Raw genomic sequence first — 72,089 nt, forward strand, 5'->3', positions numbered from 1 at the left:
AAGGTTTTGCGAAGGAGCTGAAACTTCAAGGTCGAGGTATCACTGTTAAATGTGATAGTCAAAGTGCAATACACCTGTCGAAGAATTCAGCCTATCATGAGCGAACTAAGCACATTGATGTGAGGCTGCATTTCGTCAGAGGAGTAATCGAGCGTGGAGAAGTCCAAGTGCTGAAGGTTTCGACTGAAGACAATGCTGCTGATATGATCACCAAGACATTGTCGAGTTGCAAGTTTTTCCACTGTATGCAGTTAATAAAGCTGCATGAAGAAAGCTAGTTTGTTCCCTTGATGTTGTAGAGTTAGATCCAAGGTGGAGATTTGTGAGATTTTGGATCGAACTCTAGTATGGCCGAAGGGTAGCTTCTTGGTTCGACAGGGTTAAGCATGAAGTCGAAGGTTGTTCACATGCTTGTGTCGAAGATGCTAGGGTTGTTAGCATGTTAAATTAGGTTTTAGTGTTTAAACCCTAATTTGTTAAGTTAGCTTGTTTATTAAGTTGACTTGTGTAATGGGCCTTGTGGAAAAAGCCCATTAGTTAGTATGTTAGGTTTTATTATAAATAGCATACTAGTCTCTCATCATTGCTAAGCTGCAAATCCTAATTTAGGGTGAGAGAGGTTATTTGTTATTCTTGTAAACTTGTAATCTTGTTTTAAGAGAAAGTAAAAGAATAACGGTTATAACCAATTATTGTGTTCTTCTTCTCCCCTATAATTCCCTATTATACTTTGTGATTGGTATCGTTTTTCACAACATTTATCAATGTCACCCGAGGCGGCAAGGTATACTATTTAGCATTATATAAATGTGGTGGTTCTGTTGTTCTAATATATACATTGAGTATTGACTGATTATGACTATGTTGCAACTTATGCAAAAGTTTTGCTGAGTACAGCATGTAGTGGTTGTGTTTTCGATTCAGATTTATTGTTCATGATATCTGCATGTGTCATGATAAGTAAGTACTGTCTTTTTCTTGATCATGATATATAAAGAAAGCTGTAAGATTTTAGTTAATGGAAGAGGTAGAGATAAACACAATTGTTATTAACTGGAATATGCATGGTGTATAAACAATGTTTGTTACATGTGTTATTTTATGCAGATCTCGAAATCTGAAGAAGCTACACTTTGACGAAGATGTCAGGGAAAGGTTGTACAACAGTTATCTGCATTATGAGGCCGACCGATTTATGCGAACAAAAGAGACCAGGAAAACATTGTCATATGAAGAATATTGTTTGGAGATGCTGGGAATGTGTTATGTGGAAAGTACATATGAAGTTGAAGACAAGGAACCGGGTAAGGAGGAAGTGCTGGGATCGGGTGGAGAAGGAAGTAAAGATGAAGTTGAAGACAAGGAACCGGGTAAGGAGGAAGTGCTGGGATCGGGTGGTGAAGGAAGTAAAGATGAAGTTGAAGACAAGGAACCGGGTAAGGAGGAAGTGCTGGGATCGGGTGGTGAAGGAAGTAAAGATGATGTTGAAACAAGCAAAACTGCTAAGGATGATACTCAACGTGCTGTTGTAGATACGACATGGTAAGCTGTTTTATTAGTCACTATTATTACGGTGTACTGATAGTATTTTGAGGTCACGACTCACGATTATTATCACATCATGTTAACCAAAGTGGCTGTTTTATTATAAAGTGTGTTAACTTTAAGTTGACTATGTTGCATGTAATGTGAATATAGTGATGAAGAAAAGGAGGAAAACACTGAGTTTGAAAGTAAAGAGATCACCTGGGAGCTAGTGGTGAAGCCGGGGAAGACTAAGACTATCAGGAATAATGTGCTTGTAAGTTGCATATTGACAAATTATAATGATATTGATTAGTTCTGTTATTTGACGGTAAATGATTTCATTAAATTGAATATGTGCAGCAAATTCCAAGACATGTGATAAGGACCTGTTTGTCCGCCCCCCAGGATACAATTGAACTTTTTGACACCGACACGGGAGAAACCTACCAGTGTGAAATGGGGGGACGGGACGATGAGGTGGAAAAGTATCTTTGCCGTGATTGGTACCGCTTTGCAAAAGACCGTGATCTGAGAGTAGGTGATGTTTTGTCTTTCTGCATCAGATACCCTCCAGCCACAAGGATATTGGTCTGTGTGGAGAGATGATAATTTTGGGTCGATAATGTATCTGTGCAGTAGGTGGTTGTTTTGGTTCATACTTGGTGGGTCGTAAGTGACGTTGGTTCAGTTTGGTTAATAGTCTAATCAGTTTCAGTTAGATTTTGTTGGAGTATTATAAATGTTGTTGAAGACTTCATGTGTGAACTATATGTGTAATGGTCTAATGGTGTATTTTGAACTTTAGAGCTGCTGCTCTTTTATGATTGTATGAATATTACTGCATGTCTACTATTATGTAGTGGTTAAACTTTGCAGTGTTGATTTTGCATGGGATGGAGCTCTAACCATTTTCATTTTAGTGGACGTATGTGGCAAGGGTTAACACATGCAAACTGGAATTTTGGGCTTAGTAAAATAAGTATTCTACAAAAGTAACATAAAGGTTGGAAATATAAAGCATAATATAGTTAAAATTCTTTATATAAAATTGATTTAATTTGTAAAAATAATATAATTCATACAAACTTTTATTCTAACTTTTATCAATTTTAATTACAAATTATTATAGGAGTTATACATAGTAATTATATGTAATAATTATTATTTTAATTTTGTCATTATTATAATTGTATAAAGTTTAATATTTATTTGTTTTTTTAGTATAAATTTTAGTTCTTAATATTTTTTTAATTTTGAAAATTTACTCTTGGAGTTTATTAGAAACCCTAATTTTGACTTTTACTAATTTAACCCTACATTAAAAATAAATATAATAATCATAATAATAATAATATAATATTCATCCACAACTATTAATAATAATTATATAAATAATATATAAAGATGTAATATTTAGGTAATCATAATAATAAAAGAAAATGTTAATGATAATATAATGTCCGAATATATAAAAATAAATATAAATAAATTTATACAAATAATTTATAAAGAATAAAAAAATTAAAAATATAACTTAAATGTAAAAATTTATAAATATTAAAATATAAGTTAAATATCTCTATCTTTTACGATTCAGATTTAAAGTTAAATAATAATAATAATAAAAATTTTAAATCCAACTTATAACTTAAATATTAAACTTAAAATAGCTAAAGTATTTATATTTTTATAGTTATAAATTTATGTGTTAAAATTCTTTTTATAAAAAATAGTTTAAACAAAACAAAGTAAAAACAATTCAATATGCTATTCAACAAAGTAAAAATCAATGCTCCAATACACAAAACAAAATATTGCTCATTCATCACTAATATTTAAGAACATAAAACACATTTGGGATCACGACAACAAAACCAACACCCAGCACTGGCAGCCGCCGCGACACAACGCGGATTTGCGTTACATATAACACGACTATTGTGACTGCTACATAACACTACAGTTCACATTATTACATACTTAGATACGGCGACCCATAAACATTAAGTTTTCCAGCTTTTTGATTTTACACCGCGAAACATGTCACCTTCAACGATTCAACAATTTCACGTACAACCTATTAGGAACCAGCGAAACGGTAAAACCCAACCGATCACCTCTCCTAAATATTTTCATCCTTGCAAATTGGTACCACCCCTCCCCTATATACAGATACTCTACACCGTTAAGAGTTTCACTCTGGATGATGCAATCATGTGTAAATCCTGTATCATAATCACACAATTCTATCTGTGAAGAGTAAAGGCTACAGGACCTACAGACTCTCCTTGGAATATGCTGCAGAATATATGATTACAACACCTGAGTTAGTGTTAATGAAACATGGAAGCAGCATATTGAATAACATGTATATACTTACAAGAACATTTCGGCTTGCAATGTAGCCTGATGTAATGGTTTCCTCCCAGTAGTATCCATCAGCTCCACCATCATCTGATGATTCATTTGAACTGCAATATGTAACATATTACAACAGATGCATTTCAAAAACATTTGTATAACAAACAACCAAACTATTTTTATAACTTACTACCTGCTTCCGTGATTCATTTCTCCTTCCTCAGCAAACCTTCGCAGATATAAAATGAAACACTCAGCTGGCTTGACATTTATACACGCACGGTTAGGGAACAGTTTCAAACAGGTGCAGTTGAGTGCACCATTCAAAAGAATAATATAACACTCAATATAGTGAAACACTCAATGCAGTGAGGTCGACATGTAGTATTGGAATAAAATTGTTCATTCACGGGTGTCTTTTTCAGTTTTATACAGGGATGGAGCTAGGTGCATTGGAATGGGGTCACTAATTTGCACCCACTATGTTTTCTAAAAAATATATGAGTGCTATATATATATATATATATATATATATATATATATATATATATATATATATATATATATATATATATATATATATATATATATATATATATATATATATATATATATATATATATATATATATATATATATATATATATATATATATATACATACACTAATTATTTAACCATTGATAAAGAAATATTTAATTAAAATTGAATAACGCATTAATCAAAAAAGTATTTTTGTTATAAATATGAATTCACATGGTATATGAATAATTATTTAAGGTTTCATTATAAATGATAGTAAGTTTTTTATTATAAAAATCATATATGTCCTACTAAAATAGAGACGAGTTGGTTTTATGCTTAAATTTAAAATAATTCTTAATTAAATTTTCAAAAATAAGATTATGTTGTATATTTTTATTTTAACATTACAACATTATCATCAAAGATGGCAAACAAACAACTATTCATATCATTATTATTTATATTTATATATAAAAAGAGATTGATAGATAAATAATTTTGTTTATAATAACATTGAGAAAATTATACAAATAAAAATTACAAAATTATTAAATATTTTTCAAAATTAAATCTCATAATAAAATATATGTATGATATATATTTAATATACGTATGATGTATATTTAAGCTTAGAAAATAAACACTCTTTTATTACACTACATGAATATATTGCTCTCACAAAATATCGGACTCCGTCACTGATTTTATATATATCAAAATTAATCTCAATTGGGTCTTCCAATTTAGGACCGTTTTAGGGGGGTCAACTCTCTAAAATGGCTTTTATTTTTAGATCCTCTTCATTTTATTTTATGCTTATATTATGATTAATTAGTATTACTTAATTACTAACATATATTTTTCAATCTAACTATACTTATTTTGTGACATATTCATTAATACAAAAGAGTACAAAACTTTATTTATTTAATTTTATTCATATTATTATTCATAGTTTCATGTTATTCAAATAATGCTATAATAACTATTAAATAAAATAAAAAAGCAAACCGTATCAAAATAGTGTGTAATTGTCAAATTTGGGTGTAATAATGTCATTCCTCAATATTAAACTATCATATCAATTACTACCATACTCAACCGCTCAAGTAATTAACCCATGGCCAACTACTACCACCCTACCTCAGTTATTGCTCTCATTTACTCAACTTCGTCTACTTAAACTTGAAAGCTGGTAAACTTCGTCCACTCAAAACAGACAAGGGATCTACTGTGACCTGGATGATAATGGAGAAAGTATACGTAGTTTTTGAAGGTCGTAACCCAGGTATATATTTGTCGTGGCCTGAATGTTTTGTTCAAGTTAACAAATGGAGTAACAAAGCACATGGCAAATATTACAGCCTTGAGCAAGCTGAAAGGGCATACACGGAATATTGAAAACAAGTAGGTCGTGTCTATGAACAACATCACAACATCAACTCGTGCGAATCTGAAGAGTGTTTGTATGCAGACGATAAAGTTCAGCCTTCTCAAGATTTGTCGTGTAAGTTGATACAATACAACCTTATGTTATGTAGTATATATACGTTGCTTATAATATTAAACGATAACCATGATATGTAACTATGTATGACCTTTATTAACCTTTATGAACCTTTTTTATTTGTATTATAAGCTACGGTTTTGTCGAACTTGGCCGAGGAGACAGACGCGGAGGATATCGTTCTACAAAATAGCATACAAAAACAGGTAGAGGTAGTTTGCAACCGTATGAGAATCCTTGTACCGGTATACAATCTACACGAAGTCAAGGTTGAACATGGTTTTCCAATTTTTAAGGTATCATGCTTGTTTGTGTAGTCCTTTGTTTTCCAAATCTATGGTTTCAGTTGGCCGTTTTGCGAAGACCGACTATGACGCGAAGGAAGATGTTGCGGTGCTGTTAATGCGTCGTTTGCTTTGCGCAACAGGTAGAAGGATTCGTGATTACAACTACTATAACGTCCAAATACTATCGGAAGAACTTCAAAATGCGAGGGATGCAAACTTTGAACTGAACATGGAGATTGCTACTTTGAAAGCAGAAAACAGGCTCCTCAGTAACCAAGTTTTAGCTAATGAACATGTTAAGTGAATGTATATAATAACAATGTGGACGGTGTTCCATTTTTTAGATTGATTCAGGTCTCAATGTAGTGACTACGGTCTTAATCATTGTTGTGTTTTTAGCTTAGTTGCATGGCGTTGAATGTGTATAAGTTCCATTTTATGAAACTCGTTTGTCGTTTGTAGTACCTTTCATTTGATCCCTATATGTGTATGGGATATTTGATTATGGATGAAGTGGTGTGCACCTCATTATATATATATATATAATATATCATTAGTTTCAACCTTATGGTATGTATGTGATTACAATATTAATATCTCATGTGCAAGTAGCATATCAAACAGGTCTTAATATTATTTTAAGATATCAACTGATTTACTTTATGCAATTGTGATAGCTTGGGTCAATTCCACATTAAATGGTAATTAAGTGATTTGATGGAATAGGTATCGAGATTAGTCTCTACATCATTACTCTACGTTTCTCCTTATTTTCTTTATATTAGCAACATCAACAACAAGCAAGTTCTATAAAAAAAACAACAAGCAAGAGAGCACTCATTATCAATGGAACCAACAAGATGCAACGACTTTGTGTTGATCCCTGGCCATTCAAAAGACAACGAAGTGCAAGTTTTCCTTCTTAATAATATTTATTAGTATGTCTTTATGTGTTACATTTTTATATGTTCATGTACATAAGTAATAAAGGTTATGGTGTTTATGTAGGGATGGTGACAAAAACTCCTCAAAGATGGGCGAGAGGATTTGTTCATCAACCATTCCAAGGGTTGGACAAGATGTAGATCACGACTCATTTAAACCTGATGTAAGCTCCAAAGAAGTCACGTTAGCTGATGTGTTGGATGTCGTGGAGGTAAACATTTTTGAAACCAACATGCTTTTAAAATATAAGTATATAACTATATAAGAGTTGTAATATTCATACAACTCTGTAATGTGGAAATGCACTACTGGTGCTGAGTAATAAAATCCATTGCTTATAAAAAAAGAGATATAAGAGTTGTGTTGAAACGTTTTATGTTGAACTTTTGTGTTATATAACTACTGATATGGTTTAACCATTGTGTATGATGCAGAAACTAAGTTTCAGGATAGATATTCTGGAGATTTCTCACAAAGACTTGATGACCAAACTTGTGTTCAATCAAAAAGAGATACTAAAAAAAGTAGGTGGGGAAATGCGTAGCCCAAGGTTCAAAGACAAAGTTGTCCATGCTAGCTCTGGATATTCCCCTGATGCAGAAGATGATGGAAATGATCGGGGCAAAGAAAAGATGATGGACAAAGGGATGGAGAAGCTGAAGAACTTTGGTACAATAAACATATCTGACTACGACTCCGAGGAAAGAATGAATGCTAAAAAAAGAACAGTCTCCCATAACAACTACGTACGTACCGATACTGTTTGCAAACGGCAAAACACAAGCTATGGGAAACTTCCATACATTGATGCCGATTCAAACAGGGGTGGGAAAGAAGTTGCCGACAACACCAACAAGCCATTCAGTAGTGATTATAGCCGAAGGTTTAATGCAAAGGTGACATGCCTTCCACTTATATATTTGCATGGTTTTACGTTAATGTTGTTTAAACTTTAAACACTTGATTTACCATGTTATTCAAATTAATTGTTCTAATATTTATTTCAATAAACAAGGAGCTGATGACGAGATCAACAACTCCCAAGGGTCGAAAGCTCTCATTCACACCATCACCAGGAGAGGGGTCGAGGCCTACAGGTAATGCTATTGGCAACTTGCAGAGAAAAGCTGCAACCACTCCCAGATCACTCGGTGTCGAACGAAAATCTCCGGGCGGTAGAGCTAAAAAAGCTGTTGCTATTGGGAGGACTAATGCATTCAGAAACAGTACTGGTTTAATGGTCCCGAAGGTAATCAAAATTCATTAAGCAGTACTTATGAAAGAACAATGTTTATATCGATTGTGTATGATATTCTAAACAAGTCCTATATTAAGCAGCATTTCAGATGCGCGGTTAAGACCTCCCCTGATATGAAACTGGATCAATCGGAAATCAGGGTGTGTGCGTATGTCTTCCAAGAAGATTTTGACTCATCGTACGTGGACATGAATTTTATTACCTTATTATGAAATCTCTTTAACAATGACTAACAACCGTTGTTGTATTTCAGTGATACAATATTCAGGGTTGGTAGGACAGAGTACACCAGAGCTGATTTTGAGTGCATGTGTCCAGGAATGTTGGTTTCGAGTGAGGTACATTTCTAACCTATACACATACCTATCATTTTACGTATTATGTTTGGTGGCTAACTGGTTACTGGTGTAAATGAATTCCAACCTTGGAACAGATAATACTGATGATGGCGTTGAAGGTGATGTGGTCACAACACCAAAACTTATGCAAAAATTTGTGGTGCCTGCCTCCGTCGTTCGCGGTAATTACCATAAACTCCAAATTATTCATGATGCTTATGTTACATGAGTCTTTACTAATAAGTGATAATCACATGCTAATGTATTAAACTATCTGTTGGTTGTAGGAAGATGTTGTTAAAAATAATGGTCATGAGGAATTACACATGTTTTACAAAGATGTCTGGGCTGTTCGTTTTGATCACCTGAGATTGGTAGAATGTTTCATTTAATTGTCTCTAATCGTTAGATGTTGTATGCACTGCCTCCTTTTTTACATAAGCCAATTAACGGATTTGTTCAAAAATTTGATATACGTTATAGATTTATGTCCCAGTAGAAGACCAGCATGGACACTGGTACCTCGTGGTCATTTCATTAGATGATCGCAAGATCTATCATTTGGACTCGCATCTGACCGAGGACGTGGTCGCAGAAAGAAGGTCCACCATCAGAAACATCGTGAGTATAAGTGAATTTTATAATCACATGTTTGAGATAAGAAGCTATAATAAGCTATATCTTCTTAATTTATCAGGGAGCTGCGCTAAATAAGCTGGTGGAAACGGTGTATGACGAACTCTGAATACTGGGATATTGTGGAGGCAAGGGGGATCCCAAACTGTGGAACCAGGTATCAAATTTCTTCCAATCGACAATCACTTTCCATATACAATTGGTCAAACTGAACCCGTTGTGTTGTATTGGCAACGACAGCTTTGCACTATGGGTGGTAGAGTGGATGAATATGCAGAACAACTTCACAAGCAACACTCTTAGTGTGGTATGATTATATGGCAATTCTGATGTGTTGTGTTTACAATAAATTATCACCATTTAACCCCAAAAATAATCTTTGTTAACTATTTCATATTTCACTTCCAGATGAATGAGATTGTCACAAGGATGGCCGTAACTATGCGTTTGCTTATGGGAAACCATAACGACTGCAACAACGAGCTCATTCGGAAGTCGAAGGAATACTGGAAAGTTATGACAACCACGACTTAGACAATGAGAATGTGCGGTGGCCATTTGTTTGGATATTTGGATGGCTGTGTGGACCATGTTTTGTTGATTGAAACTACTACTATGATTGTCTGTAATATATTTTTTGGATAATTTGCTTGCTGCTTTATGCAGTTTTGTGTAATTTGGATCGCCCTTTGCTGCTTTCTGTTGCTTACATTGTTATGTGCTAGTTGTTGTGTCCTTGGGTGTGGATATATTGATGATGGCAAATAACAACAACGCATTATGTGAAGTAATTGGCAGTGGATTGAACTGTAGGCTGCAGCGAATGCTGTTGAAGGAGCGGTTTGAATGGTTGCACCCTAAGGCTTCTGTGCTTGCACCAAAGCGTTTGATTCGAGGAAAGTGATGATGTAATAGTAGCTGCCACTGAAACTATGTTGATGCACCTGATATTGGAAAATAGAAATGTAACATGAAGAATATTTAAATTATGTTGATGCACCTTTAATTGTTATGTTCCATTGAATTGAAAAATTATGCTATTTATTTTTGCATTTTCATATTGCACCAAAGGTACCAAAGTTTTGAAATAGTACAGGTAAGCAATCCTATTTATTTGTACTGCTTTAGAAATTTTGGTGCTGTTCTATTTTAATTTAATTTGGCTGGTTTCATAATCAAAATTGTGCATTGTATTTTTATCACAAATAATACAATATGAATTTACTCTATCTAAGTAATATTTAGAACATTGTTGATTAATTTATGAAATATATTATGTTGAATTAGGGAAATTACAATACAACAATAGATGAATTTCAATGTGCTTTAGGATAAAATTACAGCAATTCACTTCTTCAGTTACATCAACTTCCAGCCTTGGATATATTAAAACTAACAAGACACAATGTCTGTTACAATAAGCATACCAAATGCCTATTACAAAACAAATCCCACATTTGCAACACAGCACCCAAAATTACAAAATCAGTATAAATGCCAATTATATCATCCAATACAATAAACTACAAATACCACCTCTTACTTCACCACATTCCCATTCTTAACCCATTCTTAACAGAAACAGACACCTTCCTTGCCAAACAAGCAGCATAACATCATTTTGGCATTGCTTCATCACTTCACTGAATTTCAAACTGAAAATCCATAGTCATTACTTAACCTTACAGATGCTGATTGTAAAGAACTATCTGCAGGAGGCTCTCCATCTGCTCCAAGAGTAGGGCAGCATCTTCTGTTGTGACCAGCTGCACCGTATATCCCACACGTCTGTGTCCGCCTGCGTCTCTCTGATGTACCAACAGTACCTGGTCCACAACCCTTGCTTCTTGAACATGAAGGGTTAAGTATATTCACCAACTCCTCTTCAACATGTATGTTATCTGGAACATCTTCATTGTTGTACTTTGATTTAAGCCTACAAAGTTCATTAGTCAGATATTCTAAATATTTTTTGTAATCATCAACATCCATATATGACAAGTCAGCGACCTCCTTACTAAGATTCACCAAAGTAGCGTGTCTAGCAACCAAATGTGAATCCCAGTAGTGGGAACCATCTTCATAACTTCCACTAATAGACTCCTTCGCATATAATGACCAACGATTCAACACAAGATTCTCAGGAAATTCTACAATATTAAGATAAACCATCACAGCAACAATGTGCTCACAAGGAATCCCAATGGATTCCATTCTAAGACACGAGCATCTGAAATCGTTATTCGATGGACAGTGGGAAACACGCCATCCATGCCCTTCGTCTCTGTATTTTGTCACCGCATAAATGGTAACTGATGCCATATCTTGAATATCTAATACAGATGTTAAGGTTACCTTTTTCATAACAGATCGTACCATTTCAAATATCTCTTTTGTCCAGTGCTTTGATGCTGACCTCTCAAGCGCCCTAAGATTGGTATGCAACACTGCCTGTCCATATTGGGATTCAAAATCAGCTTGAACCTCTCTAAATCGAAAATATGCCACACACCTATGGAACTGCTTAACAAAATCAGTCATATTCATCTTCGAGTGTACAAACTGTCCCATATGACTATGAAATGCTTTGCACCGCGATGTCGTTCTTATTCCTGCAAAGAAATTTCCCCTAATATGAGTTGTTGCCCACATCTTCCTTTTCTGGTACAATTCATTGATCCAATTATTATCTTCTAACCCAAACCTATCTAACATTTCATTCCACAGACTCTCAAATTTCCAAACATCGTGATCACCAAGCATTAATTTTTTGAAAACAGGGATGAAATTGGGATTGCTAATGTTGGAAATTGCATTTCGTAGGAGATGCCATGCACATAACCTGTGGTAACTGTTGGGAAAGACTTTCCTGATTGCATTTCTCATAGCAACATCACCGTCCGTTATTACAGATAAAGGTGTCTTACCTTTCATTGCAACCAAAAACTGCTCCAGCAACCATACATATGTCCCTTCAACCTCATTTGAAACTATGGCAGTAGCAAATATAATCGTTTGGTTATGGTGATTAACACCAGAAAAAACAACAAATGCGCACATGTATTTATTTTTCTTGTATGTAGCATCAAAAGCAAGCACATCACCAAACAGTTCATAATTCTTTTGACTCTCACCGTCGCTCCAAAATAGGTTTTGCAACGTTCCATCCGCACCCACCGTGTGTGCAACAAGCATCAATGGATCTATTACACGAAGATCAATAAGATACCTGACAACACCTTTAGCATCATAAGACATCTCTTTCCTTTGTCTTGCAATTTGATTATGTACATCCTTCTTCAAAAATCCTACCTTATCATACCCCCCGGCAGCATTAGCGAATGAACCAATCATTTGAGTTACTTTGATTCCGGCATTCCCAAAATTCTTAATTTGCATCTTATCTGACTTACTAAGCTTCCTATTACCTGCCAACAGCCTGCAGTGCTTCTCCTTTAACATTGCATGATTGTGCTCAAAGGTAAAAACTGTGACATACCAACGGTGTGAAATTATATCAATATGAACCCGAAATTTTGCTTCACATCCACACCGGGTTTCGTGCCTCGGACCACGTTTGCGATTATCTACTTTGTTTTGCCTAAATCCTGCAAGGTTACAAAGAAATGTTTGTTGAGTAACATCTCCACTCTTTTTTTAATAACTTGACCTTTACGGACTGCAAAACCGTTCATCTTTGCAAACCAACAGTACCATGTGTAAGCTATTTCCAGACTTCCAAATTGCAGCTTCAAAACATCATCACATTGCAAGTTAAACATGTCCATATTTGCAATGTCGTCAAACTCGTCAACAACAAATGATTCGTCTGGAATTTGATCTGAAGATATCGATTCATTCAATCTGTCCGAACCCCATTCCGATCCTTCCCCAGAAATTCCACCGTCGTTTGAATCTGTATTCCAATATTCGTGTCCACTAACATAACTGGAACCTATCTCGTCATCATAATCATCACCATCTAATTCGCCATCATCATCTCCATCTTCATCATCGTATTCACATCCGTAAAATTCATTATCTTCTTCCACATCTTCATCATAGTATTCAACTTCTTCAAACTCAGAATCTTCATCAACAACTCTGTTGTCATATTCAACATTATCCAAGCATCCATCACTAACAAAATCCAGTTCACCGTCATCGTTAACACGACCATTCTCATGAAAAATCCTATCGTGTGCTTCCTAAAAAAATATAAATAACTAAATAGTAAATCAACCATCAATTAAGGTTACAACCACAAGATAAGATTGTTTGAAAATTGACTTACAGAGTTAACTTGCATTACTCCATGGCCAATAACGTCACCACCATCAATCTTTAACTCAATATCTGTTACTTTTACTAAGCACAAAAACTTGCTTCAGACACAAATCGTTAATGGAAGAGGATCGAAAATGGAAGAAATGAAGAAGAAATCAGAAGGGAGCGCAAAGGAAGAAATCAGAAGGGAGCGCAAAAAGAAGAAATCAGAAGGGAGCACAAAAGAAAATGAAGAAGAAAATGGTTTCAGAAAAATAAAACGAAGAAGAGTAATGGCTGCAGAAAAAGAAATGAAGAAGGACAATGGAAGAAGGACACAGTGGAAGAAGGACGGTGAAGAAAGGTGTGTTGTACGTTTGCAAAAGGTGTAAGGGATGGTGGTGATATGGTGTGTGTTAGTGAAGTGAGTGACCATTAGGGACAGCTAATCTAACGGCTCTTGTTCATTTGGAAAAAAAAGAAAAGGAAAAAATGGTCTCTCACGGTGAGAGACCTATGGGCCTTGCGCACCTTAGACGGCGCCCAATATATATATTGAAAGAGTCTCTTTTTAGTTTCTATAATATTAAAAGTTTAAATCTCACATTTGTAATATTATATTTTTATTTTTAGTCCTACATTAAACATTTTTTAATTTAAATTCTTTGATATGGCATGATAATATGGTATTGTTTATTATTTTAATCACAAGTGATAAATTATATTTAGTTATTATATTTAGTTATTATCATTTATTTAGGGTTAACTATAACTTAATTCTATGGCTTTTTGTAAATTTTTTCAAATCTCCATGTGGATCTCGGATCTCTATCAAAAATCAAAATAGAAGGAATTCAATGCAATCTCAATATCTCACTTATATAAATCTCAGCTAGCTTCTTCAATGGGTGATATTTGTCGAAATAAAATGAGTTGATTTAGTCAATCTATCCACTATAATCCAAATTGAATCACCTCCCGTAGAGGTTCTAGGAAGAGTCACTACAAAATCCATTGAGATATTATCCCACTTCCACCCATGAATACTCAAAGGTTGCATCAATTCATATGGCTTATGATATACTATATTCGACTTCTAACAAATTAAGCATGGATACACAAACTTCACAATATCCTTATTCATACTTGCCTACCAAAATATTCTCTTAAGGTCTTGATACATCTTTGTAGCTCCTAGAATAATATTCAAACCACTCTTATGACCTTCCATAATCCTCTTTTTAAGTTCCGATATATTAGACACATAAACTCTATCCTGAAACTTCAATATCTCATCATTACCTACTTTGAAGTTCATTTCTTTTCCTTGATTGATTAGTACCAATTGGTCTAACAAGTGCAAATCCAATTTTTGACCTTACTTGATATCTTCTAGTATACCGTTAGTTATTTTCAACATACTCAACTTAACACTTTTTGGTGTTAGTTCATATACGAAGCTTAGGTCCCTAAACTACTCAATCAAATTCATCTCTTTGACCATTAACATCGATATGTGTAATGACTTCCTACTCAATGCATCAGCTACTACAATAGCTTTACTCAGATGATAATTCAACTTGAAATCTTAATCCTTCGAAATTTCCAACCAATTTCTCTACCTCATGTTCAATTCCTTTTGATCAAACAAATACTTTAAACTATTAGGGTCATTGAAAACCTCAAATATCGACTAATAAAGATAATGTCTCCAAACTTTAAGTACAAAAACTATTGCTGCTAATTCCAAATAATGGTTAGAGTAATTTCTTTCATGAGTCTTGAGTTGTCTGGAAGCATAAGCTATAACTTGACCTTTCTGCATAATCACACCATCTAATCCAAATTTAGATGCAGCACAATATACCACAAAATATTCACTTGGACTTCGTAGAATCAAGACGGGTGTTGATGTCAATCTCTTCTTAGCTCTAGGAAATTCTCTTTGCACTGAATATCTGATACATAAGTTTTTCCCTTTTTGGTCAACTGAGTCAAAAGCAAAGTCAATTTTGAGAAACGAACCTCCTATAATAACCAGCCAATCCCAAAAAAATTCTGATCTCGGTTACTCACTTAGGCGTCTCTGTAACACCCTAAAAACCCCGCACTTATTATTATAAACTCAAGCATATAAAAAACACACATTTGCACTTAGGATGTTACTCGACATCAAACTCATATGTTCTGTAACACATAATCATCTAACAAGAAATCTGAATTGAAATTGGTGTGGATGGATTCTCCCTTCAACCTTATACTCTTAACCTTTGCCTCTTTGCTCTTTAAACCAAGTTTTTTGCGTATTGACCACAATTTTTTCAATTCTAGGTTTATCTCCTAATTGTATATTTAAGATAAATCTTCTCAAAACTACACACTTAGCCCAACTTCCATACTTCTTACTCCTCCCTCCTCATAATTTTCCCTAATTCTCACATTTGGCCCAATTCATCTATTTTTCATTTTAATTAAATAAATCACAACAAACTATTATTATTTTAATTATTAATAATTTTAAATAAAATCTACCAACTTCTAATTACTCTCTACACTTTCCTCTCAAGGTCACACACACTTACCACCCAAATTAGTTTAATTATCACCACATAATAATTAAATAAACACAGAAAATTCATAAATAATTTAAAAAAAAAATAGATAATCTAAATTAGGGCGTAAAAACTCTCCCTCACTTAAAGAACTTCCGTCCTCGAAAATTACATCAAGTGAATAGAATCAAATATGAATCCCTCATCTGGCTCTCAAGATCCCAAGTTACGTCTTCACCAGTTGTTCCTTCCCAAGGTAATCTCTTTACCAAGTAATTGCTTCACTTACCGATCCTCTATCTGCATGGGTGATGCCTTAATAGTTAGGTTATCTATCACCTACACATCATCCACTTAGATTATGTGAGACAGATCTGAAATGTATCTCCTCAATTGAGACACATGAAACACATCATGAAGATTAGCAAGTGACAATGGTAAAGCAATATGATAGGTCATTTCTCCTATCTTATACAAAATCTAGTACAAACCGATTAAACGCTGAGTGAGCTTTCGAGACTTCAAAGCCCTACCAACACCAATTACCAGAGTAACTCTCAAAAACACATGATCTCCCTCTTAGAACTCAAGTGCCTTCCTTCATTTATCATGGTAGCTTTTCTAGAGAATCTGTGAAGCTCTCGTCTTCTCTTGGATCACTTTGATTTTCTCTGTGGTATGTTGGACTATATTAAGTACAATCACAACACCTTCCCCTGAATCATACCAACATAAAGGCGTCTTACACCTTATAACATAAAATGCTTCAAATGATGTCATTCTAATACTCAAATGGAAACTGTTGTTGTAGGTGAACTCAATCAACGAAAAAACCCACTTCGACAACTTAGCATACCATTTCTTTTCTTGCAATAGTTTTAACACAACTCTCAGATGTTCAACACGCTCTTCATCAGTCTTTGAATAAATTGGGATATAGTCAATAAACACCACCACAAACTTATCCAAATACGAATGAAAAATCATGTTCATATACTCCATGAACAGAGCATGAGCATTAGACATACCAAATGACATCACTGAATACTTGTAATGACCGTACCTCATCCTGAACGCAGTCTTTGGAATATCTCTAGCCTTCACACGAATTTGGTGATATCCTAACCTCATAAATTTTTTACTGAAGACACAAGCACCCGCTAACTGATCCATTAAATCGTCAATCCTCGAAAGTAGATACTTATTCTTGATAGTGACTTCATTCAACTATTGATAGTCAACACATAAACACATACATCCAATATATTTCTTCTTTACTAACAACATTGACGCACCCTACGACAAAACATTAGGTCAAATGAACTTCTTCTCAAGCAAATCCTTTAATTGCTTCTTTAACTCATTCAGCTCTGAAGCAGACATCCAATATGGATCCATTAACACTAGAGTCATAACAGGTACTAGGTTGATGGATAATTCCATCTCACGCTCTGGCGGCAAATCGCATATACCTTCAGGAAAACACGCACCACTAGCATAACTCTAGCCGTCACATCACTATCGACTTTCTTAAAAGCAAATATCCCGGACACATGATCGTTCTCCCTTAGGATGTTAGTCAACATCAAACTCATATGTTTTGAACAAATAATCATATAACAAGACATTCAATATCTGTAGGGATGGCAAGCAGACCCGGTCCCTTGGGACCCACCCGTATCCGAACCTGAGTCAACGGGTGAAAATCCGAGTTGACTGGATTTGGGTGCCACCCGATATTTCAAGTGCGGGTTTGGATAGTGTGAAACCCGCACCTGAAACCCGAAATCATACCCGCTTATATATAATATATAATGTGTAAAGTTGTAGGAAAAATGTATTTTATGTATTTTGTTGCGGGTTCGGGTTTGGGTGAAAAAACTCGAATCCAACGGGTGTGGACGTGGGTGTTATTTTGCCACCCGAACAACATTTGGGTTTGGATTCAGGTTCGGGTGACGATTTCGGGTGCGGGTTTGGGTAGTGTGAAACCCGCACCCGACCCGACTCGTTCCCATCCCTAAATATCTGTCATCGCATGCTCACCTTCACTTAGGGTATCATTGCAGCGGAATCATAAAGATAAACATGCTTTGCAAAGTAATATAAGTCTCATAAAATACTTTATTAAAACTCAACAAATACAGAAACAATCTCCTCAAAACAAAATAGTCATCACACTAATGGGAGTGCAATAATAAACTCTCTAATTAACATAACAGAATAAAAGACAACGTTCACCCCGCCTAATGTTACATATCAGAGCGATATAAATCTAATAACGCCAAAACGAAAAGTAAAAGAACAACAACCTCGTGTCATCCTCCACTTTAAGCGGCTACTTATGAAAGAAGCTCTTTTGTTGGGTACTACTACAACCTGTAATGGCTATTACGGGTGGGTGTAGAAGCTCTCTCGATTTTGTATAGGAGAAGGCTTCCTTGCTACGATCGTAGTGGCTACTACGAGTATCTATAGCATCCCTCTGGTTTCAATTCCCTGTGTGATTTTGAGACCATAACTTAAACTCCGTAACTCGGAATGAGACGCAGTCAGAGGTGTTTGAAAGTTAAGACATAAATCTTTATTAGGACAATGAATTCATAATATTTATATGTGTAAATGATGTTGTGAATATGTTAATGCCTCATAATTTTTATATGTGTAAATGATGTCACTACTAGAAAACTACTTTTTATGACAACTATTTCACCTTACATACATAATAATAAACAAGTTGAAGTATATTTCAGGGAGTAAATAACACAGGTCAATTGTTAACCCAGTTCGATATAATGTCACCTACATCTGGGGGCATCCAAGCTAAGAAGGAAATACACTATAATAGTATTGGTTTGAAGTTCTAAACACTCTAGTTTTACAAACTTCGCACCTAATCACTACACGTTCTATTTCTATCTAAGACACTCTTAGATATGAGACCCTCTCACTTCCCTTCAATCACACAACAACGATGACACAATAATCAACAAACAGAAGACATACTTCCAAAACACATAAGTCACTATTGCTTAAAAGCTTATGAGTGATTAACAATCACAACTCAACTAACAATCCAACCCTAACATCAAACGATACAATAGTGGATCACAATAAACAATGAACAGATGAAGCCTTAATAATTGACACTTTTATATATGCAGCCCGTGCCCTTCTTAGGTATAGAGACTTCCTTTTTATATCCAGGAAAACGTTTGAGCTTGGATAATAAATCTGGCCAAAACAATATGCAAATCAAATCATATAAAATAAAGTCTTATGGTGTAAAATATTAATGTTTTGACATCCAATCTCGCAAAACAATCTTCAGATATCTCAGCTTGAAACAAATCTTTAGAGTATCAAATATTCTTACGCATTTCTTAGGAACGTAGTAAATGCAAAACAAATCTTCTGAGAATCTGAAAAAAATCTTCTAAAAACAAAAACAAGTCATGCTACGATGTCGCACCAACATGTCAAGACATCTTGTTCAACATCTTGCTGAAATTCTTGTTTTAACAAAATGCAACCAACAAAATAAAACCTAATAATCTCCCCCCTTTGGCAAATTTTAGATAAAACTACATTTGCATAAACATCTTGCAAATACCAAATTATAGCGCAAACATCCAAGATCAAGAGGGATAAAACAACAACATTACCTCAAAAGAACATCTTTAAAAACAATGCACAAAGGAAATCAGAACTACACTAGTTTACATCAGAGGCATATGCATCAAACAACAGATAGAAGTCTCTCTCCCAAATCACAACAACAGAGAGAAATAAACTCTCACAAACAAAACTTTGGAACTTCACCAAGACACATCAGAGGCACACACAACAAAAAGATAAAACCCAACCTCACATGACACACTTTTAGAGAGAAATAAACTAAAAAAAACAGTATGTCAAGACATCAAGTATGACATCAAGCACATAAGGCTCCCCCTAAACACCTGATTATCTCACAATCATAAACATTATGCTCCCCCTAAACACCTTATCTGGAGCAAAAACTACTACATTCGTAAACATCATGCTCACTTGCATCAACATTTTCTTCAACCTCGTTATTATCCTCCCATAGTAGCAGAAAATATCTTCCCTAAAGCTCACCTAAAACAGAACAGGGTGTCTGCTTTGATGCCAGTTAAAATTCTGACACAACATGAAAGAACATATGTCGTATACGATGTCAGGACACCAGGATGTCAAATGCAATGTCGAATGCAATGTTAAGACATTGTAACAACATATAGAAATATAAACAAGTTAAAGTAAATTGCAGTGAGTAAATAACACAGGGAAATTGTTAATCCAGTTTGGTGCAATGTCACCTACGTCGGGAGACATCCAAGCCAGGAAGGAAATCCACAATAATAGTATTAGTTTGAAGTTCTAAACAACCTCTGGTTTTACAAACTTCGCACCTAATCACTACTAGTGCTATTTCTATTTAAGACATTACTAGATATGAGACCCCTTTCACTTCCCTTCAATTACACAACATTGATGACAACAATAATCAACAAATAGAAGACACATTTCTAAAACACATAATCCACTATTGCTTAAAAGATTATGAGTGATTAACAATGACAACTTAACTAAAAGTCCAACCTTAACATCAAACGATACAAGAGTGGCTCACAATAAACAATGAACAGATGAAACCCTAATAATTGACACTTTTACATATGCGGCTCGTGCCCTTCTTAGGTTTAGAGACTTCCTTTTTATAGCCAGGGAAACGTTTGGGCTTGGAAATAAATCTGAACAAAAAAATTTGCAAATCAAATCATATCAAACTAAATCTTCTAGCTTAAAATATTAATGTTTTGATATCCAATCTTGCGAAACAAACTTCAGATATCTCAGCTTGAAACAAATCTTTAGAGTATCAAATCTTCTTACACGCTTCTTACTGCAATAAATGCAAAAAAAATCTTTTGAGAATCTGAAACAAATCTTTTGAAAACAAAAACAAGTCATGCTACGATGTCGTACCAACATGTCAAGACATCTTGTTCAACATCCTGCTGAACTACTTGTTTAAACAAAATGCAACCAAAAAAACAAAACCTAAAAAATTGATTTTGGAAATAATCATATGAAAAACTATATTGTATTTGAAACATTTCTTATACTGATTAATGTCTTTATACCATTTTAAAACTTATCATTTATCTCATGCTTTTTATTGTTAAAATCTCTCAAATACCTCTAGTTTTTATTTAACTTTCTTCCATATTTGTTCATTTTTCAAAATATCAAATTTTATGCTTTCAAGAATAAATAAGTAAAAAAGGAAGTGTTGAGTAAAAAACTTGAAACATTGAAGCAATTTTAACCATAAAAGAGCGTGAGGTGAATGCTGATTTAGAGAATGATAGAAAATCATTGATTAATGTAAGTTGTTCATCATATATAACACAATTGTTCATATAATTATTTTTCTAACCAATATTGAGAAGTTATATATATATATATATATATTTAGTTAGGGTGAAATAAGCAATCCACATTAGATCTAATAAACTCAATCTTATTTAACCAACGCTCAAGATATTGGCAACACATCAATCTACAAGAAAACCTTTACACCAATAAGAACGCAAACACCCCCACCCTATTTATTGGACGCTATCTTGTGAAACTCTCTACATCCAATAAGAATGCAAACACCACCACAACTTTCCATTAAAGAAACAATGAGTATGCAACCTTTGTCTCTGGGATGTATACACTACTACAAAAAGTGCTTCTAACGTCGGGCGTTAAATGAATTTTACCTCGGCAAAAGAATCGAGGTAATGAAAGGCGTCATAAAAAGCAATGACTTAACACCTTGGTTTTTAAAACACCGAGATAAAGGTTTATTATGGCATGGGTTTGAACCCCAATTTCTGCACTTTTATTATTTACAAAAACTAGCACATTTTTTTATCTCGGTTTATCATAAAAACCGAGGGGTCATTAGTTTTTTTTTAATAAAACTCGTTACAGTGTTTATAAAGAATATTACATTAATTGTCCATGAAGATCATATGCTGGATCTTCAATACCATGATATTTTGGGCAAGATCAAATATTGGGAACCTCTTTTCTCAAAACAAAAAGGGTTTTAAAGGATATTCTCTACGGATCATCTTGCCTGAATTTGTTTCTGTTGAAAAAAATGGATGAAATAATTAATAACAATAATCAAAAATATTTTTGGCATAAATAAAAATTTAATAGAACAAACCTTGAACCCAAATGATTTTCTGCTCTTGCAATCCATCGAAGAGAGTTTTTCCAAATTTCCTTATGTTTCAAGCGCTTCATATGTTTCATGTAGATTTCTAATATCGCAAGAGAACTTATATAATGGACGTCCCTTAGGTTTCACGCGGATCACTGATGGTGGATTCTTGAGCGTTGATAACCTTTATATGGACGACAAATATTTTTTTAAGGCTATTGAAGAAAAATAGTGAAAGAAACACTTAACTATCATCTCAGTTTTTAATACAACCGAGGGGTTAGAGTAAAATAATTTTTTTCCAAAAATGGTTACATTGTTTACCCAGAATATTAAAAATACATTGTATGAAACAAATCTCCGCTGAAGATCAGTTTGTTTACCCAGAATATTAAAATTACAACATGAGCATGTCGCATACAATATTTGTTACATACTATGTATTTTTGATATTCTGGGTACAATGTAACCATAAAATGGTTACATTGTTTACCAGTGATGGAGCTAGGAATTTTAGACAGCCTGGGCAAAAGATTTACCCCACTAATTATTCATCTGTTTTAATTTTTACACCCTATTCTTTATTAATTTTGCCCATAGTTTTGTCTAAAATTCGACAAAGAAAATAGGGGTTGAGCTCGGGATTGAGCCCGGACGCGTGCCCGGGCTAGCTGGGCTCTAGAACCGCCCCTGTTGTTTACCCAAAATATCAAAAATACATTTATATGCAACAAATATTCGCAAAATATCAAGATTGTTTACCTAAAATATAAAAAATGCAGCATGTGCATGTCCCCTACAAGGTGGTAGATATCTGTCTTGAATGTCAGATATGCTTTCACCAAGATTGATTGTTGATGTTATGATTATCACTACATTTGGTAGCGTATACAATTTGCATGCTTGGAATGCATCCAACTTCTAGTAAGGTGTTTGTTCCAAAAAATAGAAAATGTTTTTTTAGCACTTGCAATCCATCAGTAAAGACTTTTAGGAATAAATCATAGTTGTTCAAAACCTTAAACAACAACAACACCATTGTTTGAGATGGATTGCAAAAGATTAAAAAAAAAATTGTTCAAGGTAGAAGAATATTTTTTTCATTTTTGCAATCCATCATAAAAAAATGATGCATTCAACGGTGGGGCGGCTACAAATAAGATAGTATTAGGGTAAAATCTATTCAACAAGTGTTTTATAGTAAAATCTTATTATTTTATCCCTCGTATTATCAAAGAAACCGAAGGGTTAATTCATTTACTTTATAGTTTTTAACAAATAAAAACATAAAGTACAATAGCTGGTATTTGAAGCATGTCCTGAATGGTATATCACCTCGGTGTTTATAAAAACCGTGGTAATCAATTGTTATATATATATATATATATATATATATATATATATATATATATATATATATATATATATATATATATATATATATATATATATATATATATATAAATATGGCGCGCCTTGGAATAAAATTTCGATTTTTTTTGGATGACGTGAAAGCTTTGTCATGAAAAACGTTATTTGCTATAGTGATAGCAAGTGCAGGAAAAAAATTGGATCCATGTTGGTGTTCTCAAGTAATATCTTATATTTTAACTGGAAAGTAAATTTATGTTATGTTTCTAATTTTTTTTATATTATTTTAGAAATTGGATACAGGCGAAACCATTTAACTTGAAAAGCAATGGGTATGTAACAAAATTTGGATTTACCCAAAGTGATGATGAAAATAGTATTTGTACAAAATTTGTACTTGTAGATTGAATAAATGGTGTTTACGGAGATGCATATCTTCAATTTGGTCTGAGAAATGGTGAAAATAGATGCATATCCTTGGACACTAAGGATATTATAGCTTTTTTTAGGTGGTGCAGGAGAATCTATAAGGATGAAAAAAGCATTTCCCAAAAAATATATGACCATTTCTTTTCCCACCCTTATGCCTTTTCACAAACCTTGGTGAAAATTCAAAAATGTCCCTAGAGTTCAGAGATGCACCTCCGAACTCACCCATTCCCCATTATACTTAATTTTAGTTAGGAGATTCATCTCCGAACAAACATATTTTCTAAAAAATTGAATGCAAACGAGTGAGTCAACCTATTATAATTAATTTCAGAAATGCATGTCCGGATAAACCATTTTTTAACGAAAAATAATGTTTTCACATATGCATATCCATAAAGTACCTTATTGTATTTTTTTAAAAAAAAATTTAATATTGGGTGTGTGAAACAAATATGTATATACCAACAATGTCCCATTGAAAAAAATAATTGGAAAATAGAAAAACAAAATTAAAAAACAAAATTATAAAATCAGAATGTACAACTAAAAATCAAATTAAGACTACAATGTTTTTTTTAATTTTTTCGAAAATATGAAAATAGAAAATAAATAAAATAAAATATAAAAACAAGGAATTTAGGGTTTTTAGGGTGGTAATGGCACGATAAAATTTTGATTTAGAGTCGATTTTCCAGAAAATCGAGTTTTTACGCTATGTCACATAAAGGCCAGAAATGTAGGAACAAAAGGGTCTGAACGTGAGGATAAAATTTATATGACTCTAATATTGGTTAAAATCGACAAAGAGTTCCGACAACGACGTCAATTTCAATGAAAAGCATGTAGTAAATGAGGTAGGGGTGTCTTCGAAGATGCATCTCCGAATTCATCCTAGTAAATTTGAAAACGTATCTCTGAATCAACTTTTGGAAAAATAGGATAATGTGCGTACGGAAGTACATCTCAGAAAACTGAGGATAATTTTTTACTTTTTGCCAGGGATCTGGGAGAACATATAAGGGTGGAAAAAGAAATTATAAAAAAAAATTGACAATTTCTTAATGCACCCTTATGTCTTCTTAGAGGCTTTTGGTGAAATTCCAAAATACCTTAATTCAGAGATGTATTATTGAATGCACTTAATATTTCATTTTTAAGAGTTTTTTGGATATGCATATTTGAAATAATTCGATATTTTTTCTTTAGGAGGTTTTAGGATATGCATATCCAAACTAAAGGAGTGTTAAGAAAATTAAAATTGTATCAATTATATTAATTGTATTATCTTATTATATACAATTTATATATGAAGTAAATATATTCTAATATAGTCTCATTAAACACATCTTATAATACAAAATATACCTATGGATAATTTATATGTAATACAAAATTATATAATATTTTTATATTAATAAATTAAGAAATAGAGAAAAATATACTCTAATGTGGTCTCATTAAACACATACTATATTTAATAAAAAATACATTAATAAAAACATTATTATCTTTTTTAATATAATACCATAATATTTATTTTTATTTTTATTAATGTGTTTTTATTACATATAATATGTGCTTAATGAGATCACTAGATTTTTCTCTATTTTTTTAATTTATTAATATAAAAAATATTATGTAATTTTTAACTAAATATAAGTTATTCATAGGTATTTTCTGTTTTTTATAATGCGTACCATATTAGATGCTTTTCGGAGGCTTACTTCACCCATGTATAAGGGTGTATTAAGAGATTCTAAAAATATTATATATGCACGAAAGGCCCAAACGTAATTTGCGGTGAATAAGGGCCCAAACTCACATATGCTGAAACCGCTAAACCCTGGACTTGCCTACTTCCCACCTCTCTCTCTCTCTCTCTCTTAATGGCCACCAGGTACGCATGTTTTCTACGCCCTCTCTCTATTTTCTTGTCACACCTCATTTTCCTAAACAAAACGGGATGCATCACTCATGATCTGTTATCTGTTCAGGCGTTTGAGGGCATTCAAGCGTTGGATGAAATCCAACGGATTCGAATGGAGCAATGCATTGGAGTTTGTAGACACCCCTGAACAAGGAATAGCTGTTAAAGCATTGTGCCAAATGAATGAAGGTGATGTGGTTGCTAAAATGCCAAAGGAAGCTTGTCTTACAATCAAGACCAGTGGTGCATGTGACATCATTGAAAATGCTTGTTTGGGTGGTTATTTGGGTCTTGCTGTTGCTATCATGTATGAGAGAAGTTTGGGTGAGGAGTCTCCTTGGGCTGGTTATCTTCAGCTTTTGCCTCAACAAGAGTCTTTGCCTTTGGTTTGGACTCTTGATGAAGTGAGCCACCTTTTGTGTGGCACTGAGCTTCAACAGGTATAATTTTTGTATTATAGAGATTAAATTCATCATGAGGGATAAATTCAATTTGGACTTATAGAACTATGGCTATATAATATAGGACCGTGTTTGTTGATTTCTAGCAAAAGGGTAGTTAGTAATCTCTATAGCACCAACACCTCTGGAAAAAACACAGGACACCGACCAACACTTTTCAATATGTTGAATTTATTCAATTTTTCAAATTATTTCCAATGTTGATGTGTGAGTGTCGTGTTTTTGGTGTCCCTGATTCATAGTGTAATGGCTAATTTGAGCTTATGTAGTGACATAAGCACTTATGAGACTGTTTGATAGAGCTTATGGAAACAACTTATGATATGTTTATAGTTTGTTTTCAGCTTGCTTTCATAAGCTCTATGTGAAATCTTATGAAAACAACTCATAATATATGTAAACAATAAGCTATGATGATAAGTGCTTATACGAGTAGATAACCTTCTATTTTATCTGTTGTTGTAGAAATAGTTCGCACATAAGCACTTATATGATGAGTGCTCAAGCCATGAGCGTTTAGTTAAGCTATTTTATCCGAACAGTGTCTAACTCTTTGCCCCAATATGCTTGTGTGAAAATGACAAGAGAATACTGCTTGTTATTTGATTGATTTTTTGCTTGTAAGTTAGTTTGTCATTTAGGTTTAGTTATAAGATAATTTCTTGAGTCATGACTGTTATTTTGGCCTTTGTATTAAAAAAATATAGTGAGATACAAAACTATGTGCTTTTCCTTTTCATGCAAATTTTCCGATCTCTTACAATTTTTAGGCAGACAGTGCAAGAAGACAAAGCTCTTGTGTATGAGGACTGGAAAGAGAATATTCTACCCCTGTTGGATTCAGAACCTTCAAAGCTTAACCTGACGTTCTTCGGTGTGGAACAGTACTTTGCAGCCAAAAGTCTTATTTCTTCTAGATCTTTCGAGATAGATGATTACCATGGCTTTGGTATGGTTCCCCTAGCAGATCTGTAAGTAAAGACTTTACTTTTTTTACGTTCTTAACAATTAAACAAAAGGTTATTGATGTGATGAACCGTAAGTTTGCTATTAGTTATCTTGGTAGTTTACATAGAAGGACTAAGAAAATCTTTTGTGATGATTTTGAGGTCTAGCATTGAAGCCTTTTTCTTTTACAGCTAATTAATGGACTAGCTGTTGTTCTTATTATGTCCTAATTCTTTCAAAATTTCAAATATTGATCTGCATATCGTATTCTAATGATGCCTACACAATCGTCTTCACTAGATTCAATCATAAAACGGGTGCGGAAGATGTGCATTTTACCGCTTTGTCTTCTAATGATGAATCTGAAGACGATTCTGACGAAGGAATTGTTGATGAAGAAGCATTAGCTCAAAATTCATCTATGGATAAGACTGAGAAGGGTGTGGTTAGTGACACGGAGTATTCTTCGGTTACTGAGGACGATACATCAATGCTGGAGATGGTTATGATAAAAGATGTTAGCAGTGGAGCCGAGGTAAGGAAGTTCCTTTCATTTATGCACTTTTTTAACCTCCACTGGAAAGTGATTAGTCTCATGTATTTTCAAAGATCTCAAATGCTACTATGCTACATTTGATGGAGTTCATTATTGTTTTCTTTGACATGGAACCTCTTATTCTTCCATTTGATGCAGGTATTTAATACTTACGGCTTATTAGGTAATGCCGCTTTGCTACACAGATATGGATTTACCGAGCAAGATAATGCGTATGATATTGTAAACATTGATATGGAGCTGGTACTTCAATGGTGTACTTCTCTATTCTCTGACCGCCACAGCAGATCAAGAATCTCCCTTTGGAGAAGGTTAGGCTATTCCGGTGACAGCGAAAACTCAGAATATTTCGAGATATCATTTGATGGAGAACCGCAGATTGAACTCGTCATTTTATTACACATCATATTTTTACCAGATGATGTCTACCATAAATTAGACTTAACAGTAGCCGTTGCTGGAAATTATGAGACTAGTATGAGCAAGAAACCATTGATGACAAAAGAAATTTGCGCAGCTTTGTTGTCACTGGCTGATATAAGGGAGAGTCTCTATGGTTTGAAATCAATGGAAGATGATGTTGAGGCGCTGGAAAGGTGTAGTTTTGTTGAAGACAGAAAGGTGTATCATTCTTTGGTTCTGCGTATCAGTGAAAGGAAGATCATTCAAAAACTCAGAAATTATGCTTCAAAGTCATGTAAGATTACTAAACCTAGTTCTGCCAGGAAGAAGGTGAAAAGGACAGCATAGAGAGAGTTGTTTTTTTCATGATATATTTATGATTTATGATTTAATTTTTGGTGAATGTTCACTTGCCTATGCAAAGTAGCAAAGTGCGAGTAACTCTTATTTTAGTCAATTTTTGTAGACATTAGATTTCACTGGTTCAAGCATCAAATTAATAATTTTTGTTGAGTAGATTAAATTTATAAAGTTTCATAAAGTTCGATTTAATCTATAATACAAATAAAATGTTGATTATAAACCGATACAACAACATATTTCCAATTTCTGTAATTTTTGGTATGAACACAGAACATTAGACTTTCAATAGAATCACACAAGTGTTACAAATATTTAACATTATTCTATTGGGGCCATACCAAAAATAACGACTAACGAGATTTATAATAGGAATAATGAAAGTTTCATGGAATGGATCATGTCTTTGAATATTAGTATTGGAAAAGTAGTAGCTACTAGAAATTAGTAAAGAAAAAAAACCAATCAAAAACAGTTTGGTCAAATGTCAACATTTAAATGCGTAAGCTATAAAAAAATAATGCAAATGTCAATTCTATGACAATATATCATTTTTATTTTATCCTATCTTTTCCTTTTCCACTCTTAGAACTATATAAAATGAACACCATGTTAAAGATTTTATCATAACACGGTTCAATATTCAATACAAGAGAAAGAAATAGTGAATTCAATACACAAAAATGGCATTGAAGCAAACCTTTTACATATCACATGGATCACCAGAACTAGCCATAGATGAAACTATTCCTGCATGGAAATTCTTGACATCATGGAAACAGGTGTTTCCTCATAGACCCTCTTCCATTCTTGTTATCTCTGGTCATTGGGACACTTCCGTTCCCACCGTCAACGTTGTTAGTCGCAACGAAACCATCCATGACTTTGGAGGATTCCCCAGGCGCATGTACAAGGTTTGTTTTGTTACTTTGTCTCATGTCAATGGTACAGTAATTTTATCTGATAGTCTAGATTTACAATTGCATGAACTTGTTTTGTTCCTATATTGGCAGCTTAAGTATCCAGCACCAGGTGCTCCAAAGTTAGCGAAGAGGGTGAAGGAACTAATCGAATCATCAGGGTTGAGTCAAGTGAACGAAGATAAAAAACGCGGGCTTGATCATGGTACATGGGTGCCTCTGATGTTGATGTATCCAGAAGCTGATATCCCAGTGTGTCAACTTTCTGTTTCATCAAGTAGAGATGGTACTTACCATTATAACTTGGGAAAGGCGCTGGCTCCTCTAAAAGATGAAGGTGTTCTAATAATTGGATCCGGAAGTGCCACTCATAACTTGAGAGCAATAGGTCCCCGCGAAAGCCCTCCTCCTCCCTGGGCTCTTGCGTTCGATTCTTGGCTAAAAGAATCTCTCGTCGAAGGAAGGTATGTATTGCCATAGTGGAATATGAATAGACTCCTATTGTTATGTGATACGCGATTTAGTATAACGCCTATTTGTAGAATTTATTAGTTGTACATGTTCTAATGAAAGTGTTGAATGTATGGATGTTGTAGGTATGATGAAATAAATCATTATGAAGAGAAGGCTCCATATGCAAAAGTGGCTCATCCATCGCCTGATCACTTCTTTCCCTTGCATGTGGCTATGGGGGCTGCTGGTGAGAATTCAAAGGCCAAAGTTATTCATGAGAGTTGGGATGGTGGTGCTTTTTCTTATGCCTCTTTTGGTTTCACATCAGCTAGTAGCTAGTTGAGATATGAGACATCAAATTGCTTTCCTATTATTCTCCTGTATTTTGTGTAGTAATCAAATAAATTGTAGTGATGTTTTATGATCTAAAAATACATGTACATGAATTTTACTAGAAACTTCTTATGTACCTACAATTGCTCATTGAAACATTAAATGAGAGAGAGCATATGAGGAGTTGACATACAAAAATTTCTAAACCATAGTCATTGCGAGACTAAGATTTTTATAATATTTCCTTTTGCAAAAGTGATTTTACAGAAGTTCATCTGATCTACCTCTAAGAAGTTGCAATTTTGCCAAACACAAGACTTTCTGATCCCTTATCCCTCGGTATCACAACAAATCTCCATTTAAGTATCAATGACCCGTGTTCAATTTTTACTCCGTCATTAGTTTGAATAACAATCTTCAATGTTGACCATTAAGGTAAGATCTCACATTGAATGAGATTAAACTTGGAAATGCATTTAAAAGTGGCGGACAGTCTTCACCTTACAAATCCGTTTCTATTCCTATATGGAGCGAAGCGCTCTGATACAACGACGTAAATCTTCGGTATGGTGGAGTGGGGTGTGCCTGTAAGATTAGCACTCCAACACTTAAGTTAATGAAATCAGAAAAGTTCAACATTGCAAGAGTGAGTGATATTATACCTGTTATAGTAAGTATACGAGTTTATATATGATAGACGGTTAAAACCACTATCGATAAGCTAGGCGTAGAGTGCAGGAGACTTTTGGATCGAATTTGACGGACGAAGATGAGCGAGTGACTCAGATCCGCTGTGTGTCATTCTAGCAAGAGTCCACATCTCCTTAAATCTTGAGTGAGAGCGTTATGGATTCAGCCTCAGGTGTTGAGTTTCTTATTGGTTCGTTTGGCTGGCCCGGAAAAGTTGCTCCTCAAATCCTTGCTATCGGGTGTGTAGTTAGGATTTTGACATAATTTCTAAGACCAACCTCAAGGAAGATCTGTATCGGATAGGAGGATAGAGGGGTGCCGAGTAGAAGCAAGTACTTTTTGTAACTACGAAATGCATTCTAGGTGATTTGAATTAGTGTTGTTGGATTTTCTCGATTTTGCACTATGTTTTTAATTTTCTTTGGATATGAAAATAATATGTTCTTAGCAACATAAAGTGCAAAAAATTAAAGTGCAAAAATATAAATAACACAAAAAATTATCCTAGTTCCCCTTGTCAACTAGGGGTACATATAGTCCCTTTACACTTTGAAAGATTTTCCACTACGTTAGATCTTTGTACAAGTCTCACACCTAGACTTCTCTTACAATCTTCTAACATAAACACCGGCATTATAATGGACTTTGAATCTCCACGCATCAAAGAACCTTTTCCAACAAAAACGAAACACTATGGTGAAATTTGAATTCTACCAATCCAAAGAACCTTTTACAACAAACAACGTATCACCACAACCTTGGTGATTAAGTTATAAGACACTTTTGAATAATCTTAAGTATTTGAATCTTGAAAAATTTTTAAGATAAAGTTTGATCTTCTCTTTCAATATTACAATTCAATAATATATAAACATTAAATACTCAAAATATATTTATGAAACTTTTGTATGATTTTGAAATTCATGCACAAAGTTTCAATATTTTGAAAATGAATGAACACTTGATGATTTCTTTGAATTAATGTGAAGATTAATTTTTGGAAAGAGGTAAACATGAGTTTTTGAAGAGTACATCTTATATACTTCATGAAATATTGCCATGGAGAGATGCACACTCTTTGAAAAACAATTCATGAAGCATTGCAATGATTTTTGAAACTTGAAACTATGATGCAATGCAACCATTTAGATTTTGAAACCATGAAACAATGCAATGATTGTGAAAAAATTTGAATTTGAAAAAATGCATAGCTTCGGGTTGGTATTCGGTTTCCATAATGTGGTATTCGAATACCACATCAGATAAACGTTAAAACTTCGGATTTTGAAAACTGGTATTCAGATACCATATATTCTTATTCGTATACCATTCTTTTAAGAGTGAAAATTTTGCATATTTTTCAACTGGTATTTGGATACCATATATTGGTATTCGAATACCGCCAAGTCAATTTTACTTCTCTTTGAGCAATAATCGAATACCAGCTTTTGGTATTCAAATATCATCTTCAGATTTGCTAAAAAAAAGCATTTTAAAATGCATATTTTCAAAGTTGATCATGTATCGTATAAAAAAAAAGTTGATCATGTATGAAGATGCAATAATAATTTAAATGGATTGATCATGAGAATTTTAAGCATTTAAAGTGTTATATCATGAATTGTAATGAACCTTAATGATAGTCAATTTACTTGATTCTTCTTTTGGTTAACTTCATCATTGATAGATATTTGAATATCTCACTTTTATTCTTTCTCTTCTTTGAAAATTGTAAAATTGTTTTCGTCATTAAAACAACTTTAGATAGAGGATGAATATTTTCTTCATACTTTCTTAGTAACATGCACATTAATTGCTTTTCCTATAACAGGCTCTAGACATAAGGGATAAAGGTGACGACTTTAGAGCACTCGAGTGTTGTTACAAAATCAAGGTCAAATCTGGACCGTTGATTGTACTTTGTTGCTTCCTCGATCTTTGGTTGGCAATTGTGGGATCACCTATTGCTTATATATATGAAAGGGAGAAAGTGGCCTTCTTTTCGCCTTTCTCGTTTATCAAGAGCTCACTTTTCTCGCTTCAATTGTTGTCCTTGAACCATTGCGCTTATATTCTTCTTCTTCTTCTTCTTCTTCTTCTTCTTCTTCTTCTTCTTCTAAGTTTTTCTTTTTCTGCTCAAACACCCTTCTTGGAGTTCTGGTGACTTAATATCCTTATATTTCAGAATCTTGTGTCTTTTTAACGTGTTATTCTTGACTTTTTTTTTACCATTTTGTCTGTTATTTTGCCTGCGTTCTTGGTGTGGCTACTCTTGAAAACATGAAGGAAAACATTATTGAAGATGACGGTGTCTCTCGTGGCGTCGTTCTTAAAGAAGTTGCTAAGGATTTTGCTTTCTCCAACTCTGTCTTTAACCAAACAATACATGAGCAACTTTAGGCGAGAGGGGAAGACTCAAACTTATATTAGGGAGCACAAACATGTTTTTGATTGTGACCCAATTACTAATGAAGTTATGTGGTGGATAGATTTGCAATCATATGGTCATACTTACATTCACTTTTTTTTTTTTATATATTTTGACAATGAAGCAAAGGGACCACAAAAATAACTAGGTTTCTGAAAGCGAAGATCAAATTGTATGGGTGGACCAAGATATGTTGGACATGACTTTAATCCTTGTTGACGAAGGGGGTCTTGATAACACTTTCACTGATGTGGGTCCTTCCTCCAATTGAGGGCTGTAAAGCCTTCGGAAGGTGATAAGAGGTTACTTAGTAGATAAGAAGAGCGTGTCTTTCATATCCACAAATTTCTATTCTCTGGGATGAGGGTTCTGGCTTCTCTTTAATAACTTCGAGGTGAGGGGTCCTTAACCACATGGAAATTTTCCCTTCGCACCTGCATCTTGCAAGGCGAGTTTATGTTAAAGTCTTTTAATGCTGATGCAAATACAAGAAGGATGTCCCGTCATTGATTCTTTTCTTCCATTTTTTCAACATCTAACATACTTCGATAGACTAAGGATGAAGCCAAGATTTACTCTCCCTTATGCAAAATAGAAATATGTTTTAAGTATACATTGATATCCAAGATCTTGCGAATATGAGATCTTAAGTGATTCTTCATTTTTAGCGGCAGGGGCCATGAGGTTCCCCCGATCTAGAAGTGATCAAGCTAAGTACAAGATCTTCATGTTGGTCAGACGGTGAGAGTTTACCTAGATAATTGTTGACGGTAGCTAATGAAGGTTTTCAAAGGAGAGGCGTGGATGGTGATTATTACCTTGGAGAACTAATTTTTTGGAGACCTCGAGACGACGTCAAACTCGAGAAGGTTGGGTCATTATGAGAGCCAATTTCCCTCCCTAGTGAACTTGTCTATACTATTTCTTGAAAATCCCGATCCCAAGGCTACTAGAGAGATATGATCTTTTGTGTAAGAAGAAGGTAACACAAATTTTGCGAGTAAGACTAAAACGGCCCTTCAAGAAGAGATGGCAAAAATATCATACCAGATGCACAAGGCAGCTCCTATGTATGCTTTTGGAAGGGAGTGGATTTCACGCCCGAGGGTCTTCTAAAGGAAAAAGAAAGACTATAGGGTTATGGTTTTAATTCCTTGTCTTTTACGCTTTTGATTTTTCTATTTGTCATCGAGTCTCCTCATCAATTACGCATTTATGGATTGAATTTTAGATCCGTATTTTAGCATGCATAAATCATAGTGTTTGATTATAACTTAACCAATATGATTGAAATCAATCTATTGAATTTTTAAATCAAGAGCTATGTTTGAGAAGGATTCAAGTATTGACTATAGTAGAAACTAAAATATACTTTGAACTTTTGTGAAAAATGAGATTCTGCTAGTGCGAATCGAATCACACATTATTGTTTGAATCAAATCATACTTACAGAGAGTTCAAGAATGCATTTCCAGTTTTCATGATTCGAATCACAACACTCTGATTCAAATCATAGGGATGCTTGACTCGAATCACACTAAATTGAAAATTCTCCTAGTTGCTTCTGGAACTCTGATTCTAATCACCAGTTTGTTTGATTTGAATCACAAAGATGAGTTTCATATAGTTTTTTCTTCTAGATTCAAATCACTTGGTTTTATCATTCCAATTTACTTGAGAACACTATATTTTTCATAGATTTTCAAATTGACCAAACCATTGCATGCCAAATCATAAGGTATCCCGCTAATCCTAGACGATCCACCAAGCGGAAAAAACATATGAAAAAGAGTCAAAAGGTCTTTATGTAAAATTACACACCAACTGGACCAACTGAATATCCAATACCAAATTATAACTACTACCTCACAAGTCATAAAAAGAGGAGAGGATGACTCAACAGATCCCGAATAGAAGGGACATGAGACTGCCTTGAGCCTAGGGAGATCCCCCTCTTAAGTTAGTTTTCTATAGTAGGAGTCCGATCCCGAAGGAGCTTTAGGGGAACACAATTATTTTAGAGGGGACCCAACTACTACCGATATTGGAGAGAACCAACTCCATTGGCATGACCTGATGATCACTAGAAAACTCACGAGCAAGAAGGCAACATAACTACTAAGAAGTTTAACTCATATATGATGGATTTCTCCATCCTCAAAGCTTTCGGCATTAAAATTTATTCTCCAGATCAACCTTCCATCGCTGAAGTCATTTGAAAACTTCTCACTTGGTTGGATATAATGAAATGCAGATGACATGATTATAGGCACATAGGCTGTCTTTGTTTAGGGAAGAGAATGTTTGTGCAAACAAACTTGCTAGCTTAGGTCTAAATAATATGGACCTAACTTAATCTGGTTGGACCATATTCATGATAGTATAAATTTAAATTTCTTGAGAAACAAGCAAGATTCTCCTTGCTTTAGATATAGGTCTTAAGAGGGATTTTGGATCTTGTCCCCCTGTTTTGTTCTTTCTTTTTTCTTTTTTTTTTTTTTTTAAATTCTAAATATATTACTTTATACAAATTGTATAATACTTTTGGAACGTTGGTATACCAATGAGGAGTAGGGACAACCACCAAATCTAGGACAGTCGAACCCTCTTAAGACACAAAGTAATGCACTTATTGCAAAGCACTATTGGACAGTCTTTTCTTCTAAGTGTGACACTTCTCCACAAATCCTATTTTTCTTCTTCAACTTTCTGCTTAGTTTTATTCTTATCTTAATATTGTTTGGCAATCCTTTTATTAGTTTAATCTAAGCACTTTCAAAAGACAGCTATTCTTAACAGGTCTCTAACACTAACAGTGTATGCAAAGCAAAGCAATCTCATGCACTATCAACTTTTTAATTATCTCTAATGAAATTAGTACACAATTTCATTTGTTGCTTCATTTACAAAATTCACAATCAACACTTGGCATGCTTGTTCATTGCATCATCTCTATAAATAGAAAGGTCTAAGTTTTCTCTGTTCATTCATTTATCAAATGATCATTCATTTGTAGAAGCTTCTTCTATAAAGATATGGAGAAAAAGATTGCAGTTAAATATAAAGAGTGTCTCAAGAACCATGCTGCTGCAATTGGTGGCAATGCAACTGATGGATGTGGTGAGTTCATGGCTAGTGGAGACGATGACTCACTTGAAGCTCTTAACTGTTGTGCTTGCAATTGCCACAGAAACTTCCACAGAAAAGAGTCTGATTCTCAGCATTATGCTCTTTCATTGATTCCTGATCATAACATTAATCCACCCTTCTTGGCTCATTTATCTCCAATCAAAAGTGAATCAAATAGTCCTTCTCATCAGTCTTACTATGAGAAAGATTGTATAAAGGAGGTGGAAAATCGAACCGAAAAGATGATAAAGAAGAGGTCCAGAACCAAGTTTAGTAAAGAACAGAAGGAGAAGATGTTGTGTTTTGCAGAAAAAGCTGAATGGAAGATACAGAAGCTAGAAGAATCTGTGGTTCAGAAGTTTTGTCAAGAGATTGGAATCAAGAGAAGGATACTCAAAGTGTGGATGCACAATAATAAGAACACTTTTTCCAAAAGAAATGTTTGTAGTATTAGTCGCAAATTTTAGACATGAGCGAGTAGTCCGTTTTGCACGTCCTCAAAGATACCTGTTATATGATTTAGAGAATCTGATGTATCCAACTTTAATATTTGATGCTTATAGATATATTGATATATGAAAGATTACCACTATAATAATACATAGAGTACATCTGGCCCAACAAGAACAATTTAGAAGAAACCATACATACACATACACATACACTGATACACATTTAGTTTACATTATATCTCACATGCTTACACAATGTTATTTTTAACTAACTATAATGACAATCATTAACCATAATTATTAGTTGATTTTGCGGCAATTGTCTCGAACTTCACCATTAGAACCTTGTTTAATATCAAGCAAACCCATCTTCACCATCGCGCGTTGAAAATCAAGAAAGAACAATGCTTCATTCATTGCATAAGCATTCACAAAGTTCCACGTTCTTGGACTAGTATAGAGGTCTTGATCTGAAAACAGAACACCATTTCTCCTCAACAAAGCTCTGAAGTAAACATTGTCGAAATCGTTCCTCGTTGCATCGAATGGTTGTTCCGCGTTGTCACCGGAAGTACATGTTCTAGATAGTGTCTTTGCAAATTCTGAATCCAAAGCTGGATCCACTTGGCTTAATCTGTTCTTGAATGATGAACACCTTGCCACTCCTAATGTATGTGCCCCTACATGCAAAAATAATAGAAACTTATAGTATCATACAAATGAATATCATACGAGTGTCAAACACACTACGACACACTTAATCATACGAGTATCAGACACTGATTCAAACTATGATGTATACGAGTATCAGACACTGATTCAAACTATGATGTATGTGATTAATTACCCGAGAGAGCGACCATCTCTTGAGCCGAAAAACCATGTAGACCAAACTGCCTAATGAGCTCAGAGGCATTAAAGGTAGGTGATGGTAAATTTCTAGTATCCTCAATTCTCGATCTTCTTCCGTCTTTTCTTCCTTTAGGTATGTTATAAACCGGACCTCCAGCCTGTATATAATTCAAGATTTCATCTATGTTATGAACTTCAATTTCATGATATATTTAGAGATTAATAACAAGCAATCTTACATAGAAAACAGCTTCTGTAGCAGCCATAGCAAGAATATCAGCACATGAAACCACACCAGGACATCGTCTTTCAAGTTCATCTTTGATATCATCTATGACTTCGTATCCTCTTAAGCTTAAATTTGCTGGTGAATCCTTTTCTGCTGTGTTATCCTTAGTGGAATCAAGTAGAATTGACCCATCACATCCCTAGTAGCATGCCATGAACAAAAATAAGCAATTTTTTTATGTCACATATAGTAACATGAATTAATATATAATGTAGAAAATGGAAACAATATATAATGATTAAGTTTGTTTGTCTTATAGTTGTAGTTGTTTGATGACATGATATTGCACAACATGACATAATAGCTTAATGGTGGACATTTTTGCGACAATAAATAGTTGAGCAACCACTAATGTTAATTTTTAGTTAAGAGTAGGGAGAATATAACCTGCCTACTCAAGATTAGGCCGATCTACAAAAATTTATAGCTTAGCCTACTTAATATCAGGTCAGATCAAACCAATTTAATAAAAAGGTCAAACTTAGACTTTTTTAAGAGTCTATTTAATTAAATAGGTCAGACTTAAACTATTAATAAAACCTATAAAACCTTATAGGTTGGTTTATATTTTTATAAATATTAAAAATAGGCGGACTTATATATGCATATATATACTAGAAAAAAGACTAAATAGACAGACCTATATATATATATATATATATATATATATATATATATATATATATATATATATATATATATATATATATATATATATATATATATATATATATATATATATATATATATATTAGAATAAAGACTAAATAGGTCGGACTATATATGCATATAAATAGGCCGACCTATAAGACTTCTCAAGTAATACGAATTAATTAAAAACTTTAATGAAAATCAAACTTTTAAAAAGGCTTTCAGGCTAGGCCAGATTTTTAAAAAGGCCAGACCAGACAAAAAAAATAGCCTATAATAGGCCATAGGCCAGACTCAGACCTTTTAAGTTTATCGTAGGTCAGACTCAGGTCTTCTAAAGTGTAGCCTAAACTATTTCCACCCCTAGTTAAGAGTCTTCCATCGAAAAATATATGGTCTCAACATGTGTTTATAAGTGGAGACAATATTCACCCTAAAAATCAATTTTTTATGGTTGAATTAAGCCAAACCACACATTCTTAACATGATATCATAGACTGATTTAAGACATACTCCCTCCGTCCCAAAATATAAGAGAAAAAAATTCATTTTTCTTGTCCCAAAATATAAGAGAAAAAATCATCTTTCATTTCTTTCAAGGTAAAATTAAATGCAAATTGCATTTAACTTATATTCTCTCTCATCATTTTTAATACCAACAACCAATTAAAATTTTTTGTACATCTTCCAAAGCACTTTATTTCAAGAAAATCATAAGTAAAATAATTGTATTTTTACTTTTCTTAATAAACGTGATTTTGTTTTTTTCTCTTATAATTTGGGACGGAGGGAGTAGGTTATAGCCTATTAGGCTTCCGCTATCAGACCATCCACCAATTGGAGGCAATCTTTACCTTACAAGCCGATTTTGAAGAAATGAATTAGACTCAACTACACGTTCTTAACATGTTCAGTCTTAGGCTTGAGAGGGTTTGTTAAGAATGTCACATCAGTCATATATGAACCGAACACATGCTTATAAGTGAAAGCAATCTTCACTCTCGATTTTATATGGTTGAGTTAACAACTAACGTGACATGACAAGAGATAACAAGAGTGCAACCGTAATTTAAAAAATAATTTCCTAATAGACCATGCATGTGCGTTATTGCGCATGCAACATGTCATGTGTATGAGTGTTAAGCTATTGTGTCTAGAGAAAGAAAGGAGAGAGAGAGAGAAGGACCTCAATGAAGCAGTCATGGAAGTGCATTCTAATAAGAGCAGCTGCAAGGGTAGGATCATTATCCAAAGCTCTATTCACTATGTTCTTAACAACAGGTTCAACAAAAGGGCAACTCATCAAGTAATAGTTCATGCTTAACCCACCATCTGCTCCAAATCCAAAACCAAATTGGCACGTAATCACCTCTATTAGCATAAACACTGTCATCAACTTAACCATTACCATTTTCAATGACTTCATAGATGGTTTAGATTGAATAATGTGAAAGCTAAAAACTATGAAGAGGAAATTATGAGTTTTGGTTTATGAAAGCTAAAAACTATGAACATGTATATATAGCTAGTGGGAAGTAGTTGGCAAAATGATTATAAAATGCAAATGATTATAAAATGCTGACCAAAAGATAAAAATGGAAAAAAAATATAAAGAAATTTGATAGTGGTACATACTTTATCTTTTGGCCATGCACTATATATGTGATTTCTTCATGAGTTCTACCTAATCACACTATATTGAATAATGAGTTTTGAATTAATAAAACTGATTAAGTTATTGTTTGGTTGCATGAAAGTTGACATGTAAGGAATTTCACCTTGGAGGATTGTCGAATGTGTGTTTGCCAGATCAATATTCCATACAATAGTTGCAAGTTTTTTACATTGACTTGAATTGTGTGATAAAATGATGAAAACCTTGAAATTTAATTCCTTGAAATGATGAAACACAGCTGCTAGAAGTTACTTGAGATAAGATGGGAAAAAAATGACCAGTAAAAAAAGATATGATCAGAGGACATTTAAGGGAGTAAAACAAGCATATTTAAAAAAAATCAACGATTAATACACATTGAAATTGTACTTATTTCTTATTTGTAGGTGTTAAAATCACGATATGGTGGGATGACAAACTCTCAAATATGGTGAATCAATTTATTGCAAGACTTTATCTTTTTTAATTTCTTAAAATCTCAATCTTTTTTAGAATTGTCAAATATTGTAACGAGAATCCGTCAAAGATAAATTAAAATTATGAGAAAGATTGAGTTTCTTGAACAAATACAAGAAACTCTTCAATTAGACGAAAGAGAGAAGACGAAAGAAAAAGAAATCAAGATTGATTATAACTGTTTTACTATTTACTTTCTCAATTAGAATTAAAATATTACAAGTGAATAATAACAATCAATGCTCTCTCAACAACCTGAGAGAATCAATCTATTTATAGACTACTAAGCTAACTTAAACTACAAGTTAACTTATGTAACCAGCTAACTTAAATAATTGGGCTAACAGACTGACCCAATTCTACATGCTAACAACATACCATATTTTGACAACTACATGCTTGAACGGACTTCAACTACATTATGCAAGACTTAGAGTTATATCAAACCAACCCTTGTCGAGACTAGAGTTCAATCCAATTACCATAAATCTCCACCTTGGAACAAACTCTACAACATCATGGGAACAAATTAGCTTTCTTCATGCATCTTTATCAACTGCATACAGTGGAAAAACTTACAACTTGGCAATGTCTTGGTGATCATATTAGCAAGATCGTCTTCAGTCGAAACCTTCAGCACTTGGGCTTCTCCACACTCGATTATCTCTCTAACGAAATACGTCCTCACATCAATGTGCTTGGTTTGCTCATGATAGGCTGAATTCTTCGACAGCAGTGTTGCACTTTGGCTGTCACATTTAATAGTGATTGCTCGACCTTGAAGTTTCAACTCCATAGCAAAACCTTCAAGCCACGATGCTTCTTTCACAACTTCAGTAAGAACGATATATTCCACTTCAATGGTTGATAAGGAAACAACCTTCTAAAGTGTCGCTTTCCAACTGATTGTTATGCCAAACATAGTGAAAACATATCCAGAAATAGATTTTTTAGAATCCATACAATTTGCATAATCAAAGTCGAAAAATCCTTCAATTCTACTTTGCTATCATCACCACAGACTCCACCATAAATACGGACTCTATTAAAAGACCCAATTATTTACCTTAGAATCCACTTCAAGGTTTGCCCGTGCGCCTTTCATGGATTGACCATAAACCTGCTTACAAGACTCACTGCATATGCTGTATGTCTGGCCTAGTGTAGACAATAACATACATCAAATAACCTATTATGTTAGCATATGATATGCAATTCATATATGTTCTTTCAACCTCAATATGTAGACACTGAGTTATACTTAGCATGTATTGAGGATTTTTCGGAGTCACAACATGCTTGGAATTAGGTATAAAAACTTATCAATAATCATTTGTAGGTATGTCTCTTGAGATAAGTATAATCTCAACTGCTTTCTATCTCTCCATATGCCAATCCCAAGGATTCTGGTGGCAGTACCAAGATCCTTCATCTTGATACAAAATCACAAGTGAACTTCCACACAAAGCAACAAAATCACAAGTGAACTTCCAGGTCAAAAGTAAAAGCAGTGGTCAAATTGACTTCTAGTGAAACCTATGTGAGCTAGGAACTTGTCAAATCTCCTATTCCATTGTTGAGGAGATTTTTTTCAGACCATACAAATGTCTATTCAGTTTACACACATAATCCTCTCCGCCCTTTTCTTCATAGCCTTCAGATTGTTTCACGAGGACCGTTTCACCTAATCAGCATGCAAGAAAGCAGTCTTCACATCCATCTGTTCCAGTTCTAGGTTAAATTTTGTCACCATAGCAATCTACATTCGAATGGACACGTGCTTCACCATAGGAGAGAACACATCATTAAATTCGACTCCTTATTTCCGAGTGAACTCCCAGCGACCAATTTTTCCTTGTATCTCTTCAACATCACACCTTTGATTCCTTCTTTCACCTTGAAAATCCACTTACAACTTACTAATCATGCCCCTATGGATCTCTTAATCATCTCTCGAGTGTTGTTATCATTAAAAGATTTCATCTCATCATCCATAGTTCTAAGCCATTCAATGTTGTCCCGACTCCTCATAACTTCCTTATAGTCTCTAGGTTCTACATCTAGAATTTAAATTGTAGAGATTAAGTCATAAGTTATAAAATCTGCATAACCAAGTCTCTGAGGTGGCTTAATGACTCTTTTCGACATGTCTCTTGCTAGCATGTAGTCATTAACAATTTCCTTAGTATCTTCAGTATCTTGTGCTTCTTCATCGACTTTCTCTTGATTATGAAATTCAATACACCTCATATGACATGGCTCTAGGCACCACAACCAGCCTATAAGCTTTAACTCCTTCAGGGTATCCAAGGAACATACATTACAGAGCTCTAGATTTGACCTTATCTTACCTAATGTGAGCATATGATACACAACCAAATACTCTAAGTTTGTCAATGTCTGGTGGATGTCCTGACCAAACTTCTTCAGGTGTCTTCATACCCAAAGCAATCGAGGGACACATAGTTATTAGGTAAGCTGCAATCATGATTTCCTCAGCCCAAAAAACCTTATTTAACCCCGCACTATCCAATATGCACCTCACTCATTTCAGAATGGTTCGATTAAACCTTCCAACTAAACCATTTTATTGGGGAGTACATGCATTAGTTCTATGCGTTGAAATACCAAACACAACACAATAGCTATGAAAAACTTCATTGCGTAGTTCAAGACCATTGTCTATCCTCAACCTCTTGACTTTCCTGCTAGTTTGGTTTTCGACCGGAGTCTTCCAACTTTTGAAAATTTCAAAAGTTTCATCCTTAGTTTTTTGAATGAATACCTATAACTTTCGTGAGTAATTATTAACTATGGATATAAAATATCTTGCACTTGGGTGTTAGGGATTCCTTGCAGGCCCCCAAAAATCATCATGGATATGGTCAACAGATCTATGTGTTCTTTGTTTACCTTTGTTAAACTTCACCCTACAGAATTTACCGAATACACAAGGCTCACAAGACTCCAATTTTTCGACCTTGTTCCCTCCTAGCATATTTTTATTTCCCAATTCGACTAGACCCCTTTCACTAACATGGCCAAGTCTCATGTGTCATAACTCAATCTTCGACACATGTTTAGTGGATGATACATCTGCTGAATCACTCACACTCTCATCCTCAAGGGTATACAAGTCTTGCCCTTTGATTCCTCTCAAGACTTCATTAGACCCCTTTATTACCCTTAGAATACTTTGCTCTCCTTTGAAAGCATATCCTTTCTCGTCGAATTTACCAAGAGAAATCAAATTTCTCTTAAGGTCAGGTACATACCTGATACCGGTCAACAACTTTATTGACTCATCATGAAGCTTGAATCTGACAGATCCAATTCCTATAGCTTTGCAGATTTTGATGTTTCCCAATAGCAGTGATTCACCACCTTGATCACATAATTCCTCAAACACATTTTTTTTGGAGTAATGTTCCAACTGCAACTTACATCCATAATCTATTCCTTGCTAGAATTTCCGCTAGAAACCACCAGTACATCAGATGATTCATAATCATCTAGAACAATGGCTGCATTGTCATTATCCTCGCCATCCCCATAACTCTTCAACCTTTCTGGACACACTTTTCTAGGATGACCTTCCTGCTTACAGTGGTAACACCTAATAGTAGGGGCATCACCACCATAAGACTTTTGTGGACCTTTACCATTTTTCTTCTCAAACTTACCATCCTTTTTTGAAAACTTTCCTTTTAAAAACAATCTGTAATCAATAGATGATGGCTTGTGCTCTTTTCTCTTATTCAATTCCTTCGAGTACAAGGCTGATTGAACTTCTTCAATGGTTAGAGACTCTCTTCCATACAAGAGGGTTTCTTTGAAGTGAGCATGAGATCTTGGTAAAGCACACAACAACAACAACAACAACACTTGATCTTCATCACCGATGGTAACCTCAATATTCTACATATCAAGAATCACTTGGTCTCGGCAACGCCTTCGTGAATATGTCTGCAACTTGATTTTCTGTCTTGTAGTAGTCGAGTTTAATCTCTTTAGTTGGTCCAACTTCTATGATAAAGTGATACTTGATTGCTATGTGTTTTGTTCTGCTGTGACGCACTGGATTTTTTGCCATTGCAATTGTTGATTTGTTGTCGCATTTAATTTTATTAGGCTCATCTTATTTTTCCCCCATGTCGTCAAATATCCTGCGAAGCCATATAGCTTGACTCACTGCTTCAGCAGTTGCCACGTACTCTGTTTGTACTATTGATTATGCAACCGTAACTTACTTCTTTGAAGTCCAAGAGAAAATTCTTGATCCTAGTGAGAAAGTTCAATGTTTATATTTTAATTAAATTTTTGTATGAATTGAAACAAAATTATGAGCAATGGTATCGTTGTTTTGCTGAATTTTTTTAAAGAATAGTTTTGTGAGAAACGGGTATGACTAGTGTGTTTGCATCTTCAAGGAGAGGTTGACCGATAAATTTGAGAGGAAGAATCTTAGCATTGCAAAGAGAATACTTGAAGACAGTGGCAGAAGAATTTAGAATGAGTGATGCTAAGATCATTAGCATTCCTTTAAGTCATGACATAAAACTTTTGGTCATGCAATATACTCAATTTGAAGATAAGAAAAAATGGTGATTAAACTCTCAAACTAACAATACATTTTAATTCATGTAAAAAAAAGTAATTGTAATTTGTGATGTATAGTACGTAAACACATATGTGCATGGACTTCAATTCAATACATAGCTCGTAAACACATAAAAGAAAGTATGAGTCACATTGGCATCAAAGAATAAAAGATATAATATAAATCTCTCTATAAATCATATTGACAAAATAATAAGTCTGACTAAAGTGAATTCGGATGGTGCAACTAGAGGTCTTTTCAAGAACTTTTATGGTGCTATTTTAGGCAACTTTAATAAGTTCTTATAATTATGAAACTACAAGTGCTTTCGGTGCTGGATTGATTGCAGATGTGTGCTCTCAAAACAACCTTTGATAAAGCTGTTTCCCCATTTGGTTGGAAAGTATAGTAAGAAAGGCTAGAATCAGAAAAACGATTCAAAACTATTTTAAGATACAAAAACGCATCCGACTCGAATATAAAACTGTGGTGTCATTTTTTTTATCTCTCCGTTTCACTTGGGAGGACGGCACGCTAGACCCTTCACGCGGAATTTGGAAGGAGAATGCGTCCGTTGCGGGATAAATTTTGTTTCAGTTCTTCCTACGATATCACACGAACTTTTTAATTATCCTACGAGGAGGAAAGGGGAAAAAGATATCAAATAAACCCTAGGAGTTTGCTAAGTGTGGGGATTCACCTAGACTAGAAATTCTGGAGTCCGGGAGGTCGGTTATACATAGGGAAGGTTTTAAGCACCCTACATATCCGTAGTACTCTACGGGAACCTTCTTTGTGTCTATGTGTTTGTGTTTGTTGCTAATTGATTGGGAAAGTTTCTCCTTTGTGTTAGGAGAGAGAATTTGAATTGAATTAAAAGATAGACAGACTGACTATTTTTGGTTTTTAATTAGCTCGCTGAGATTCCTTGTGAACCTCATGCCTACATATCCCTAATGGAAGTCAGAGCTTTTTGTAGTTCGGGGAACTAATTAGGGAAATTAATTGTTTTTGGTGCCTTGCTTGAAGCTCAAGGTTGAAACTTGAATTAAATATCTGTTTACAGTAAAGAGGCATGAAATTATCTTTACAGAGAGGTATTTCTACTATTCCACCACAAACATTTAAAAGAGTGACAGAAAAACTGAATTCATTTCATTAAAGAGAGGGACCTTACTTGTGTGTTTGCAAGTATGCCAGTCACGTGTCTCTTGAATGAAAGAAGGATTCTCATCCAAATTATGGAAAATGTACAAGTCTGAGTTTGTTTTCCTCAGAGCATGCCTTTCAAAGTCCTAAATGGGAGAATGTTTGAAATTGAAATTGAAATTGAAATGTTTGTTTGTTTGAATGTGGTAAGATATGAGAAATATCTCTCTATAGAGATAAGCTATGTCTATCTACTGTTTGAAAGATTTGATTTTTGGCTGGCTTGTATGAGGCCCAAGCTTGAGGCTTTTTTATTGTTTTTATTGACTCGGGGAGATGACTCGACTGGAAATTGACTTAAACTAAGAAGTTTTGTGTTCTGTACAAAGCCCAGAATTGAGGCTGACTTTAGTTGGAAAGTGTTTTATTTTGTTTTATGATTGAGCGGTTTATTTAGTGTTCTGTATAAAGCCCAAAATTGTGGCTGACTCTTTTTTGGGGAATATATTATTTATTTGCTGCCTTGTATAAAGCCCAAGGTTGTGGCTGACTCTTACTAGGGAAGACTCTATTTTCTGCCTTGTATGAAGCCCAAGGTTGTGACTGACTGATGAGGAAACTGAGTATGGATGACTCTATGGGGAAAAGATCCTACAGGTTAGGAATCTTTTGACACAAGAACTGTGGTTTATCTGCCTTGTACAAAGCCCAAGGTTGTGGCTACTTGACGGTAAAGGACTTACTGGGGAGACTATTATATGCCTTGTACAAAGCCCAAGGTTGTGGCTGACTCTCTAGGGGAATACCTATGAGGAGGGTTTTGACTCCAAGGGGAGTATGTGCCTTGTACAAAGCCCAAGGTTGAGGCTGACTTTTAAAATGGGGAAAGATCTACTAGTGTGGGATCTTTGACTCAGAGGGGGTTTATTCTGTTGAGGATTATCCTAAAGATGGACTCTACTAAGGATTGTGTTTTTGTTAAACACGACTTGATGAATGAAAGACCCAGGTTTGAAGATTGACTATACTGGGGAATTGTTTTTTATTGACTGAGACTGACCTTAAGTGAGATTTATCTGTTAAAAGGTGAATTTTTGGAAGCTAACCCTTTCTAGGGAATTATGACTTTAGAGGACTGATTTTGGAGGCTGACCCTTTCCAGGGGTTTACTGTAACACCCCATTTCTACCCGACAAATATATATAAATCAGAGTTTTCAAAATTTCTCAATAAACAAATGAGGCGTCACATAATAAAAACAAAACAAATCAACTCGTCGCATAAAGCGGATACATAGCACCTTTGAAACAGAATAACTTATTTTATTAAAACACAGCGGAATCACTTAAACAAGTATTCAACAAAATATCTTCAGTTAACTTATCATTTTGTTCAACCAAGATAACACAATTAAACGACAACATCATGAATGACATAAATCGTTCCCCCCAGAGTGCTACGTATCAGAGCGACAACCGACCCGAGTAACGGCAACTAAATCTTCATACATGAATACCTGCACGTTACCAATATAAAGGCAACGGCGAAACAAGAGAAAGGGGTGAGATATCAAATCATATAAGTGGGCGCATGATAAATTGCATGCTAGGATTCAGACATATAAAATCATCACATCACAAGTATCAATAGCTACTATACACATCATACTTCTACAGTTCATTAATCTCACATACTTTTCATCACACAACAAGTCATAATCATGTAAATTGTATCATCTAATAAATTTCACATATTCAAGTAAGCACAAAATTCAATAGTATAATACTCAAAAGATTCAACACTTTTATCCCAAATATATACACAATCCATCATTATCACATATTCACACGTTTAACCAATTATATATCAACACATCACCAATTTCAATTATCACATCTCATGTGCACATGACAATCACATAAATGCATATATTCAAGCATCACTTAACCTCAATGTGACTCAATGCAAGACATGTGACTCCATGCATGTGGTACCCAATGTGGACCCAAAGTTCCACCGCTTCCGATTCATATAGAATCTAGCCACGCTTCAGATCCGGACAAGATCAAAGCCACCAAATGTAAACATATAGTTTACCGCTTTCCGATTCACTCTAGAATCCAAGCCTCGCTTATGTTTCAAAGCAAACCACCTTTGTTTCAAGGCATCCATGATATGAATGTATGTACAATGTTAATCAAACATATGCAATTAAGATCATCTCTACCATCTTAATATTTAGCATATCACAATAATTCAACTCGATGAATTATCCACCAATTGTACACAACACTCACAACACATACATATCATTCACGTATAAAAGGTCAATTAATCAATTACGATTCACAAAATCCAATTAACACTAGTAACCATACTATCTCATGTTAATTCTCATTTTGCCAATTATATATGAACATACACATTTAAAATCAAGCAATTAATCATTAAAATTAATGCCATCCAACTACCCACAGAGAATCAATATCAAAACAACATCATTGACATAATAATATATATTTCTCAACATACATATTCAATCAAAACACAATTACGGATAAATGATCAAAATATCGTAATTTACCGACAAACCAAATAGTTAATCTAATTCCAAATTATATTCTAATCAATTAAACACATTGAAATTAATTCAACTATTAATTTAACCAATTAATATCAAACTATATTAATTTAATTCACTTCAATTTCTACTCCATTTCCAATTTCTAGCATTCTATTGCTCAAGACCATTTTTATTGAAAAGAATATCACGCTAGCTTTCTAACGCCTCGAACGGAGACTCAAATGGAGTTACGGTTCAAAAGATATGAATTGTTAAAGTTCCAATAAATAAAACAAACACCGACGTTATACACTGACAACTCTAAACATGTCAGAATTACTCAAAACAAATAAAAATACTACTCTTAATAATTCAAAACAACTTTGACAACTTATTATCGACTCTAACAACTCTATTGACAACTCTAACAACTCTATTGACAATTTTATTAAATTATTATAATTTATTTATAAAGAATATTTAAACCAAACACAATTTCAGTCGATTCGTAAAATATCACAATTTCAACAAAATAACACCACCATGTTAATCTACTCATTAAATTTAGCTACCACGTAAATTTTCATTAATTTCCGGACAATTAATTATACCGCTTAATTCGGTTATTTCGATCAAACGAGACTATTTTGTATTTCATTAGTTCTATCCTATTGTTTCTAATTATGTAACTCTTTTTATTTGATAACATCCATCAAGTTTTGCCATTACATTATCCTACTCCTACTGTTTCTATTATATTGTTCATTAGCCATTTCACTAGTTTCTTAATACATGAACAAAACAGAACAAAACAAAAACAAGAACAAAACAGCAAGACAAAAACAAAGAACAGTAGCACATGCCATTGGATGAGGACCGCCTGTCAGCCTAAGTGCCACCCGTCCTTGCTTCACATATAATGTAACAAAACTACAATGTAATCCAAGTTTAATTTTTTATACTACTAGTCAATAGTGATCTCTAAGTTAAGTTATTTTCTATCATTCATTGAGAGAGAATTTTATACTAACTATTCAGAACTTATAAGCATTTTCCAACTGATAAACTAATGTCACTCTCCAAGGATGAATACTAGTAACCATACAATGATTCATGTGAGTAATTACAACCACAAACATGCCGCCTATCATAGCCAACAGCATGTCGTTCGTCGTAGCTTAATGGCCATGCATATGTATACCGTCCAACAGAGCACCACATTCCCTTATTTCTTCTTTTCCGCAGCATTAGCATAATAACAACAACAGCAACGGCAAAAAAAGAGAATTCCGGGTTTCATAACAATTTAAGACAGCAACCAAAAAAAAACCTAAATTCCTAATTTTCAGCAACAATTAACACAAGTAAATGCAATAAATTTATACACCCAATTTCCCCACATACAATTGTTCATGAGCCCCATTATAGGAAGAGAACCCCACCCTTACCTTATCAATGGAAGCAACTCAATGGGTCTCTAATTGCATCTTTAATTAACACCATGGATGAAAAATCTTCAAGTTCCTTCTTCTTCTCCATAGTCTTGCCTCTTTCTCTTCAAATCTTGTTTTCTCCCAAAATGACAACACAACTCTTTCTCATCTCTAAAACCCTAATATAAAACCAATTGGGCTTAGTGTTTAAATCCTCTCTTTATTTAATATCCTCCAAAATCAATTTAGGCCCAATAAAAGATATAACTCAAATAATCAATTATATTACTTATAATAATAATTCCTTCAATATAATAATTACGACTTATAAATAATATTATTCTTAATATTATTTTCCGAATATCCGTCTTCAATTTATATAATTCCAAATACGCCCTTAAATAACACCGACAATCCAAATTCGACTAAATCAAATATTTAAATCCTTCAATAATTTAATTAACCAATTTAATTAAATTCGGGGTGTTACAACTCTCCCCCACTTAAAATATTTTCGTCCTCGAAAATCCGCTCAACCCCATCCAAACACAAACCTCGTATCAAATATCAATCTCCAAATCGCGCTTGGTAACACTTCGATCACTACCTCTTCGTCACAACAACGATTCTCATGAACACAAACACATTACAGTTCTTACCAGTCTCTTAATAAGCAACGACTCAATGCAGTATTCCTGGCGTATCACACTTATTCCAATAGTCCATTAATTTAAACATCAAAATAACTCATATTTACCGTCTTCTTGCATATAGTTTCATACTCCCTCAAGTCTTACAATAACAGTGTCACATAAGCTTTCGCTGCTCAACTCTGATAAGTCTCTTTTAAATTACCAGTCTCAATAAAATTCCGTCTACTTATATGGTTCACAAATTCTCGATCCAATACAAACTTTCCTCAATACTCATCCTCACATAGTTGTTCACTTGATATTTCCAATCTTTCACTTTGCGACACTCGCTTGCATAAAACGTACCACACCGATTGTTAATCTTATCTAATTCTAACTCAACCATCCCTCTTACCAAGCTACACAACTGATGGGCGACTAACTTCACGATAAAATTATAAAAATCTTTCCACACTATTAGGACAACAAGACAAATTTATAACATCTAACACGTGTTTCGTCTACCATTAACAATAGATTGAGGGTGATCAGTTCCCCAATTTGTCAATTAGTATCCGACAACCATAGTGGAGTATAAATCGTTGTTACATCATAATAGCGTTTTTTTTTTCTTTCTGAATTTCCACTTAAATCCAATAACACGACGTAATCCAATGATTCACTTTGGGTGTTCACAATTCCTACAACTTCTTACTCAATCGATCTTGTAGATGAGACACCGACGTCCCAACATAATACAAAATCTGATTCACAATTACTTAGCATCACACAATAGTCAAACATCTTTAATACCAACACCTCGTCCTCTTATTTTAATAATCAACAATAAGTTCTGCTTAACTTCACTTCAGACATTTCCGGTAACAACCATTCTTATTCAACAGGCTTACACATTTCCATAAGGTAGAATACAACTTCACCTCTTCGTAGGTCCAAATGGTACGTCCAATTGATACTCAAAACTCAAGATACGAATCTCTGACGTTATCCGAATTGCAAACATCGACTTCAAACATCGACAATTTTTATGTTTATCTCCCAAACTACTCAAATAACTTTGACGACAAACTGCACCTCATCCCAACATCATCACTTCAAAATCAAATCTATTACGGTTGCGGCAATCATTCTTATAATACACTTCATCTCGTTATCTTTCGGACGCTTCAAACGAAGTTCAAATCAGATATCCAAAACTCAAGCTACGCGCATTCTCGAGTTCCAACTCGGGTTCGTGATTCACAACACTTCATACCTCGACTATGTCCGTTAATCACTTATACGAGTCTAACATGAAGTCTACCGCAACTTTATCACTTGTCAAACACCGGCATCAGACTCAAAGGTTAAACACACTGATAACTTCACAGTCCTCAACCATGCTGAACATCGTCACTTTCTAAATTCCGTCTTCCAAAATAATTCTTAACTTCAAGTCATTTCCGAATCCGGGTGACATCCAAAACTCTCAACAACACTTGCATTGTCGCTTGTTGACAATATACCGAACCATCTCTTACAACAGAAACATCATCAAGAAGTAAAACTTCTCCCCCACTTAGAATCAAACCAATTCCTGCAACAAAACAAACAAGCACAGACAGTGTTTCACACACGTGTCGTGTACTAAAGACTAAAACACTGACAACATTCAACTGTCGCACAACTCAACAGACTAGACAACTTGGCCGGGCGGACCAACCAGGCTCTGATACCACTAATGTAACACCCCATTTCTACCCGACAAATATATATAAATCAGAGTTTTCAAAATTTCTCAATAAACAAATGAGGCGTCACATAATAAAAACAAAACAAATCAACTCGTCGCATAAAGCGGATACATAGCACCTTTGAAACAGAATAACTTATTTTATTAAAACACAGCGGAATCACTTAAACAAGTATTCAACAAAATATCTTCAGTTAACTTATCATTTTGTTCAACCAAGATAACACAATTAAACGACAACATCATGAATGACATAAATCGTTCCCCCCAGAGTGCTACGTATCAGAGCGACAACCGACCCGAGTAACGGCAACTAAATCTTCATACATGAATACCTGCACGTTACCAATATAAAGGCAACGGCGAAACAAGAGAAAGGGGTGAGATATCAAATCATATAAGTGGGCGCATGATAAATTGCATGCTAGGATTCAGACATATAAAATCATCACATCACAAGTATCAATAGCTACTATACACATCATACTTCTACAGTTCATTAATCTCACATACTTTTCATCACACAACAAGTCATAATCATGTAAATTGTATCATCTAATAAATTTCACATATTCAAGTAAGCACAAAATTCAATAGTATAATACTCAAAAGATTCAACACTTTTATCCCAAATATATACACAATCCATCATTATCACATATTCACACGTTTAACCAATTATATATCAACACATCACCAATTTCAATTATCACATCTCATGTGCACATGACAATCACATAAATGCATATATTCAAGCATCACTTAACCTCAATGTGACTCAATGCAAGACATGTGACTCCATGCATGTGGTACCCAATGTGGACCCAAAGTTCCACCGCTTCCGATTCATATAGAATCTAGCCACGCTTCAGATCCGGACAAGATCAAAGCCACCAAATGTAAACATATAGTTTACCGCTTTCCGATTCACTCTAGAATCCAAGCCTCGCTTATGTTTCAAAGCAAACCACCTTTGTTTCAAGACATCCATGATATGAATGTATGTACAATGTTAATCAAACATATGCAATTAAGATCATCTCTACCATCTTAATATTTAGCATATCACAATAATTCAACTCGATGAATTATCCACCAATTGTACACAACACTCACAACACATACATATCATTCACGTATAAAAGGTCAATTAATCAATTACGATTCACAAAATCCAATTAACACTAGTAACCATACTATCTCATGTTAATTCTCATTTTGCCAATTATATATGAACATACACATTTAAAATCAAGCAATTAATCATTAAAATTAATGCCATCCAACTACCCACAGAGAATCAATATCAAAACAACATCATTGACATAATAATATATATTTCTCAACATACATATTCAATCAAAACACAATTACGGATAAATTATCAAAATATCGTAATTTACCGACAAACCAAATAGTTAATCTAATTCCAAATTATATTCTAATCAATTAAACACATTGAAATTAATTCAACTATTAATTTAACTAATTAATATCAAACTATATTAATTTAATTCACTTCAATTTCTACTCCATTTCCAATTTCTAGCATTCTATTGCTCAAGACCATTTTTATTGAAAAGAATATCACGCTAGCTTTCTAACGCCTCGAACGGAGACTCAAATGGAGTTACGGTTCAAAAGATATGAATTGTTAAAGTTCCAATAAATAAAACAAACACCGACGTTATACACTGACAACTCTAAACATGTCAGAATTACTCAAAACAAATAAAAATACTACTCTTAATAATTCAAAACAACTTTGACAACTTATTATCGACTCTAACAACTCTATTGACAACTCTAACAACTCTATTGACAATTTTATTAAATTATTATAATTTATTTATAAAGAATATTTAAACCAAACACAATTTCAGTCGATTCGTAAAATATCACAATTTCAACAAAATAACACCACCATGTTAATCTACTCATTAAATTTAGCTACCACGTAAATTTTCATTAATTTCCGGACAATTAATTATACCGCTTAATTCGGTTATTTCGATCAAACGGGACTATTTTGTATTTCATTAGTTCTATCCTATTGTTTCTAATTATGTAACTCTTTTTATTTGATAACATCCATCAAGTTTTGCCATTCCATTATCCTACTCCTACTGTTTCTATTATATTGTTCATTAGCCATTTCACTAGTTTCTTAATACATGAACAAAACAAAACAAAACAAAAACAAGAACAAAACAGCAAGACAAAAACAAAGAACAGTAGCACATGCCATTGGATGAGGACCGCCTGTCAGCCTAAGTGCCACCCGTCCTTGCTTCACATATAATGTAACAAAACTACAATGTAATCCAAGTTTAATTTTTTATACTACTAGTCAATAGTGATCTCTAAGTTAAGTTATTTTCTATCATTCATTGAGAGAGAATTTTATACTAACTATTCAGAACTTATAAGCATTTTCCAACTGATAAACTAATGTCACTCTCCAAGGATGAATACTAGTAACCATACAATGATTCATGTGAGTAATTACAACCACAAACATGCCGCCTATCATAGCCAACAGCATGTCGTTCGTCGTAGCTTAATGGCCATGCATATGTATACCGTCCAACAGAGCACCACATTCCCTTATTTCTTCTTTTCCGCAGCATTAGCATAATAACAACAACAGCAACGGCAAAAAAAGAGAATTCCAGGTTTCATAACAATTTAAGACAGCAACAAAAAAAAAACCTAAATTCCTAATTTTCAGCAACAATTAACACAAGTAAATGCAATAAATTTATACACCCAATTTCCCCACATACAATTGTTCATGAGCCCCATTATAGGAAGAGAACCCCACCCTTACCTTATCAATGGAAGCAACTCAATGGGTCTCTAATTGCATCTTTAATTAACACCATGGATGAAAAATCTTCAAGTTCCTTCTTCTTCTCCATAGTCTTGCCTCTTTCTCTTCAAATCTTGTTTTCTCCCAAAATGACAACACAACTCTTTCTCATCTCTAAAACCCTAATATAAAACCAATTGGGCTTAGTGTTTAAATCCTCTCTTTATTTAATATCCTCCAAAATCAATTTAGACCCAATAAAAGATATAACTCAAATAATCAATTATATTACTTATAATAATAATTCCTTCAATATAATAATTCCGACTTATAAATAATATTATTCTTAATATTATTTTCCGAATATCCGTCTTCAATTTATATAATTCCAAATACGCCCTTAAATAACACCGACAATCCAAATTCGACTAAATCAAATATTTAAATCCTTCAATAATTTAATTAACCAATTTAATTAAATTCGGGGTGTTACAACTCTCCCCCACTTAAAATATTTTCGTCCTCGAAAATCCGCTCAACCCCATCCAAACACAAACCTCGTATCAAATATCAATCTCCAAATCGCGCTTGGTAACACTTCGATCACTACCTCTTCGTCACAACAACGATTCTCATGAACACAAACACATTACAGTTCTTACCAGTCTCTTAATAAGCAACGACTCAATGCAGTATTCCTGGCGTATCACACTTATTCCAACAGTCCATTAATTTAAACATCAAAATAACTCATATTTACCGTCTTCTTGCATATAGTTTCATACTCCCTCAAGTCTTACAATAACAGTGTCACATAAGCTTTCGCTGCTCAACTCTGATAAGTCTCTTTTAAATTACCAGTCTCAATAAAATTCCGTCTACTTATATGGTTCACAAATTCTCGATCCAATACAAACTTTCCTCAATACTCATCCTCACTTAGTTGTTCACTTGATATTTCCAATCTTTCACTTTGCGACACTCGCTTGCATAAAACGTACCACACCGATTGTTAATCTTATCTAATTCTAACTCAACCATCCCTCTTACCAAGCTACACAACTGATGGGCGACTAACTTCACGATAAAATTATAAAAATCTTTCCACACTATTAGGGCAACAAGACAAATTTATAACATCTAACACGTGTTTCGTCTACCATTAACAATAGATTGAGGGTGATCAGTTCCCCAATTTGTCAATTAGTATCCGACAACCATAGTGGAGTATAAATCGTTGTTACATCATAATAGCGTTTTTTTTTCTTTCTGAATTTCCACTTAAATCCAATAACACGACGTAATCCAATGATTCACTTTGGGTGTTCACAATTCCTACAACTTCTTACTCAATCGATCTTGTAGATGAGACACCGACGTCCCAACATAATACAAAATCTGATTCACAATTACTTAGCATCACACAATAGTCAAACATCTTTAATACCAACACCTCGTCCTCTTATTTTAATAATCAACAATAAGTTCTGCTTAACTTCACTTCAGACATTTCCGGTAACAACCATTCTTATTCAACAGGCTTACACATTTCCATAAGGTAGAATACAACTTCACCTCTTCGTAGGTCCAAATGGTACGTCCAATTGATACTCAAAACTCAAGATACGAATCTCTGACGTTATCCGAATTGCAAACATCGACTTCAAACATCGACAATTTTTATGTTTATCTCCCAAACTACTCAAATAACTTTGACGACAAACTGCACCTCATCCCAACATCATCACTTCAAAATCAAATCTATTACGGTTGCGGCAATCATTCTTATAATACACTTCATCTCGTTATCTTTCGGACGCTTCAAACGAAGTTCAAATCAGATATCCAAAACTCAAGCTACGCGCATTCTCGAGTTCCAACTCGGGTTCGTGATTCACAACACTTCATACCTCGACTATGTCCGTTAATCACTTATACGAGTCTAACATGAAGTCTACCGCAACTTTATCACTTGTCAAACACCGGCATCAGACTCAAAGGTTAAACACACTGATAACTTCACAGTCCTCAACCATGCTGAACATCGTCACTTTCTAAATTCCGTCTTCCAAAATAATTCTTAACTTCAAGTCATTTCCGAATCCGGGTGACATCCAAAACTCTCAACAACACTTGCATTGTCGCTTGTTGACAATATACCGAACCATCTCTTACAACAGAAACATCATCAAGAAGTAAAACTTCTCCCCCACTTAGATTCAAACCAATTCCTGCAACAAAACAAACAAGCACAGACAGTGTTTCACACACGTGTCGTGTACTAAAGACTAAAACAGTGACAACATTCAACTGTCGCACAACTCAACAGACTAGACAACTTGGCCGGACGGACCAACCAGGCTCTGATACCACTAATGTAACACCCCATTTCTACCCGACAAATATATATAAATCAGAGTTTTCAAAATTTCTCAATAAACAAATGAGGCGTCACATAATAAAAACAAAACAAATCAACTCGTCGCATAAAGCGGATACATAGCACCTTTGAAACAGAATAACTTATTTTATTAAAACACAGCGGAATCACTTAAACAAGTATTCAACAAAATATCTTCAGTTAACTTATCATTTTGTTCAACCAAGATAACACAATTAAACGACAACATCATGAATGACATAAATCGTTCCCCCCAGAGTGCTACGTATCAGAGCGACAACCGACCCGAGTAACGGCAACTAAATCTTCATACATGAATACCTGCACGTTACCAATATAAAGGCAACGGCGAAACAAGAGAAATGGGTGAGATATCAAATCATATAAGTGGGCGCATGATAAATTGCATGCTAGGATTCAGACATATAAAATCATCACATCACAAGTATCAATAGCTACTATACACATCATACTTCTACAGTTCATTAATCTCACATACTTTTCATCACACAACAAGTCATAATCATGTAAATAGTATCATCTAATAAATTTCACATATTCAAGTAAGCACAAAATTCAATAGTATAATACTCAAAAGATTCAACACTTTTATCCCAAATATATACACAATCCATCATTATCACATATTCACACGTTTAACCAATTATATATCAACACATCACCAATTTCAATTATCACATCTCATGTGCACATGACAATCACATAAATGCATATATTCAAGCATCACTTAACCTCAATGTGACTCAATGCAAGACATGTGACTCCATGCATGTGGTACCCAATGTGGACCCAAAGTTCCACCGCTTCCGATTCATATAGAATCTAGCCACGCTTCAGATCCGGACAAGATCAAAGCCACCAAATGTAAACATATAGTTTACCGCTTTCCGATTCACTCTAGAATCCAAGCCTCGCTTATGTTTCAAAGCAAACCACCTTTGTTTCAAGGCATCCATGATATGAATGTATGTACAATGTTAATCAAACATATGCAATTAAGATCATCTCTACCATCTTAATATTTAGCATATCACAATAATTCAACTCGATGAATTATCCACCAATTGTACACAACACTCACAACACATACATATCATTCACGTATAAAAGGTCAATTAATCAATTACGATTCACAAAATCCAATTAACACTAGTAACCATACTATCTCATGTTAATTCTCATTTTGCCAATTATATATGAACATACACATTTAAAATCAAGCAATTAATCATTAAAATTAATGCCATCCAACTACCCACAGAGAATCAATATCAAAACAACATCATTGACATAATAATATATATTTCTCAACATACATATTCAATCAAAACACAATTACGGATAAATGATCAAAATATCGTAATTTACCGACAAACCAAATAGTTAATCTAATTCCAAATTATATTCTAATCAATTAAACACATTGAAATTAATTCAACTATTAATTTAACCAATTAATATCAAACTATATTAATTTAATTCACTTCAATTTCTACTCCATTTCCAATTTCTAGCATTCTATTGCTCAAGACCATTTTTATTGAAAAGAATATCACGCTAGCTTTCTAACGCCTCGAACGGAGACTCAAATGGAGTTACGGTTCAAAAGATATGAATTGTTAAAGTTCCAATAAATAAAACAAACACCGACGTTATACACTGACAACTCTAAACATGTCAGAATTACTCAAAACAAATAAAAATACTACTCTTAATAATTCAAAACAACTTTGACAACTTATTATCGACTCTAACAACTCTATTGACAATTTTATTAAATTATTATAATTTATTTATAAAGAATATTTAAACCAAACACAATTTCAGTCGATTCGTAAAATATCACAATTTCAACAAAATAACACCACCATGTTAATCTACTCATTAAATTTAGCTACCACGTAAATTTTCATTAATTTCCGGACAATTAATTATACCGCTTAATTCGGTTATTTCGATCAAACGAGACTATTTTGTATTTCATTAGTTCTATCCTATTGTTTCTAATTATGTAACTCTTTTTATTTGATAACATCCATCAAGTTTTGCCATTACATTATCCTACTCCTACTGTTTCTATTATATTGTTCATTAGCCATTTCACTAGTTTCTTAATACATGAACAAAACAGAACAAAACAAAAACAAGAACAAAACAGCAAGACAAAAACAAAGAACAGTAGCACATGCCATTGGATGAGGACCGCCTGTCAGCCTAAGTGCCACCCGTCCTTGCTTCACATATAATGTAACAAAACTACAATGTAATCCAAGTTTAATTTTTTATACTACTAGTCAATAGTGATCTCTAAGTTAAGTTATTTTCTATCATTCATTGAGAGAGAATTTTATACTAACTATTCAGAACTTATAAGCATTTTCCAACTGATAAACTAATGTCACTCTCCAAGGATGAATACTAGTAACCATACAATGATTCATGTGAGTAATTACAACCACAAACATGCCGCCTATCATAGCCAACAGCATGTCGTTCGTCGTAGCTTAATGGCCATGCATATGTATACCGTCCAACAGAGCACCACATTCCCTTATTTCTTCTTTTCCGCAGCATTAGCATAATAACAACAACAGCAACGGCAAAAAAAGAGAATTCCAGGTTTCATAACAATTTAAGACAGCAACAAAAAAAAAACCTAAATTCCTAATTTTCAGCAACAATTAACACAAGTAAATGCAATAAATTTATACACCCAATTTCCCCACATACAATTGTTCATGAGCCCCATTATAGGAAGAGAACCCCACCCTTACCTTATCAATGGAAGCAACTCAATGGGTCTCTAATTGCATCTTTAATTAACACCATGGATGAAAAATCTTCAAGTTCCTTCTTCTTCTCCATAGTCTTGCCTCTTTCTCTTCAAATCTTGTTTTCTCCCAAAATGACAACACAACTCTTTCTCATCTCTAAAACCCTAATATAAAACCAATTGGGCTTAGTGTTTAAATCCTCTCTTTATTTAATATCCTCCAAAATCAATTTAGGCCCAATAAAAGATATAACTCAAATAATCAATTATATTACTTATAATAATAATTCCTTCAATATAATAATTCCGACTTATAAATAATATTATTCTTAATATTATTTTCCGAATATCCGTCTTCAATTTATATAATTCCAAATACGCCCTTAAATAACACCGACAATCCAAATTCGACTAAATCAAATATTTAAATCCTTCAATAATTTAATTAACCAATTTAATTAAATTCGGGGTGTTACATTTACTCTGCTGGAGAGTTTATCTTTTGAAAGTTTTAATTTTTTTGGAAGCTAACCCTTTCCAGGGATTTTGGAGGCTAACCCTTTCCAGGGGTTTTGACTTAGCTGGTGAAATTATCTTTTGAATGTTTAATTTTTGGAAGCTAACCCTTTCCAGGGAATTTTGTTAAAATGAAGGAATTAATGGAGGCTAACCCTTTCCAGGGATTTTATGAATGATGGCAGAAGGATTATCTATTTGAGACTTCTTGTTTAAAGCCCAAGATTAAGGCTGACACTGACTGAGGATAGACAGATATGGATCCTAGACTCTGCTAAGGGAAAATCAATTAAGTTTGAGAATAAAGGTGATAGAGACTGTCCATGTCTCTCATTCCAAAAGGTGAACTCAATGTGAAATTGAGACATTATTAGCTTGTTTAAAGTCTGGTTTGAAGAATCGAAGAAACTCACCAGGGTAGGCTAAAAAGGTAACTAAAGACCTATTCCTATGTTTATAAGAAACCTGATGGGTCCTTGTATACAAGCTCAAGAGGAAGCTGAGAATGCTTTTAAGAAGCATGTGGGTCCTTGTACAAATCCCAAGAGGAGGCTAGTCGAGGATCATCGAGGGTCCTTGTTATAGCACAAGAGAAAGCTATGTAGTTTTTGAACTTAGTTTGGCTCTAAGAAAATGGGTAAGAGGTTTCACCGGGAATAATTCCTCTTGGGTGGATGTATCCTAGTTTGGGTTCTAAGGCTTTTTTCAAGATGTTTCATCGGGAATAATTCATCTTGAGGGTTTGAACTAAAGATCTCTAATTAGGAAAGAGCCTTCACCGGGAAGACATTCTCAATCCTAGGACATATTCCTTTAATATATATATATATATATATATATATATATATATATATATATATATATATATATATATATAGTTTAACTGTCCTAAGGTTGCACTCAGACATGGTTCTAAACAAAATATATACAGTTTATATTTGACAGTAATTTAAATAAAGACTATAAATTGAAAGCTATAAAGCCTAACCTGGATGGAGTGGAGGCCTTTGAAGATGTATGTACAAAGCCTTACCAGTAGTTTTGATTGTTTATTGATAACAGTTGAATATGTATGATAAACAGTTAAAGGTTTTTGAAAACAGAAGAAGTGAGGATGGACATAGGTCACATAGGTATCTGAAGAGTTTCACCGGGAATAATGCCCTTCAAATACCAGAAGAATGTTTTGAAAACAGAAAGAAGATTTTGTAAATACAGTTTTGAAAAATTGACAAAAGTCAACTTAATTATGATAAAGGCAAAGCCTATACCTAATTAAGACCTAAATGGTTAGGGTTTTATCATAAAAATATTCACAAAATGGTTAGGTTTAAAAATCAAAAGGAAAATGTATATTAAAAGTATTTAAAAATACTAAAAAAAACACCTTTTTAAACCTAATAAAAAAATACATAAAATAAAAAATATTTTTTGTGTTTTTTTGATTATTCATAAAATAGATATATTAAATAATAAGTGTGTGAAAAATAAAGTCAAAATGAGTTAATTTAATAGGTTAAATGAATGGTTGAAATTGTGAAGAAAATGAGTGAGAAAAGTGATAAAAAATTAGGTTTTATTTCCTAAAGGGCTTGAACTCACGCCCTCTAAGTCATCAACTAAAACACTTACCATCTGGACCAGGCGCGCAGCTTGTTATATGAACAACTCCAACTCATTATATTTTAAAACAAGTTCATAAATGAGTAAAAAATAAAATGATCAAAACAAAAGGTCTGAGGGGGGGATCGAACCCCAGACCTTGGGCAAGAGAGAGTGAGAAGCGCATGTAACCAAGTGAATTAAACGATTTAGTCGTTCAAAACACGCTTCCATATGATTATATTTTAAACTTGCCTCTGAAATTCAAAAAAACGCGCGCAAAGCATCTTCATCTTCAACCTCACGATTTCAATTTCTGGAAATCCTATCTCTCTCAATTCTCAACCAAATTCAAAGATGTAAAGATGGATTTTGCTCGATTTTGGACAAGGATCATGATGGTATCCTTTAATTTTATTTATTCTAAGTGTAACTTAAAATTCGCAAGCATGAACACTAAGAACCCTAAAACTAGAATTTAAAATGAAATGATATATGTGTATGATATGATGCAATTGATTGAGGGTTAATGATCCCTAAAGGTGCAGAAACCAACTGGTAACTTCATTTTTAATTTATCATGCGTGAATTATGGAGTTTGAAGTTCATGAAGCTTACCTTAAAAATGGAGGTTGAGCTCTGATCAAAGTGTGCTACAGAGTTGTTGCAGTGATCCAAATAGCTTCAATGATCTCTTAGGAAGGTGTTGAGATGCTTAGTTTGAGTTGAGACTCCCCAGAACCTCTTGCTCGACCCCAACTGATGTAGCTCCAAGTGAGAGGTGAAGATGATGATTCTCCACGTACAGAAGTGTTCCAGATGTTTGGATCACCTCTAAATACCTCCCTTGATGTGTTTGAAAACTTACTTTCAAAGGAAGAGCTTTGGTTTGAAGAATCCGAGTCTTCTTGCCAAAGAACCTTTGAAAAACCTAAGTATGAGAAGAGAAGAGAGAAAGCAAGATTTCTGTTGCTTTGGTGTGGTTTGATACTGAGGTATGCCCTTGTATTTATAGGCAAAAGGCTCAGAGCAGGGAGATAGTAAGCTTGCTTAATGAAGTCACTTTGGTTTTTTGGCCATGAAGAAATTCAAGGAATCTCCAAGATGTAATGATGGTGTTTTAGAGCTAGCTCCCTATCCATTGATCTTTTTTGATCTTAGGGGGACAGACTTGAAATGTAGAGCTCTCTAATTGGCTTAGAAAAGATTCCAATTGATGAATCACCATTTGCCATAAATTCCTAAATGTAATGATTACTTAATCACATGACTTTGATTTTTGGATGTTTTGGAATCTTGATGCAAATGATTCAAATGATTCTCTCCAATCTCTTCTGATATATTTGAAGTCTAGATGCACCATTTAGTATAGGTCTTTGCACGAAAATGATCAAAACCAAAATTGGTTATGCCTTGAAATTTCACTCCATGGGCTTTACTTTGAACAAACATAACTCCTAGCTCAAAATGAATTTGGAGAAGGTTGAACACAATTTGGAAAGCCCTTAACATGTACTTAAATTCATTAGTTAGCAGTTTCTTCAAAATCATTTGGGAGATTTGTGAAAAAGTCCCATAAAGTTTGAAGAAAACTAGGGTTTCTTTGCTAGTTTTGTGAAGGCAGTCACTTTGAAGCTCCATATCTCTCCAATGGTTTATTTCTAGCCAAAAAATTATATGTGACAAAGTTGTTCATTGGATCAAAATTTACAACTTTGATGTTGAGAGTTTTTTGAGTTGTGTAGGTGAAATTTTGAGATATTCCCTCCCAAAGTTTTGAAAAAAAGACCTTTAAACACTTAGAAAAATTTCTAAGTATGACAAGTCAATCTTTGACTTTTTGATTCTTGATTGATTTTCTTGATTTTCTTTGGTCAAATGACTTAAATAATCATATTTTGATGATATTTATCCTTAAAAGTCATGGTTTGACTAATAATCTTAAAAGTCAAAGGTGATCTTGTACAGTTGACTTTTTCCAAATGAAGTGAAATCTTGGACTTTGGTAATGAATCAAGTTCTCCTCCTCAAATGAGTGATATGAATGGATTATATTGAGGTAATAGAAATTCTTGAGTCATGTTTTGAGTTTTGGATCCATGTCTTGATTAAAAGTCAACTGCCTAGGTGAATTAGGTCAAAAACCCTAATTGTCGACAAGATGAAATTGATGACTGTAGATCTTGAATTGAGGTACAATGCTTAGTGGATATTGTTATATGGATCATTTGAATATGTTTGAATCCTTTGAGTGATGCCCTGGGGCTTTTTAGGGTTTCCCAAATGTGGTCCCTGATCTTAGTCCTTGATGGGCCCAAAACCCTAGTCTAGTGATCTGAGCAATCCTGAGCCCTGATGACTGATGTTTAATCAACATAGGTGGATAAATGAATCATTTGAGTCCCATGATTGCATTAGAAGTCTTTCTCATATTGATTGATCCTTTGCCTGAACTCCTTTGTCCTTGAACACCCTTGATTGGGTATCAGACAAACAAGTGACTGCTATGAGTATCTGTCTTGAGTTTAATGAGATGTTTTGGAAGTGTGACATCTCAGGGGGGTCAAAATTAGGGTATGAAAGAAACCATGCAAGTTCTTATCTATTTATCCAAAAAAGTTGGGTAAAATTATCCAACTAACATGTCAAAAGTTTAATGATTCAAGTGTATTTTACTTTCTTTTTATTAATTTTAAAACTTAATAATTTATTTTCATGGAATTGCAATTCAATCCCATTTTCATTAATGATATTAGTAGCCAAAAAAATTTATGTTTCCAAAAAATTTATTTCTGTCTCTAGAAATTATTTCTTTGTACTTGAAGAATTAAATTATATATTACAAAATTAATGTAACATCAAATATATATATATATATATATATATATATATATATATATATATATATATATATATATATATATTACGTAACTTTCACTACAAGAAATCCTGTCCCCAACGACATATATTAGCGACGTGGAAGTCACGTGGGTAATTATTGCATGTAGCAACGTGATAACCACATCGCAACATGTTTTTAAATATTAAATAACTTTATAAACATAAATTAATGAGGAGTCAGATGTTGGGTTACGTGAATAAAGTTGCGACGTGGGATACACGTCGCTACATTAAATGTATAAATTAAAATTTTAAAAACTATAACATTCAAATGGGGGAAGATTCAAATTTTAAAAAAAATCAGTTGTGACGTTACAAACACGTCGCAACATTTAAAACGAAATTACAACGTTACACTGAAATGACTAGGTGACAACATTTATGGCAGAGACATTAATTAAAAGTTACCGTTTGCTTGTTGCGACGTGTTTATCACGTGGCAAATAGAGAGGTTAAAACAACGTCGCTACATTGTGTATTAATGTAAGCAATTCACTTCACTCCACCACACCATTCATCAGAACTTAAGAAAACCATTTTCGTTTCAATACTCAGACCAAGAAGCTTCTCTCCCAAAACCAAAAATTCAAACCTTCTCTCCCAAAATCCAACTGCAATACTAAGTCAATCCAAATATTTTTCTTATATCAAAGGTAATTAAGATTGCATCAGTATTGTCTTATAATTTCATTATATATTCAGTTTTTAATTTTTGATTTTTTTTGGTATAGATTTAGTAGATTGAAGAAGGTGGAGTAGATTGAAGAAGGAGGAGTAGATTGAAGAAGAGGTAAGTTATTTTTTTCTAATGTAGTTTATTTTTAATAGATTTATTAGGTTATTTGTGTATAGATTAATTTTAAAGAGATAAGTTTTATTGTATAGATTATAATGTGATTTTTTTAATAGATTTATTAAGATATTTTTAATAGATTTTTGTTTTTTTTGTATAGATTAATAGATTTATTAGGTTATTTTTTAATGAGGTTATTTTATAAAGGGTTAAATACTATTCACCCCCTGCCAAAGTAGCGAGATTCGGTTTTCCCCCTTATTAAAAAAAAATTTAGCCTTCGCCCCTTAGAAAACAAGATTCTGTTTCCAGGAACCCCCTGTTCCATGCTATTCTATGTTTGGCTGACTGGGCATGTGGAATCTTGTTATTTTTTTCTTCTAATGTAGTTTATTTTTAATAGATTTATTAGGTTATTTGTGTATAGATTAATTTTAAAGAGATAAGTTTTATTGTATAGATTATAATGTGATTTTTTTAATAGATTTATTAAGATATTTTTAATAGATTTTTGTTTTTTGTATAGATTAATAGATTTATTAGGTTATTTTTTGGGTTAATACTACTTTACCCCCCTGCCATATAAGCGAGATTCGGTTTACCCCCCTCTAAAAAAAAAACTTATTGGACAAACCTTGCAAAATAAAGATTCCATTAATATTGACCCTGATCAGTTTTTTTGGCCAAGATTCTTAGAATCTTGCATACGTGGCATTTTTGGTAGTGCTGACTGTACAACACATAAGCAATGTGGCACAGTCAGCACTGCCACGTGGAATTTATTTTTTTTTAATTTTTTTTTTGAGTTTTTTTTTTAAATTAATATTTTTTTTAAAAAAAAAATAATTTTTTTTTAAAAAAATTTATTTATTTTTTAAATTAATATTTTTTTTAAAAAAAAATTAATATTTTTTTTTAAAAAAAAAAATTAATATTTTTTTTTTAAAAATTTAATATTTTTTTACGTTTTTAAAAAATATTTGACAGTACCTGCGGATTTACGTACGGATTTAAAAATACCTGCGGATTCACCAACGGATTTGACAATACCTGCGGATTTACCTACGAATTTGACAATACCTGGGGATTTACCTGCGGATTTACCTACGAATTTGACAATACCTGCGAATTTACCTGCGAATTTGACAATACCTGCGGATTTACCTACGAATTTGACAATACCTGCAGATTTACCTACGGATTTAAAAATACCTGCGGATTTACCTACGGATTTGACAATACCTGCGGATTTAACTACGAATTTAAAATTACCTGCGGATTTACCTTTAAAAATACATGCGGATTTACCTGCGAATTTGACAATACCTGTGGATTTACCTACGGATTTGAAAATACCTGCGAATTTATATATGATAAAATAAATTTTTTTTAAAAAAAAAAACAGTAAAACAATTTTGGAAAAAAAATTAATAAAAACGTAAAAACTTAATTTTTTTTTTAATTTTTCCAATTTTTTATAATTCTTTTTCAATTTTTTATAATTTATATATAATAAAAACGTAAAAAAAATTTAAAAAAATATTAAATTTTTATTAAAAAAATTAATAAAAAAATTTTTCAAAAAAAAAAATTAAAAAATAATAAATTCCACGTGGCAGTGCTGACTGTGCCACATAAACAATGTGTTGTACAGTCAGCACTACCAAAAATGCCACGTAGGCAAGATTTTAAGAATCTTGGCCAAAAAAACTGATCAGGGTCAAATTTGATGGAATCGCGAGATTCGGTTTTCCCCCTTATTAAAAAAAAATTTAGCCTTCGCCCCCTTAGAAGGCTTCCTTTGAAAAGGAGGATTCAAACCCAGCTCCAAGGGGTTCACATGCATTCCCTCTACCACTAGGCTATAGAAGCTTTCATGTTTTACATATGGAAGGATCTGTATATGTAACATATTTTCTACTTTTCTACTTTTTTTTCAATAAAAGTATATATTCATATTTATAATGTATGATTTATTTATAAATTTATTATTAATACGTATATATTACTTTATGTATTATTTATTTATTTATTTTACATAAACGTTTTTTTCATAATTTTATTTAAATGTTTTTTTTAATAATTTACGTTTTTTTAATAATTTTATTTAATTTACATTTTTTGAATAATTTTTTTTAATTTACGTTTTTTTAATAATTTTATTTAAATTTATTATTAATATGTATATATTACTTTATGTATTATTTATTAATTTATATAAAAGTTTTTTTAATAATTTTATTTAAATGTAATATTAAATAATTTATATAAACATTTTTAAAATAATTTTCATAAACATTTTTATTCAGTTTTTTTAATAATTTTTTTAAATGTTTTTTTTAATAATTTTATTTAATTTACGTTTTTTTAATAAATATATAGATTTAAATTTTTATATTTTTTAAAAACATATATTTTTTAAATTTTTTATAAATGTTTAAATATTTATATAAATTTTTAATAAATATAAACGTTAATAAAAACGTTAAAAACGTTTAACATTTTTAAATAAATTTTTAAAAACGTTAATAAATTTTTAAATATTTTTAATAAAGACATTAATAAATAAATATAGATTTAATAAAAAGAAAGCTGTACATACAAATTTATTTTAACATTTTATAAAAACGTTAATAAATATTTAAATGTATTATTTAATAATTATATTATTATAAAATATATAAATGTATTTTAAATGTATTTTTAAATATTTTATAATTATATAATTATATAAATGTATTTTAAATGTATATTTTAAATATTTTATATATATGTTAATAAAATAAAAACGTTAATAAAATAAAAACGTTAATAAAAATGTTTTATAAATTTTTTAACATTTTAAAAAAACTGGGCAATTAAAATAGTTATTAAAATATTTAAATTTATTTTAATTAACGGTTTTTTATAAAATATTGAAATATTAAAACTGTTTATTAAAATGTTAAAATCATTATTTAAAATTATTAAAAAAAATGTTTATTAAAATGTTTATTAAAATATTAAAATCATTATTTAAAATTATTAATATTTAAAATATTTAAAATATATTTATATAATTATATAAAAAAACGTTAAAATATTTTAAATACATTTAAACATAATTATAAAAAAAGTTAATTAACAACGTTAATTAAATATTTTATAAAAAAACATTAATGAAAATACTTTTAAACATTTTATAATTATATAATTATTAAATAATACAGCTTTTTTAATTTATATATTACTGAAAAAGTTAATTAAAAAACTAAATAAAAGAATGGAGTATTATTGAAAAACTAAATAAAAGAATGGAATATTATTATATAGAACATTTTTGCAAATATAAACAACAAAACATGCATGGTTTGGTGGTAAGCTAGTGGAAATGTAACATTGGTGACCTGGGTTCGAAACCCAGGGGCAAAAGCTAAATTTTTTTTTTAATAAGGGGGAAAACCGAATCTCGCTACTTTGGCAGGGGGTGAATAGTATTTAACCCTTTTATAAATAAAAACGAAATTATAAATTTAATAATTATTTATAAAATCTTAAAAAATAAAATAGAATATAGTAAATAAAATAAAAACGAAAATTAAATATATTTTTTATTAATAATTTTAAAAATATTAGAAAAAATTGATATATTAAAACTATTATTAAAATTATTATATATTATTATTATTAAAACGAATTTTTTGTTTAAAATTTTACAATATATAATATAGATTATTATAAATATTAATATAATTTTAAAACGAATATAATAGTTATATATATTATAAATTTTTCATTTTTAAGAATATAATATAGATATATATTATAAAGTTCTCACTTTAAAAAATAAATTATTATAACTTAAACAAATTTTATATATTCAAAACTAATATAATAGTTATATATTATAAAGTTTTCAATTTTAATTTTTATTATTTATTATAATGAGTAATATTATACTATATTTAAAAAAATAGAATATATATTTTATTTATATATTTTAAAAAGAATTTTTATGTATGTTATATATATATATATATATATATATATATATATATATATATATATATATATATATATATATATATATATATATAATGAAAACAAAATATGTATATATATATATATGATATATTTAATAAAAACAGTTTTTATTTTTATTTTTTATTTTGTTCATATATAATAGATTATAACTGAATTTGTATATATGTTATAAAAACATAATATGTATGTGTTTGTATATTTCCAAACATAATAGTAATATTTCTTATTTCTTATTTTTATTACTAAATAATATTTTTAAGAATAGTAAATATTAACTAGTATATGTCTAAGAATAATATTAAGTTGATTAATATTCTAACTCAAAATGACAATGATTGTATAAATATGCAGTATGGAATATTATCAGTATTATCGTAGTTGGATGTACGATAGAACATTTCCAAGAAGAATGGGACTTAAACCCAATTTTATAGTAGGAGTTGAAGGGTTTATCAGTTGGGCGTTTGCTTAGGAATTATGTCGAAGCGAAGGAGGAGTTAGGTGTCCCTGTCTTAAATGTGAATGTAGACCAATAATTAGTGACCCACAGGAAATAACATCTCATTTGCATAGAAGGGGTTTCATTGCAAATTATTGGGTTTAGATGTTTAACGGTGAAGAACTGCCTAGTAACGTGCCAGAGACTAGCAACGTGCATGCTTCAAGTAGTCGACCGCCTATGGAATATGAGGAAAACTTTAATCTGATTGGTGACATGGTTGAGGATGCTTTTGGTGTGAACGTGACCTATGATGAACCTGGAGATTTTGGTGGGGAAGAGTTGCCGAATGAGGAAGCGTAGAAATTTTATCAGTTGTTGAATGAGATGAATACGCCGTTGTTTGATGGATCTTCTGACTCAAAATTATAAATGTGTGTGA

At 33.0% G+C, this 72,089-nt stretch overlaps 5 protein-coding genes across 6 annotated transcripts; 3 read left to right on the forward strand and 2 right to left on the reverse strand.

Annotated features, from left to right (window-relative positions):
* Nucleotides 1-3,576: 3,576 nt before the first annotated feature.
* LOC131642840 (uncharacterized) lies at nucleotides 3,577-4,098 on the reverse strand. The gene is made up of 3 exons (XM_058913010.1): nucleotides 4,082-4,098; nucleotides 3,908-3,998; nucleotides 3,577-3,825 (listed from the first exon to the last, which is right to left on the reverse strand). The coding sequence occupies exons 1-3, from the start codon at nucleotides 4,096-4,098 to the stop codon at nucleotides 3,577-3,579; spliced, it is 357 nt and encodes a 118-aa protein (XP_058768993.1).
* A 21,939-nt stretch (nucleotides 4,099-26,037) lies between these two features.
* Nucleotides 26,038-29,390, forward strand: LOC131642838 (ribosomal lysine N-methyltransferase 3-like). 2 transcript variants are annotated; one of them, XM_058913008.1, is made up of 5 exons: nucleotides 26,038-26,151; nucleotides 26,249-26,621; nucleotides 27,417-27,613; nucleotides 27,891-28,125; nucleotides 28,285-29,390. In XM_058913008.1, the coding sequence occupies exons 1-5, from the start codon at nucleotides 26,141-26,143 to the stop codon at nucleotides 28,894-28,896; spliced, it is 1,428 nt and encodes a 475-aa protein (XP_058768991.1). In that variant the 5' UTR covers nucleotides 26,038-26,140; the 3' UTR covers nucleotides 28,897-29,390. The 2 variants fall into 2 exon arrangements, with proteins under 2 accessions (XP_058768991.1, XP_058768990.1); XM_058913007.1 differs by lacking the exon at nucleotides 26,038-26,151 and having other exon boundaries at nucleotides 26,162-26,621; nucleotides 28,285-29,387.
* A 120-nt stretch (nucleotides 29,391-29,510) lies between these two features.
* On the forward strand, nucleotides 29,511-31,085 carry LOC131642839 (4,5-DOPA dioxygenase extradiol-like). Its single transcript, XM_058913009.1, has 3 exons — nucleotides 29,511-29,822; nucleotides 29,922-30,292; nucleotides 30,425-31,085. Exons 1-3 carry the CDS (start codon nucleotides 29,592-29,594, stop codon nucleotides 30,618-30,620), a joined length of 798 nt encoding a protein of 265 aa, XP_058768992.1. The 5' UTR covers nucleotides 29,511-29,591; the 3' UTR covers nucleotides 30,621-31,085.
* A 5,487-nt stretch (nucleotides 31,086-36,572) lies between these two features.
* Nucleotides 36,573-37,404, forward strand: LOC131642837 (zinc-finger homeodomain protein 4-like). Its single transcript, XM_058913006.1, has one exon. It carries the CDS (start codon nucleotides 36,768-36,770, stop codon nucleotides 37,326-37,328), a length of 561 nt encoding a protein of 186 aa, XP_058768989.1. The 5' UTR covers nucleotides 36,573-36,767; the 3' UTR covers nucleotides 37,329-37,404.
* Nucleotides 37,405-37,480: 76 nt separating this feature from the next.
* On the reverse strand, nucleotides 37,481-40,605 carry LOC131642836 (peroxidase 47-like). Its single transcript, XM_058913005.1, has 4 exons — nucleotides 40,292-40,605; nucleotides 38,405-38,593; nucleotides 38,161-38,323; nucleotides 37,481-37,993 (listed from the first exon to the last, which is right to left on the reverse strand). The coding sequence occupies exons 1-4, from the start codon at nucleotides 40,529-40,531 to the stop codon at nucleotides 37,614-37,616; spliced, it is 972 nt and encodes a 323-aa protein (XP_058768988.1). The 5' UTR covers nucleotides 40,532-40,605; the 3' UTR covers nucleotides 37,481-37,613.
* Nucleotides 40,606-72,089: the final 31,484 nt, after the last annotated feature.

The sequence above is a fragment of the Vicia villosa genome, unplaced genomic scaffold (genome assembly GCF_029867415.1).
Source record: "Vicia villosa cultivar HV-30 ecotype Madison, WI unplaced genomic scaffold, Vvil1.0 ctg.005862F_1_1, whole genome shotgun sequence".
Lineage (NCBI taxonomy): Eukaryota > Viridiplantae > Streptophyta > Magnoliopsida > Fabales > Fabaceae > Vicia > Vicia villosa.

Excerpts from the sequence above, each read along its gene's own strand:
- LOC131642840 (XM_058913010.1), bottom strand. Across the intron at positions 3,826-3,907 it reads TTGCAAGCCGAAATGTTCTT|CATATTCCAAGGAGAGTCTG; the intron begins GTAAGTATATAC and ends TATATTCTGCAG.
- LOC131642838 (XM_058913007.1), top strand. The coding sequence starts at position 26,229 with ATGATCTGTTATCTGTTCAGGCGTTTGAGGGCATTCAAGCGTTGGATG. Across the intron at positions 26,622-27,416 it reads GTGGCACTGAGCTTCAACAG|ACAGTGCAAGAAGACAAAGC; the intron begins GTATAATTTTTG and ends ATTTTTAGGCAG. Across the intron at positions 28,126-28,284 it reads ATGTTAGCAGTGGAGCCGAG|GTATTTAATACTTACGGCTT; the intron begins GTAAGGAAGTTC and ends CATTTGATGCAG.
- LOC131642839 (XM_058913009.1), top strand. The coding sequence starts at position 29,592 with ATGGCATTGAAGCAAACCTTTTACATATCACATGGATCACCAGAACTA. Across the intron at positions 29,823-29,921 it reads TCCCCAGGCGCATGTACAAG|CTTAAGTATCCAGCACCAGG; the intron begins GTTTGTTTTGTT and ends CTATATTGGCAG. Across the intron at positions 30,293-30,424 it reads GAATCTCTCGTCGAAGGAAG|GTATGATGAAATAAATCATT; the intron begins GTATGTATTGCC and ends TGGATGTTGTAG.
- LOC131642837 (XM_058913006.1), top strand. The coding sequence starts at position 36,768 with ATGGAGAAAAAGATTGCAGTTAAATATAAAGAGTGTCTCAAGAACCAT.
- LOC131642836 (XM_058913005.1), bottom strand. The coding sequence starts at position 40,531 with ATGAAGTCATTGAAAATGGTAATGGTTAAGTTGATGACAGTGTTTATG. Across the intron at positions 38,324-38,404 it reads CTACAGAAGCTGTTTTCTAT|GCTGGAGGTCCGGTTTATAA; the intron begins GTAAGATTGCTT and ends AATTATATACAG. Across the intron at positions 37,994-38,160 it reads AGAGATGGTCGCTCTCTCGG|GGGCACATACATTAGGAGTG; the intron begins GTAATTAATCAC and ends TTTTGCATGTAG.